This window comes from Tympanuchus pallidicinctus, unplaced genomic scaffold, assembly GCF_026119805.1.
Source record: "Tympanuchus pallidicinctus isolate F22 unplaced genomic scaffold, pur_lepc_1.0 scaffold1, whole genome shotgun sequence".
In the NCBI taxonomy this organism is placed as follows: domain Eukaryota; kingdom Metazoa; phylum Chordata; class Aves; order Galliformes; family Phasianidae; genus Tympanuchus; species Tympanuchus pallidicinctus.
The window spans coordinates 25,567,708-25,639,796 of NW_026294618.1; the positions used below are offsets into that span (position 1 = coordinate 25,567,708).

The 72,089-nt window shown below is 36.2% G+C and overlaps 1 protein-coding gene across 1 annotated transcript; it reads right to left on the bottom strand.

Moving 5' to 3' along the window:
• Positions 1-203: 203 nt before the first annotated feature.
• Positions 204-59,415, bottom strand: LOC128077996 (fibropellin-1-like). The gene is made up of 9 exons (XM_052678173.1): positions 59,299-59,415; positions 36,949-37,208; positions 29,576-29,672; positions 28,491-28,598; positions 27,722-27,867; positions 3,631-3,802; positions 3,014-3,092; positions 475-584; positions 204-393 (listed from the first exon to the last, which is right to left on the bottom strand). Exons 2-9 carry the CDS (start codon positions 36,965-36,967, stop codon positions 204-206), a joined length of 921 nt encoding a protein of 306 aa, XP_052534133.1. The 5' UTR covers positions 36,968-37,208; positions 59,299-59,415.
• Between the last annotated feature and the right edge of the window lie 12,674 nt (positions 59,416-72,089).

Sequence of the window (72,089 nt, forward strand, 5' to 3'; positions counted from 1 at the left end):
CAATCTCTTCTTCCCAGGTTCAGGTTCAACTTCATAATGCCCTGCCCTCTCCTCCAAACCAGAGGAGCACAGAGGCATGGGGTACAGATAGCTGTTGTCTCTGCTTCTCTTTTTTCATGAAACTTTTCTTTCTTTCCAGAGTGGGTCCTCTCCATGGCCCACAGTTCTTCACATGACTGCTCCAGCATGGGCTGCAGCTTCCTTCAGAGCATATACATCTCCTGCAGCATGCGGTCCCCTACGGGCTGCAGTGTGGGTATATGCTTTAGCATGGTTTTCTCCATGGGTTGCAGCAGAATATCTGCTCTGGCATCTGGAGCACTTCTTCCTTTTTCTTCTCTGATCTTGGTGTTTACAACATAGTTTCTCAAACTGTCTTCCTCACTGAGCTCTCTGTTGCACAGCAATTTTTACACTTTTTAATTTTTATTTCTACAGGTAGGTCACCAATTTGGCTGACAGGCTCAGCTGTACTTTGCAATGGATCCGCTGGATATGGCTGGAACCATCTGTGTCCAGCATGGTCTCTTCTCATGCAGACCAGGTCTGCAGTTCCCTCGAAGCAAGACTTTGCTATCTACACCCTATACAGTTGCATATACCAAGCAACTGCAATGGAGTGCAGTGAACAGAATAGGCAAACAGAGCAGGGCACAGTAGTAAAGATGTGGCTTGTTAGTCTGTGCAGGCAGGGCATGCAGGAAGTACACAAGGCAGACCAATTTCTTCTCATTTGGGAGTGGCACTCAGTCACAGCAGTTTGTGCAGGCATGGCACTCTTCCTTGCTTGCAGGTGCACAACCAGAGGAAGCACTCTTGATTTCAGCTAACATGGTGATAGGCATTTGCATGAGGGCTATTCCAGTGCCCCTTCAGGGAAATCCCCAGAGATGTCTGATGCATTTGCCCAGAAATGGTAAAAAAGGAGACTTGTTCAAGTGGATGGTTGTACTGAGTGCCTTGAACCTTCTGCTAGCAATGAGGTAAGTACCTGCACAAGATGTACACATGTATATGACCTTTCATGACAAGTGACTGAGCTTCATGAAGCAGTTAAAAGGCTTCATAGTATTAGAGGCATTGAGAGATAGATAGATTAGTTGTTTAATAATTATATTCCAGTGACAGACAACAGTGAAAAGGCAGCAGGTTAGTCCTTGTTGACCTAAAATCAGGGCTACAATAAACATCCATGACACTCATAACCAAGACCTGCAAGAAGAAACCGTATTGCAGCCAGAACTGGAAAGTGTAAAATAATAATAATAATAATAATAATAATAATAATAATAATAATAATCACAGGATGTTCCATATGAACTTGGGGAAAAACTTTTTTACTTTGTGGGTTACAGAGCACTGGAACAGGTTGCCCAGAGAGACTGTAGAGTCTGCTTCTCTGGAGATATTAAAAGCCCTCCTAGACACTTTCCTGTGCAACCAATTGCAGAGAACCTGCTTTAGCAGAGGGATTGGACTAGATGATCTCCAGAGGTTCCTTCCAGCTACTACAATTCCGTGATTCTGTGAAATACATCAAGTGAAGAACATATTGAAGTATATTTACATGGATTCACATCTGATTTTTTTTAACAGAAACGCTGCCTGATTTCAGTCTAGAGGAAAACAATTTTAGAGCACCAGTCTAACATGACTATCATGATTTGCACACCTCTATTGAGTCAGAAAGCCTTGTTGATCTCTATAAGACTTGTAAAGTCATTATATATATCTGAGGAGGATGAATGAAGTATTATAACCTTTAAAAATGTGACATCTCCAGCATAGTCTAATCTGGGAGGCACTGTGCATGCAAATAGAATGAATATTAAAAGAAATGAACTCATCACTCTGACAGATTATCACATGCATATGTATACTGTTTCTTTCTGAGAATTTCTAATCTATATATTTTCAAACATATCAGTATGAAATATGGTTATCTTTTCAGTTTGATTTTATGCAGTTGTCTACAGGTCATTTAATCTCTTACTCTCTCAAAATGGAGGAAAGTGTAAATTACGGATGTTACCAGAAAAAATATTACCTAGGAGCATTCTGTATTAGCACTGGCAGGAGCTGATAATCATATAGACCTGCAATATCATATCATGATGCACACTCTGCTGAGTGGAATTACTTTGTCTCTTTTTTTTATTATTTTTTTTATTTTCTATGAAGGAAGTTCAAAGATAAGCTTTCAGCCAGATTTACTCCTTTCGTGTGAATGCTATGTATTTTCAACAGGAAAATTAGAGACATAGCCATAGACATCCTCTATGTAATATAGGGCATTTTAGTTATCTAGTACTTCTAACTGTGATTAACATGCATAAATAAGTTAAAAAGAAGCTTGGATGACATTTTTGAATGTGTTTTTGGCAATTTAGAAGCACAATATTAAAAGCCAAATAACCCATAGGGGAAGGAAATCTCAAGCCATATTTTCTCTGAGACAAAATATGTTTAAAATACCAAGATCTGATTAAATCCAGTTTGGCGCAAAACCTAAAAAAGTCTGAATCAATGTAATACTTTCCTGAAAGTGTAGCCAATTTTCTAAGAGCTGTTCATTGTTCTGCCAGATGTAGTCACCTTCTACAAAGTTGTTCGCAGAGCATGGGAATCTTCATGGCATGAGTCATGCCTACTTTTAGTACAGAAAACTGTGTCTTGGGCATTGCTATGCAAAGCTACAGCAAATAGCAATACAAAGAAGATAGTTATGTCTTTGCACCAAACTGAAAGAATAAATTATTTTCAGGGAATATTGGCATAGTTTGTTGTTACTTTTCAGATTAATCACTGGCAATTCACATGTTTAGGCGTATTGTTAATGTTCTTTCTAATGCCATTTCATATGAATAACAAATAACGGGCTTTTTGGAATGTACTTGGAACGACTGTCATGCATTTTCAATAACTGGACACATTCAGGAATTACCTAAAAAAAATGAGTTTTAAGTAGCATATTACCCTTTCCCTTATAATAAAATAAAATTTGAAGACATACATTAATATTTATCTCACATCTTGAGCTGGTCCATCCTGCTTCACAAGAGCACTGATATCCATCAATGAGATCTATACATCTGAAATACAAAATAGCATTATTCAGATGAAGTTATGTAATTATAGATTCCGCACTTACAGTATTGTTCCATACATTTCAAAGTACTGCTCTGACGCAAATAATGAAATCAATGGGATTTTTAATTAGGTTTTCTAATGGGTTTCAAATATGCCTTTTATTGGTGCTAAGGGGTTTTATAAGGGTCATAAAAAAAGACACCTTCTTATTTCAATCTACTGGTTTGTAATGAATAAGGATTTGCTTTCAAGAATATTTAAGTCCAATTCACATTTCCTAAAAAACAGTTTGTGCTAGTGGAACACAAATTAAAGAGGAACTGAGACAATAATACAGTATGCTACATTAGCTTAAGCTGGCAACATCTGTAATCTTTAAGTGTAATTGCACTCTTACTTTATGGAAAAAATAGCAAAAGAATATATTTGTCAACCTTCCCATGACATTATACTGTAATTACAAATTACAATATCATTTATAAATATTGCTACTAAAGTACTTTATCTTGGACATAATAATAACTAAGTAAAAATGGTCACCTTCCATGAAGACAAGGATCTGGCCAGCATTCATTAACATTTGTCTCACAGTTTGTTCCAATGAAACCTCTCCTGCAGTGACACTTGTAGGAATTGATGTCATCAATGCAACTTCCATTGTTTAGACAAGGAGTAGATAAACATTCATCTGTATTTGTTTCACATCTATTACCTGTGCAAAAACAGAGCAGTTGTGACTAAGTTTTGAATTCTAAACTCAAAGCATCTAAAAGTTTATCTTTCACATTATAATTCCAGCTAAACTATTTTTATTTACATACATTTTTTAAATAGCTCATTATATTCATCAGCAAAGAACATCCCACCAGAATGGTGGTGTGTTTTTCTGTTTGTAGTTTTCCTGCAAATCAGTGCCACACATCTTCCATCTCAACATCTCAGTGTACTTTATGAAATACTGACTGACAATCAACATGTACCTAGGGATAATGCAAGATCATTATTCTGATTTTTCATGTGTATGGGTCAAGGGCAGTATGGAAGAGAGAAAAAGAATGGTTAATACAAAAGATCCTTCGCTGGAGCACAAAAAGGGTCCAGAAGCCAGAAGTTACACCAATTCCTTGGGCTCTCCATTTCACAAAATAGCTGTAATGAGGCACTCACTTAAGTAATTCAGTTTCAAGTCAAAATAATATTTGCTATTTTATACACAAATGTGAACAGTGCATGAGAAGTTCCTACAGCCTTTTCTCATTGCTATGCACCCAACTACTGGCAGCTTGTTTTTTAAGCTAATAAGAAGCATAAAGACTCCTTAACTTTTGCGAGTCCATGTATGAGCATAGATAATAAAAAGGAGCTTGGAATAAATCTATTAAAAGAGCAACAAATAGAATTTCTTTAAGATCACAGTAAATGATTCTTACCTAGTAAAGACTAACAGAGTAACTTTCATATTAATATGAATAACAGCCATGTACATATTTATTTATTTATGTACATATTTATTTATTTATGTACATAAATGTACATAAATATATGTACATTTAATATACATATTTAACACACATATAAACTCAGATTCTGTTGCAAATTCTGTTGTTCAGATTGAAGAACATTTGAAGAAGTTGACATATCAATATATTGATTCTGAATGAGGGTTAAAAGTAATCTCTGATATTACTTCCACATTCAGATATGCTTCCATTATTGCATACTCTGTTCAAAAAGAAAAACTTATAGTTATTTAGATGACTGACTAACATATTGAAATTAAATAGATTGTTATGTTATTCTGCTCCTGATCTACCCTTATTTATGCTACCAAAATGTCACTGACTTAATTTTTGCTTGAATTTATTAATGAATGTAATAGCAGTGTAGTGAAAATCCATAAGGAAGACATGTAAGAAGACAGTGCGTAATTCAACGTGTTAATAAATGATCATAAACATTAACTTTCGAAGGCTAGCGCACTATATGTAAAGATTTTCCTTTCCTGTAATTCATTTTAAGATTCAGCCTTGATATAATCTAATATATTTAATAATCATAATAAAAAGAATGTCATTAAAAGGACACAATTGCTATCAAATCTGCTACTGCTCATGAAAGTATTTGATAGGTTAATTCTACTGCACTGCACAAACAGTTGCTTGATGAGGAAAAAAACAAAAACTTCTGATCAAAGTGCCAAATGAGTCATATTATTAAAGCAAATAAATGTGGGTGTTTTTTTTTCTACATACATATCATTTTGTTGAAATTAAAGTTGTCAGACTATATCCTCTCATTCCTAATATGGCAGTAAAGGAAAGAGGGCAGAATTCAGATAATAACTATACTAGGGAAATCAGAGTCTAATACAGTTCCACAACTATTAACTATTTAAAAATTAAGTAGATTATTTAAGGTGTCTATACTGTCTTTATAATAGAGGAAGAGAGAATAGACTCAAAGGATGACCTGAATCATTTGTCTTGAGGAAAGGGGGAGGGGAAGAGGAGAAATGAGGGACAAAAGAGGAAGAGAAGAGAAAAATTTGCAAAAAAATTATAAGGCACAAATCAGTGATGAATGCCAGTGATGAAAAACTGGTTACTATCCAAAAATGATAAAAAAGAGCACACCACTCTCCACTGAATCTCTTCAAGGGGATGGGGGGGCAGGGAGGGGGGGAAGAGGGAAGAGGAAGATAGACAAGTGTCATTTTATGCTTAAGTTTTTTTTGAAGAATAGGTATCATGAGATATAATTAAGATTAGATTCTACTAAGAAAGACTAAGCCCAATGGAAGGCACAATAATGCCTTCTAGTGCTATCTCTATATTATGCATTTAGAAGGAAAGCTTCAACAATATTAACAGGCAAAATGAACTTCTTATTTCCTGCTAGAATTAATATTTCAGAAATCTTAGGGAGCACAAGTCCATTTTGTTTTTCCTACTTTTAAAGGAGTTCGTGAGGTTTGCTGTGAATACAGACGATAATATGACAGTAAATACTTAACAGCGAAAACAAATAATTGTAACATTGGAAAAACAATTCAATAAAAAATAAAGTAAGCTATTTTGAAGTCTTTTTTCTAACAGAGAAAATAGATTCCTAGGTAGTAGGAGCTAGTCCAAATGTTCTTGTTAAAATGGACTCATGAAAAATATACTTGATAATTTTTATAAAACATAATTTATATTTGCATGCAAAAATCTATTCTTTGAATACAACACCCATATTCTAACCATACTCAGAGAGTGATTGTTAATGGCTCAGTGTCCAGATGGAAATTAATGATGAATGGTGTCCCCTAGAGATCAGTGCTGGGATGGATGTTCTTCAGAATCTTTATCAATGACATTAATAGTGGAATCAACTGCACCCTCAACAAGTTTGTGGATGACATCATGCTGTGTTGTGAGGTCAACAGGCTTGATGGATGAGATGCCATTCAGAGAGACCCAGACAGGCTTGAGCAGTGGATCTAGGAGAACAAATCCAAGTGCAAGGTCTTGCAGTACGGGTTGTGGCAACTCCCACTATCAGTACAAGCTAGGAGATTTGGTAAAAAAGAAAAGATTTAGTACAGCCTTGCCGAAAAGGGGACTTGGGGATCCTGGTGGATGGCAAGTCGGACATGAGCTAGCAACGCGTCCAGCCCAGAAAGCCAAATGTATCCTGGGCTGCACCAGCAGAAGCCAGTGGATCAAGGGAGGTCATCGTGCCCTTCTGCTCTGCTCTGGTGAGACCTCATCTGGAATACTGCATCCAGATGTGAAACTCTCGGTACAGGAGAGACATAGACCTGTTGAAGCATGTTCAGAGAGCATGTTCCAACAGATGGAACACCTCTCAAACTCAAACAATTCTATGGTTCTATGATTCTAATACTGTCTGAATAAATTGGGCCAAATATGCTCCTGGAATTAATCCCTTAGCTTCATTGGATGAATTCCTTCCATTATGAATAAAGATTATCATGTAAATTATTTCCAAGTGCAAAATGTACTAAATTTGTAATTTGCCACTTTGTAGACACAAAAGAGTTGGTAATCATTCTTGACTGTAAGCTCTACAGTCTGTCATCCTCTTCCAGTGTGACTGACATTTAATTTGAAATACGTGTTTTTTTTAACTCCTGGTGAAAATTTTAATAGAAATCTGCTTGCTGCAGTATAAGTATTCTACAAAGTTGGTGTGAGAAACAGACTATAATGCCACAGAATTAGCACTTAAAACATTGTCCACGTGTTCTGTTTCATAGCTATGACTGTGCCACATGTGTTCAGGCACAATGGGCTGAAGTGGAGTTCATGGAGCTCTGTTTAACAGAGCTATAAACAACATCTCCAGTTATGCAAGAAAAAGGGACAATTGCTCCACACATGCCACATTTAAATGACTGATCACATCAGCGTTAACCTAGGGACTTGTCAAAGAGTCAGTGCTGCAGAAGGCAAGGAAATACCATAGATTGCAGAAAACAGTATGATGAAAAGAGTATGATTAACACTAACAAAACTAAGAGACAGCTATTTTCCTCCTACTCCTTCATCAAGGAGCGCTCTGTTTCATATCTTAACACACAAATTTAGTAGTGCTTTTCAAGTGCTTTTTTTTTTTTTTTTTTTTTTTAAATCTTCGATGCTCTTCATTAATTGGAGATGCCTCACACTTTCATGTTTCTTACAAATCACTTGTGGTATTCCTTATCTACATACTTATACAGAGTAAAGACTCACTTTTTCAACTGGAAACCCAAATAAGAAATTACCCTTCTCTGTCTTTTTTTCCCCATCAACTTTTCATGCAACCTAAAATTCTTTCCTCTTCTGATCTTTGGGTATTTAGTCTCAACCCTCTCCTCTGTCAAAAACAAACAAACAACAACAACAACAACAACAACAACAAAAAAAAAAACCAGTTATTTTTGCACATTCCTCTAATATCCAACTGAGCTTTTACACACTGTATTCTACCCAACTGAATAATCAAACCTTTCATTTTATCCTCTGAGTATTTAAGTACAGTAAAGTAAGAAGACTGAAATGGTGGTAAATCCTAGAAGACTCTCCTAGTTGCAAAAACATAGTTCTTCAATAGCTTTTACTTCTCAAAAGAACAGGGTTGAAAGCAGGCACTGGGAACATAATAATGAACCATACAACAAACACCACTGATGCACATGTGGGGTTTTTAAATTATTATTATTTTATATTTTTATTTTTTCATTTTGACTGTGATTTATGATGATTGCACTCATCCATTCTCTGTAACAGTTTGCTCAGAGTGGCTCTGCATTTCCCATCTCTGGAGGCACTGAAGGCCAAGTTGGATGGGATCATGGGCAGCCTGATCCAGTGGCTGACAATCCTGCCCATGGCAGGAGGCATGGAATTAAATGATCTCGAAGGTCCCCTCCAATGTAAGCCATTCTTTTAATTGTTTTAATTACTTTTTGTGCTCAGATGTCGTGACTTTATGCCACATTTCTGAGAGTAAAAATATTTTCATTTTTGAAGCTATAGTATATATTCTGGTTTATAATAAGACATAAGAATATTTACATTAATATATATATAAATAAATATAGAAGTATTCAATTTTTAGGGCTGGAAGTTGAGGAAATTGCTAATGTAAAATGCTAAACATCTCCAGGAGTTTTTTACTGAGATTACAAAAAGATTTGAGTGCTGTTTCAAGAAATTAAAACTTTGGGTTAATTACTTATAGTAAGTGGCTACATTTTAGTACAGAAGAGAAAGGAAAAGGAAGAAACACAAAATTTTGCGTGAATAAACTCATAAACACATTACTTGGAAGAGAAAAAAAAAAAACACATGGTAAAGAACAACTAGTTGCTGAGGACAAAACTGAAAATTAAATGCAATAGTAAATTAACAGATTATACTAATCTACACACAATATTGGAAAAGATGTAGCTACTTCTATGGTACTTAGAAGGTTCTTCACCCAGAGACTGGTTGAGCACTACAGCAGGTTGCCCGGGGCAGTGGTCATAGCCACTGGAGTTTAAGGAGTGTTTGAACAATGCTCTCAGACATAGAGTTTGAAATTTGGGTCCTGTGCGGTTATAAGTTGAACTTGATGATTTTTGTAGGCCCCTTCCAACTCAGGAAATTCTGGAACTCTATGATGGTAAACAACTGTGTTTTGAATAACTTTTTTTTTTTTCCTTTGTTTGTGGTCTGCTTTTTCTTTTTCTTTTCTTTTTTTTTTTTTTTTTTTTCTTTCTCCTTTCTTATTCAACACTCTTTATCTGAATCCACGAGTTTTCTATAAAATACAGTGGTTCTTAAACATCATTTAACTATTGCTTCATCCTGCCTGTTGTGAGTGAATAAACTGTAACAAATGTTTTCTAGCTATATTGCAAGGAAAAACTAGCACTGATAAGGTTGCTGAGCCTGATTTTGTTGATGTCATCTTAAGGAAGATTTAGTATAGCTTAGTGACTAATACCAGAGATTTAGATTTTCTCATTCTGTTGTATTTTGTGTTAGTAATAGATTTATTTCAGGGAATTATTTCACCTTCCTTGTATTAAGCCAAGTTAAATTGCTGTTGACTGCAGAAAGTTTGCTTGGTTGCTGTCTTAAATTATTTTTCTTTGTTTAGACAAGCTTGATATCCACTGTGGTTGGGAAAGTCGAAAGAACTTTTAAAGTTAAGATTATACAACAGGAAACACTATAATTAATACAAAGAGGGATTAATCTGCTTGTTCTAGAACTTCTAAGACATTCTTTTTCATTAAATGTCACCTTTAGGTGTTAAGTAAATAGGCATAACTTTTCAAAACTATAGCTGTCCTTATAATTTAAAAAAAATGGAAAAAACATATGGATTAAATATAGAAACATATAGAAACATAGTAGTGTGTAATAGCTGATATCTAGACATCTGAACTCTAGATTAGACATTCAGGATAAGCAATCTGCATCAGGGAATTACTTATTGGAGTTTTGTACTGCCTATTCATAGAGAGCATCAGATCTTTATGAACTGAACACCTTCTCCTAAAAAAAGTACAAATTTAAACACTCGTAAACTTGTAAGATGTGAAAAGAAACACAGCATTTAGAGAGAGTTGAGAATTTAGTGATGCTTCAATTGATGTTTTATGAGTATCAAAAAGCTTCAGTATTAGCTTGGTTAAAATGGTTATACCAAAAATCTTCCCCAGTTCTTATTAGGACCTGCTCCCTTCTGCTGGTGCCATGGTCCCCAATCCAGAGCACACCAAGGGCTGTTGTTCATCAGGCAGGGACCGGTGGCAGAGGTGTCACCCCCTCCACAGAGGCGCCATACCTGGACCTAGAGCTACTACAGGGAAGCAGCACCAACTGGGCTTTCATGCACGGGTTAAACCTGTGAAACATGGCTCAGGCAAAGGTCAGGCTAAGTCCCTGCACCACTGGCTCAGCACAAAGCTGAGGCATCCCCTTGACAAGGGCAGAAATCATATTTGTTGGGCTAAAAATGATAAAACCAGGCCTAAAGTTATCGTAGTTTAGAATTATGATTCAGCTCATAGGTAAGAAATTTACAGAAAGGGTTGGAAAAAAAGATAAATCTGGATGAGCAAAATCTATTCTTCTTTGATCTGGAAACATCATATTACACTGGAAACATCATAAGCAAAATGTCACAGTTGTCAATATTGCTGGAGTAGGTCACACTGCAGCTGAGCAAGATGCAAAGATGAATTCAATATTTACAACATTTTAACTTTGATTCTAAGAACATGGGTTTTAGTATGAATGATTCCCTTATTAAAATTTAGTATAAACTTTTAAAACTGAAAGATAACTAAAAGCTATACCCAAAGGTCTGAAATTTCTAAGAAGGAAGACATCTGCTACCAGAACTAACACAGTCTAAAATATTGTATTGTATGTACATATTTTCACTTCACCATATTTATTGTGTGCGTGTATATTTATCTACTCACATGGACAGACATACATAAGCATACAGAGAAATGCCCATGATTTATACAGCATATGTGCTGTATAAATGACCAATACAAAATACAGCACAAAATTAAAATTAAACTAATATAAAATTGGAAAGCTTTACTATTTTACTAAAGGTATCAAAAAAAAAAGTTCACTCTAAAAGAATATGAGCATAGCTTGGTGAAAAAATAGTATTCACATTTATTTTCATATCACTCCAGAACCAGAATGCCTCCACAATATACTAATTTTATGATTATTATTACAGACTTTGATTTTCTTCTCTGTTAAGCACATTTTATGTAGTCTTTAACATTCCTATTTAAAGCTGATGCTTTATTTTCTACTCAAATGAAAATAAAAGTCAGTACAAATATCTACTTAAAACTGAAGTACTTATGCTTTATTTTTCACTTGAATAAAAATAAAAGCCAGTACAAATATGGCTAAAAACTCAATGTGTCATTCTCTTCCTGGGACACAACGAATCACAATTACCACTCCTATGTAATGTAATATTTCCATTACACTTTAAATGCGCTATCAGAAATGAGACAATGCTGTCCTTGGTGGTTTTTTGGACCTAACTCCACATTGAGCTGCTTGGTCTGATCTCTTGGCTACCATTGCTGTCAGCAAGAGTTTGGGCTAGAGACCTCACAAGACCCATTCCAATATGAATTATTCTTACTCAAGACTGAAATTTCCTTCGTTGCTTGACCCTAAGCCTGATTAGAATCATAGAATTACAAAGTTGGAAATGACATGCAAGATCATCTAGTCCAACCATCTTCTCATTATCATTGCTACCACAAACTAAACCACATATCGTAGCTAGCTCCTCATCCAGGCATCTCTTGAACACTGCCAGGGACCACCTCCCTGGGCAGCCATTCCAATGCCCTGACCACTTGCTGAGAGAAAAAGTTTTTCCTTATGTCTAACCTAAACTTCTTCTGGTACAACTTGGGGCCATTTCCTCGGCTCCTGTTTGTTGCCTGGGAGAAGAGACCAAACCTTTCTTCATCACAACCTCCCTTCAGGAAGTTGTAGAGTGCAATGAGGTCTCCCCTGAACCTTCTCTTCTCCAGATTAAACAAGCCCAGATCCCTCAGTCTCTTCTCATAAGACTTGTGATCCAGACACCTCACCAGTTTCGTTGCCCTTCTCTGGACACACTCCAGGGCAACAATATCTTTCTTGTAGTGAGGAACCCAAAACTGAACACAGTACTCAAGGTGCGGCCTCACCAGTGCTGAGTACAGGGGGATGATCACCTCCCTGCTCCTGCTGGCCACACTATTTCTAATGCAGGCCAGGATGCTGTTGGCCCTCTTGGCCACCTGGGCACACTGTCGGCTCATGTTCAGCCGAGCATCAACCAACACCCCCCTGTCCCTTTCCTCTTCACAATCACCCAGCCACTCGTCTCCAGGTCTACAACACTGCATGGGGTTGTTGTGGCCAAAGTGCAGGACCTGACATCTGGCCTTGTTGAACCTCATCCTGTTCACCCCAGCCCAGCAATCCAGCTTATCCAGATCCCTCTGAAGGCCCTCCCTACCCTCAGGCAGATCAACACCACCTCCCAACTTGGTGTCATCTGTAAACTTACTGAGGGTGCACTCAATCCCCTCATTTAGGTCATCAATAAAGGTATCAAAGAAGAGGGACCCCAGTACTGAGCTCTGGGGGACACCACTTGTAATGGGTCACCAGCTGGACTTCACTCCATTCACCACTACCTGCTGGGCATGGCCCTCTAGCCAGTTTCTTACCCAAAGAAGGGTATATAAACAGGCAGCCAGTTTCCCCAGAAGAAGCCTGTAACAGACCATGTCAAAGGCTTTGCTGAAGTCTGGGTAGACTACATCAACAGCCTTTCCCTCATCTACCAAGCTGGTCACCCAGTCGTAGAAGGAGAGGAGGTTGGTCAAGCCTGCCTTTCATGACCTGCCTTTCATGAACCTGTGCTGGCTGGGTCTGATCCCCTGGATGCCATGCACATGTAGTGTGATCTCACCCAAGATGATTTGCTCCATAACTTTCCCCAGCACTGAGGTCAGGCTGACAGGCCTACAGGTCCCCAGATTCTCCTTACTGCCCTTCTTGTAGATGGGAGTCACATCAGCAAGCCTTGAATCCTCTGGGACCTCTCCAGTTAACCAGGAATGCTGATAGATGGCTGTAAGATATTATTCTGTTACATCATTGTCTCAAAGCTTGCTGGGGACACAGATGAACAAATCCAAGCAAGTCCTGGGCAGGGGTTGAGAAACCCTTTGTCTGGAGAACTTTGATGGACAAGTCCTGGACAAGGGCTGTGAAATCTTTTGTCCGGGGGACACAGATGGACAAGGCCAGGCACAACAAGAGAGAGAAAGAGAGAGAGATGAGCTGCAGCTTAATAGCTGTGAAGCGGTCTTTTGTGTGAACTTATCTCAAGGAAGATGGCCATCTCAGAGGGTACTCACATGACTCTTGCTCAAGTGCCCAGGGATGTCATGTAGGAGAAAAAGTAGGATAAAAGAGGAATTGAAAATCATGACGTTTAGGTTTTCTGGCAACAGATTCCTCATGAAGAAGTTTCTGCCATGAGAAGCCTCGCTACCTGCCTCTCTCCCTTCTGGACTTGCTCTGCGCTCTACCATGATGCCAAAGAAGAACAAAGGTGTCTGCCATCAGATTCCTCACTATGGCATTCCTGCATGCTGATGGACTCTCCTGGGCCTGCTACCTGAATCCTGCTGCTTCCTGCTGTATTGCCTCTGCGACTGCCTCCTGCTGCCTGCTTGCTGCTCAAGGCCGGCCATGCTGCTGCTGCTCTCCCCCCAGCTGCTTTTGCCTCAGACCTTCAAAACATCGTGCAGCGGGACCGCTGCTGGATCCTGGTGGTGACTATCCTTGCTTTACACGATTCTTGCTTCTTTCCTATCTTTTCTATTGCCCTCCTTCCCTTCCCTGTCTCCCTGATTAGGATTTATAATAAACTGGTTGGACTAACATATGAACCGTTGTTTCTTCTCATGCCAGGTATACAGATATTAAAAGAACATCATCTCCCTCCTATAAATTGGAGCGAGAAAATGGCTGAGAGCAGCTTGGGGCAATCACCCCTGCCAGCTCTATCAGCACCAGAGGGTGGAGCCCGTCTGGTTCCATGAACTTGTGACAGTCCAGATTAAGGAGGAGCTCTCTGTCTCCACCTGAATCGCTGGGAATATTCTGGGAATATCGCTGGGAATATTCTGAATATTCTGGGAGTAGCATCCCAGACTTCCAGATCAGGGTGTAAAATGCCTGGAGGATAACTGGTCTGGCTATTAAAGGCAGATGTAAGGAAGGCATTGAGGACCTCAGCCTTCTCCTTATCTTCAGTGGTCACATTTCCTGCTGCATCAAGTATAGGATGAAAATTCTCCTTGGTTCTTCTTTTACCGTTGATATATTTATAAAAGGATTTTTTATTTTTTTTTACTGCAGTGGCCAATCTGAGTTCAAATGGCAAAATGCAAAGGATCAAAGATATGCAATGGGTCAAAGAAGCAGATGACAGTGCAACAAGAATTTGGTTACATGGAAAATTAGCTGTAAACAAGCATGAACTTAATTCCTTCATTTTCAATATTATTATGATATTTAAGAATACTATCTGGTCAAATTCTATTTCCTCCAAAAAGTTGCAAAAAAAAAGAAAGTCAGTAAAGAAGTTAGGCTGCTTTTAATCCTTTCAGATTGATGTTAAAAACGTACTGAGACTCCATGCAGGCAAGATGGTACAGAAACTTGAAAACAGGAACAAGAAATAATTACTGATGAGAAAAATGTATTAGAATACAGTTATGCTTTGAGCAGTGCGCTTAAGCAAGCATGTTTGATTCATTTAAATACTGTAGCACAATACCTTTTCTATTTATGCCAAATGAGAATTTTGCAATTTACAACAGTGTTTTAGAGAGACTGTGGGGAAATAAAACAGATCAAAGTCACATAATTGGCAAGACCTGAAGAGCTGCCCTACACACTTTTTCATTAGAAACTAGGAAGAAACAATAGAATGGCTAAGAAAACCAGTAGATTTTTAGCAGGGAACGCTAGCCGATTTTATTTCAATGAATAAAATAGCTTTTATGCAGTCATCTACTTTTCTGAATCCTTTTGAGGTTAAGACAGTTTGCTGGCAAAGACAGCTTTAGAGAACCTAAAAAATCCGTGATGCTATCACTGCTATGCTCTTCAGAAATACAAAGAAGCACAACATTAGGGTAACTGTTCTAACATAGAGTATGCTGTGTTCTGGTAAGTGAAACACTCCCCCAGCAGTCATTTGTTTTGCCATTTAACACTATGACTGATTGAAACATCCAGTAATGACTTGTTTTTATCTAAATGGTTCCTGGTCATGACATTTTCTCAATACCTAGCAAAAGAAAGAAACAATATTATAAATCACTATTAAAACATTCTTATTTCACTTATTATCATTTAGAAATACAACAAAAACTTAATGTAGAAGATTTAGACATTAAATACATTTACAACTTACAGAAAGCTCAAAGAAATACTGCAAAATCACAGAAGAATAGACTGGCATTATAATGCATAATGTTCCTCTGTGTTGTCAATACTAAAGCTGCTTAAAAGTTCCTTTTTCATTGTATCTGTAGCAGAGCAATTTGTGTGGAAATTGAGATTTCAATCCCCTGGGTCTTTGTAACTCTTACAGAATAGAAACTCCTTCAGGACATGCAAAGTAGTATGCTTGAATATATTCAAAGACCATTCCAAAGACAGACTTGCTGAAAAGCACAGTGCCTTCCCCAGCTAGCAGTAACAACAGTATTACCACACATCAAGTCTCTAACAGTTGTATCAGTGTTTTTTCAGATTTGTTTCAGGTATAACGTGGGTATAATTTAGGCACACTTTTAGGTCTTGAAGCCCTTAGATAATTTGAATTCTCTCCTAATCATAGATTCATAGAATAGCTTGAATTGGAAGGGAGCATAAAGACTGTCCAGTTCCACCCTCCCCTGTCATGGGAAGTGTTACCACCCAGTAGATCAGGCTGCCCAGGGTTTAAAAATGTCCTGGGATGGGGCATCCACAGCTTTAATGGGCAGCCTCACCAGCCTTCTATGCTAACTCCTCACCACGCTCTGATTAACAAATTTCTTCCTAACATATAGTATAAATCTCCCCTCTTTTACACTAAAGATATTTCCCCTTGTCCTGTCATTACTAGACTATGTAAAAAGTCAGCCCCTCTCCTGCATATAAGCTCCCTTCAAGTACTAGAAGGATGCAATGAGGTCTCACCAGTGCCTTTTCTTCCCTAAACTAACCAAGCCCAGCTTTTTGAGCCTTTATTCGTAGGAGAGGTTCTCCATCCCTTTCATCATTTTTGTGGCCCTTCTCTGGACCCTCTCCAACAGCTCTCTATTTTTCCTGGGGACCCCAGGCCTGGACACAGTACTCCAGATGGGGCCTCACAAGGGCAGAGCAGAGAGGGACAACCACCTTCTTCACCCTGCTGGCCACCCCTTTTTTGAGGCCTTCTGGGCTGCAAGCACACAGTGCTGGCTCATGTCTAGCTTTTCATTCACCAACCCCACAAATCTTTCTCCATAGGGCTGGTCCCAGTGAGTTCTAACAAGTTACTGTAACAGACAATCTCTTGGACATTTTTACTAGATGGTCCTATCCCAAAAATTTAAGGTCAAAAAAATCTTGAGGGAAGAACTCATCTTCTTTAGCATGAAACACAGATCTAATTGACTATGATAAAATAAATTAGAATTTTAGTAACTTCAATTTGTTTAGCTGGAAATTATCTCTATTTTATTAAATTATTCTGTTGCTTTAAATAGTATGTGTGTGTCATAAGAAAGGTGCATATAGTACATATAGTATCATGATCAAAAACGCAAGTCTAGCCATAGAATTTCAAAGCAGCACTTCCATAATTAGGATGGAATGTTTAATAGTGATTCTGCTCTTGTGATAGTTTTCTGGAGGAACAGATTTTTAAAAATATTCTTAGTAGTGCTATGATTTCTTTGATAGTCCCTTTGTGGCAACAATATAAAAATAACAAGAATTATGCCAATATTCTAGTAGACAGAAATTACTAGCAGAAGAAAGGTTCAAAATTTTCACCAATCGTTCTCATCTATGTATTTATGGAAAGTGATACTTTTAATCTTCAACTTTATCAGACCAACATCTTACCTTCTATTAGCTAAGTCAGAGTAGGAACATAGTAAAATTGGTTTCAAACTTCCATTTTAACAGTATCTCCTAAGTATTACCAACATATAAATACTAGACATATATTCTGCCTAGGAATTAACTGCCTTATCAGAAAGCCTGGACATAGACCAGAGGATTTTTCCGTGCTAGATTTGACATAGGCTACACTCACAGCTTGCCGGTATTAAAAAAACCTTAGATATAGACAAGTAAAATTTGAGCTCCAACAAAGAAGTTATGGAAGATGAGTTCAGGTCTCAGAGAAAGGTTTCATCATTATGGTTTAGCTAATCTAAATAACCTTGCGCTTGAGAATTACGGTTCACACATAGGCATTTACTTGCAGAAGCTGCCGTGTACTAAGTTATTTCTGTATTAAACTAGAAGCATATCAGCTACTAAATTTAAAGTATTCTACTTGGCAGCCTCAGCAAAATCCATAACTCTGAGGAAACCAACCTTTCCACAAAATCCACATGGGAGACAAGTACCTAAGGACTTCAGAAACCTGTAAAAAGGGAAAGAACTACCAGTGCATGCCTAAGCAGTGTAATGCAGTAGAATGTTAAGAGTTCCTAAGAAATATGTTCAAAGAAGTAGCTCTGGAAGGTCAAAAGCACTTTAATCTTGTTAGTATGGCATTATATCTGGCTTTACTGCCGCATTTCAAGAGGCTGAGGCTGACACACCATGCTGATGCAGTTAAAATCTTTTTACGTTCAATATAGCTGCAAAATCTTGGTTTGTGACATGCAGTATGTTCACTGGTGCTCATTACATGAGTTTAAGCAATCATCTTCCTTCATTTTCACTAAATAATAACTTTTTCCAAATCTTTCCAAAATTGCTAGCTTTGGAGCAAGAATGTTTCAGATAGCCTGCATATATGGCATGTACTGGATTGAATATATACTGGTAATTTGTTTTGAATTTTTTTTTTTTTTTCTCAGTATAGAATCATAGAATAGCTTGGATTGGAAGGGACTCCATGGATCATCAAGTTCCAAATCCACTGCCACAGGCAGAGCCATCAACCTCCACATCTAATACTAGTCCAGGATGCCCCATCCAATCTGGCCTTGAACACCTCCAGGGAGGGGGCATCTGCAATCTCTCTGGGCAGCCTATTCCAGCACCTCACTTCTCTCTTGGAAAAGAACTTCCTCCTGATATCCACCCTCAATCTTCTCTCCCTCAACTTAAAATCATTTCCCCTTGTCCTACTATTATCTACCCTTGCAAAGAGTTGACTCCCCTCCTATTCGTAGGCTCCTTTTCGGTACTGGAAGGCTGCAATGAGGTCACCTCACAGTCATCACTTCTCCAGGCTGAACAAGCCCAGATCCCTCAGTCTGTCAGTAGAAGTAATAATATTTAATAGACAAGCTAGAGACACAGAGAAGTGTAGGAGAGAATGAATCAGCATAATCCTACGTCATGCGCAAGAATCAGAGCTGAGACTTTGTTCTGGTCAATATGGAGCGATATATGGAGTTAGTGACCTCTGTGAAGGTGCAGAAAGCTTGGATAAAAGTCTGAATGAACCAAAACTGAGATTTTCTCCTAGTCATTCATTGCTTTGTATGGTGAGTACAGCGAAAAATAGGTGTAGGTTGTCACATACTCATGACTGAATGAATACAGTGATATCTTTATGATTATAACATGGTGCTGTCTCGCTCCAATTTATAGGAGGGAGAGGAGGTTCTTTTATTATCTATATACCCGGTGTGAGATTAAGAAGCAACGGTTCAAATGTTGGTCCAACCAGTTTATTACAAATCTTAATCAGGGGAAATGGGGAAGGGGAGAACGGACACTATTATGAATTAGGGTAATGGGGGAAGGGAAGGGGGGCGATAGAAAAGACAGAAAAGAGGAAGCAAGGAGTCTTTATAGGAAGCAAGAGGTACATAGTCACCACCATGGATCCAGCGAGGTTCGTAGTTCTGTCTTTGATCCTCAGTAGTGGTGGGTCGTCAGGCATTGTTGTCCTGTTGCCAACGACGACGACGACCATGGTGATGATGGCCCTTTTTCAATAATTTCAGAGTGGTTGAGTCAGCTGTTTTTGGAGTGACAGCTCAGATCCAAAGTGGTCGAATCAGCTCTCCTTTGAGTGACAGATCAAACCCAAGGTGGTTGAGTCAGTTCTCCTTGCGGTGGCAGCTTCTGGCTCTGGGATCTCAGCAGGAACCTCCTTTGTTCTTATCTTTCTGGCCTTGCCAGCAGATAAGAGGAAGCAGGGAGGCACCAACCTGCATCTTGCCTTCGCAAGATACAATGGTATCATCCTCCAGCCTTCCATACTTAGCTGGAGCGGTTTGGCCACAGGCCAGATCTTCCGCCAGTGAACACTGCTGAGCACTCTCTTCCGCTCTTCTACAGAGCAAGCAGCTCTGGGGGAAGGGGCTTTCAAATGTTCCCAAAGCGATATCGATTATCACACGGTTAGCACCCATCAGTTGCCTCCTTGGCAAGTCACTCAGAGTCTTATCACAAGAAAAACCTCAGGAAGCAAGCTTTGAGCCAAAAAAAAACTAAGAAGGATTCTCACAGGTGCCTTCTACAAAGATGCTATTCAAAATTCAGCATTACTTCTCTTCAGCACTCAACAATAAGAGGCATAGTTTGTTCTGTTCCTCTTTTACTGACTTGTATTAATCCAGTAAGAGAAGCTGTATCTGTTTGAAGATGAATAATAACTAACTACAGAGCACATAGGTGAAATCACCTTAGAAATACTGTAATACACAGTCAAATTTCACAGTAATGAACATAAAGAACAAACACTTCACTTTAAGATGTTCCTTGCCAATAGACAAGGATTTTTTTCCCTAAAGGTATAGATCTGTAAGCCAAAAACAATTTCACTAAATAAGGAGAGTGTACTGTCATCCAGGTTCCTAATCACCAGTTTCAATTTGTAAACAGTGAGAGTCACTGTTGCTGAACAGTCACTACAAATAGGTTGTAGAATCACATATTTTGAGCTTAATCTGTGTGTTTGCAGCTTCAAAGCAGTGATGTTATTGAACAGCTAAGAATCCTGTTCATAAGAAAGAAATAGATAGTTATTGAATTTACCTACTTAATGATCAGAGAATTTGCATGTACTACAGAGACCTTTCTTATGAACAGGATTCTTAGCTGTTCAATAACATCACTGCTTTGAAGCTGCAAACACATTTATCTAGCTGTCTAGTTGGAAGTCCCTGCTGTATGGCATACTAGTCTTGACAGACCACAGAAATCTTTCTTCTAAGAATTTATTCTATGCACTGGTTTATCTTCCCCTATTGCTGATGTTGTAGTTACAAGATCTGAAGTAGAACTGTCAAAGGGTTACCTCAAAAAGTGGCTTTAGGTGGCTAAAAATTAGGCATGGTAATGTAACCATGGGTGCCTAGTTTCTGTTCTGGCATTCAGACCACTGGGCCACATCTACAAATTCTTCTATTTCATTCCTGTAGTTCAATACCTAATGCATTGCATCTTGGGATGCTGAGAAAACTGGCTTTATCCTTGGAAAGCTGCTTTTAATCAAGGCTGAAAGTGCATGCAAACTTGAAAGTTCTCGTTCTGAAAGGGTGGTCCCCAGTCACTTGCAGAAGACAAACGTATTCACCTCCCACCCATAAACCAGAAAGATTATCTGGGGAACTACAGGCCTATCAGCCTCACATCAGTCCCTGGAAAGATGATAAAGTGAAGATATTTCTGGAGACCTGAAAATAGTGACTGGAACAGTTAGCATAGGGAAAACCATGCCTGATCATCTTGTTTGCCTTCTATGATGAAATGACTAGGTTTTTGGAAGAAGGGAGAGAAGTGAAGGTACAAATCTTAATTTTTGCACAGCTTTAACACTGAATCGGTGTTCCTGTACCCAAGTTAAGTTTTGTTACAGTCTGGAAGGGTGGACAATTGGATGGCTATAACAGTCTGGATGATTGGACTAGGAGAGATTATTTTCTACCTGGACGCTGATTATCAAATGCATTACCTTAGATTTGGCACCACTAGTCTCAGAAACCTGAGGGAGGCCTGAGAATGAACTAATTAAATAGTAAAAAAAAAAAAAAAAAAAAAAAAAAAAGACAGTGAGTAACTCAGTTTTCCATGTCTTTTGTCTCCAGTTCCACTCACCACTCTGAATAATATATTCTTTTTCCTTTGCCTTACTTTTGCTGACGGTGTACATCCAGAAGGATTCCTTCCCCAGTCTTCTCTACACTCAGCTCTAGCTGAGATCAACTCTGAGCATTCAGACAATGATTCTCTAGTCACCTCAGGGAGCCCACCTTGCTCCTTCTGTCGTGTGTGCTTCTTTTCTGCATCATGGCTCAGTCAGATATTGTCTTGCCATGTTTTCTTGCAGGTCTTCTCCTTGATCAGAGATGAATGGTAACTGGAACAAAACTGCTACCAGACTAAGGTTTAAATAGTCAAGGAATGGCTTAAGGCTTTAGTTAGTAGAGTTTAAGCACTTTGAAAGTTAAAAGCAAAGTTTATTTCCAGATCTTGGCTTTCTTGATATGCGGTACTCTTGTATGTTTCTTTTATGCCAGAAAATCTTCTGCATGGTGTTGAAACTCAGCAAGTACAGCAGAATGTGCATCCTCTTTTCCTTAGAAATCAAAGAAACTTACAGCATGGACATTACAGCACTTCTCAGGAAAATTGATAAGGTGAGTTTTCCTCTTCAAGATGGGAGTTTTCACTGACCAACATCGATGTGAATGCTCTAATTATTAAACTAAAAGACATATACCACTACCTCTAGCCACTTCTGTCAGCATACATGTTAGATTTGTTCTCAGCACATCAATCACTTTTGGATTCTTTAGATACTCAAGCCGTATCTCCCTTTGATGTCTCAGGGAGCACTCCATGAGATTCCTCCCCTCTGACTCTTAAGTAGATGAGTCATTCTTTTAGCCGTGTAGTTGCTCTTCTTCCTCTGTATATCAATAGCAAGTAGCAAAGACAGTGCTCTGAAGACTCAGATGCAATTGCTGCCTGTTAGTTGGCAGCAGAAAGGTGTAGAAACAGCTGTGAAGGTCAGAAAGATAAACCAAACTTTTTTTTTTTTTTTGTTAAGTCTGCATAAAAAACAGAACAGAGTTTTCTTTGCCAGGCAGACAAAATAAACGGCAGGTTTTAAGGCTCAGGATAAAAAAAAAAAAAAAAAAAAAAAAAACAACAAACAACAAACAACTGGGCTTCAAACCCAAAATTATAGATAGAAGAAGATGAAGTAAAATTTAAGCCCAGGTTTTGACCTAATTTAACATAAAACTTAAGTGTCTTCTTAGTTACTTCCAAATGTCAATTTGTACTATGTTACAGTGAAAAAAGTCTATGGGGGGTACTGTCTGACATTAAAAAGCTAGCTATTTGAATTTAAGAAATAACTACTGTGCTCTGAAGAAAGGATGACTAAACTATGAGCTTTTTCAGCTTACAAGCAACCATTGGCAACAACAACAAAAAGCCACCATAGTATTTGCAAGATATCTCAGAATTATGTAATTAACCTCAAGAAGAAAAAAAAAAATCAACAGGAAGAACAGACTTACAAATTAGTAAATCTGTCAACGAGTGCAGTGAGAATATTTGTTAAACCGAGAATCCTTCCAAGTGAAGCAAGAAAACATTGTCCAAAACAATTCTCTAGTTAAAAAAACTTGTATTCTAATTGAATTCATTCTGCAGCAGACTTGGTGGCCCAATCACTTATAGTTTATACTTCAATATAAAATCATTTTTTTGCAAACATGAAAGAATATTTAATTTGAGGCATGTCTGTGTTTTCTGGATTGTACTTAGACATAACGTTCAGAAGATAAAATTTAAAGAAAAAAAGGATTAACACCTTAATCATGAAAAAGTATTTAAGTGTAAGTGATCATCATACATTATGCTTAGTTAGTTATTACTTTGTTATACTGCACAGCTGAGGCATGAGCTATATTAATGTTTTAATTAGTTCTTTTTTTAAATATACTCTGTGGAAAACGTATGTATTTTTTTCTTGACATTTACATAATTGTATATCAATGCACATTCAGAATGGAACATTACATTAATTTGGATTAATGAGGATATAGTCACGCTTAGTTGATTACAGTTCATTATTTCAATTTTAATTTTAATTCCACAATGAGTCACTTGAGTTCTACATGTTTCATTGTACCTTTAGTTTCCATAACAAATGCTTAGTCTGTCAAGCCAAAATTACATATATGAAGTAGCTTTTGATTTTGATTTCCCTTTTAGCTATCAAAATTTTAAACACATTCCTCAAAGTTTGTATCCACCAGAGAAGCTGGTGATGGGCAAGAGGCTGGGAAAAGAAAAATATGTCTGCTCACCCAAACAGACCAAAAGAGATTCTCTATACCATACAGAATACCAAGCTCAGCAGTAAAAATGAAGATAAATGAGGAAGAGAGTGCATTCATTTAGGAAGCCTTAAAAGTAGCTGGATATCACCTGCTGATGGGAAGTAGAGATTTATTTTCTTTGCTTCCATAGAAGTTTTTTTTTCATCATACTTTGTCCCGGCCCTGCTTAAAAGAGGGAGAGAGAGAGCCTGGGCACCTGACCTGCGTGGTTGAACAAGTCAGACAAAAAAGCAGAGTGCAAGAGGCAAAAGATAGATCAGATAGATCAGGCGGCCTGCAAAAATACAGAATTGCCATCCAATCTTGCTAGGATAGGATTAGGAAAGCCAGAGTTGACCAGTAATTGAAACTGGCAGGGAAATTTTATAGCAACAACAAGGGAATTGACAAGTACATTAAAAAAATAAATATTTTTTTCACTTTAGTCCTTACATATTCAGTGCCATCAATATGATTGCAGAGATGTATTTTTAGTTGAAAAATTAATAGAAAATTTATTAGTTTTTTTTTTTTTTTTTTTTTAACTTGTAGTAAAGCATTCCTTTAACTCAAAAATAAATTTGGAGGGCTATTTTCTAAGCAAGCACGATTTTCAAGTGTGAAATTCAATTGTTCATGTTTTATTTACAAATACAATTTTTCAAAGATTACAATATTTTTGTTTGTGTTGCTGCTTCTATTTTGGCAAGAATCAGACCAATTGTCCTTATCACTTTTTCAAACACTTTCAGTTGTCTTAAATCTGTTGGTAGCTCAATTGTATTTGCCTCTTCCCATTCCCGGCTGCATAAATCATGAGTGTAAACTCCATTTGAGTCCTTCAAGACCATCCACTCAGTCTTAAATTGTGGAAGCACACAAAGGAAAAAGTATTCAATTAGCATCTGGAAGAGAGTAGAATTCAACAGGTACGAATGAAGCACTTGTCATTCTTTCTTCAGTTTTAGATGAAGACACCTATATATGAGCCATGTAAGCCTAAGCAATGTAATCTGCAGAGGCTAAATAAAAATCATCACAAGAACTTCAAGACTGACTCAGTTGACACTAAAGGCACTCAGGGAACAATTAAGTTTCCTGAAGTTGGCTTACTGTGCTGTATGGGTTCCAATACTACAGTGTAAATCTTGTAGTTATTTAGGTTCCATGGGAAAGGAATGACTTTCTGGAGCTAGAGACAAAATAGAATGCACTTGGGAGAAATGTAAAACAGCAGATGAGATCCTTGTTTAGGCAAGATATCTTGATGCCATGATCTGACAGCCGAACAGATTGCTAAAATCCTTTGATTGCCCAATTCTTATTTCAAATTTACAAAATTACTGAAGAGTAGAAGGACGCCTTTCTTTAAATTGACACATAGTCTTTGTTCATAGTGGCACTAAATGTATTTTTTTGCAGTATCTGTTTCAGTGTAATTAACAGGAATATTTCACAATCATATCACATTTCAGAAACTGTACTGAACATATTTTAAAAGGTATCTACTTCCTGTAGAAAAGAAAAAAAATAATGTATAACATTGCTTTTCAGTATTTGCAATCTGATTTCATACTTAGGTGTAGTAAACTAGAATCATAAAGTCAGAGAATCATTCAATCATAGAAAATCCTAAATTGGAAAAGAATCAGAATGATCATCAAGATATATTTCTGAGTAGGATTAAATATGATTTGTGATCATTTTTGAGATTGAATCTGTTCCTTCTGGGTCTTAAATTATATCCTCTATTGCCACCCTTCCCTGTACTAGCAATTCCTATCTATCCTATTTATTTATTTTTTTTGTAAATGTCATGTGTCTTGAATCATAAGGAATTAGACTGTCTGGCTAATAAAATGACACAACTTCATAACAACAACAACAACAACAAATCCATTAAGACAATATCTCCAATTGAGAATGATATATTGCTATATGGGAAAAATGGAAAAGGGTCAGGTTAACATATTTGACTAAGTATCAGGGTTAGGCAGAAATCCAATTTTCAATACTACTCTCGAGGAATTAATTATTTTTATAATTAGTAAACAATGAAGATGGCAATATTAGAAGCAAAAGAACTCCAACATTAGTATATTTTTAGACCCTTAGACTACTCACTGATACTCATTCTAAAGCACAGCACATTCAAGTGGAATATTCCCGACACACTAACTCATATAATCTAATTTTACTGAAGTCTGCTTCGCAATTCTGGGGAGCAGTGCCTTTGTCTGAAAAGACCTTGCTTTGAAATCAAACTAACTTTCACTTGATGCTGGGCCTTTAAATTTTCTTGTAGGTTATGTTTCTTTCAAACAGAAATTGAAGATGCTGCACATACAGCTTTGCATCTTCATTTTAAACCCTTATTACCTGTCAGATTTCTGAAAGCAACTGATTCTCCAGATTCTTTGTATTGGGTGAATTATTCCTAGAGACAAGTAAAGCGTACGTTCCGTAGTACATTTTAAGGGTGAAAAAAATCACTCACTGTAATTAAGTGATGAAAAATCTATCATTAATTTTTAAGTAATGATTCAGTGTTTATTTATAGTCATCCAGATTATCACAGCACCATTATTAAGAAATAAATAACACTAAATAACAGTAACAGTTGCCCTTATAAATATAGGAAGAGTAAAGAATTTTTAGCAATAGATAACTTCTTGTATGAGAAAAATACTACAGCTTATTTAAAAAAAAACACAAAATAGTAAAAATAAAGGAAAAAAACACTTTATCCTTGTAGGTTGAGCAACGAAAATGAACTCAAATCAAACTTGTAAGTTAAATAAACATTGTAACATACTTGCAGATGCCTTGTTCCTTTTCAAATCAGAAGTCTGCAATACAGATATTTTGCCTTTTTTGAATAACTAAAGGTGAAGACAGTTCCTTTAAAGTCTAGTAATTACAATTTTTAATGTGCAGCATCACTAAATTACTGCAACCACTAATAAACCAAATTTCTATGATACTCAAGAAGTACAGTCATTAGAACACAGTCATTTCTGAAAATAATGTTCTGAGAAAAAAAATGCTTTTAAACTTTTAGACAAGGGAGTTACATGGATTTTCCTAAATTTGCTGACATGTCAAGAAAAAACTGAAGAATACAGCATGTGTGAGATATAAATTAAAGTTTATGACAAAGGGAAGGTTATACAACCATATGTATTTTCCCTGAACTATTCTATCTGTTCTACAGAGAAGACACATTCCTCTTAGCCTTTTAGATGCCTAGAGAATCGTTTTTAATCTTAGGAATTTATGTTATATTCATCACAGGCTGAAATGAGTATAAAATTCATTTTATGCAGAACATATGCAGAAATTTTGCAATTTGAGGCAGGCAACTATCAATACTTCTGCAAGAGCAATTATATGACCCCAAGTATATTCAGATAGCTTAAGCTGGATATATCAAAACACTAAGTATGAACTGTTCTGCTACATGCAGAATTATGAATTACATGCAAAGCATTAAAATAAATGTCAGCATCAATTTTGAATATCTAATATTATACTAATTTAGTATATTTGTACATATCAAAATTTTTGGCATTAGTTCTGTAAAAATGTAATGATTAACAGCAACACTGTCAAGTCCAACATGTTGGCAACGTCAAAGTACTCCTATGGTTACGTGCAAACACAGATGATGAGGTAGAATTTATTGTGTTTGTAAAAATTACTTTGTATGTGCAACAATTCTCTATTTCTTGCTAACTTCAAAAAACAGCAATTTTCTTTGCACTATTCAGTCTCTCTTTTAGTGTGTTTCAGCTTAATGTGCAGGTGATTAAAGATGACATAAATCAACCCTAAAGGTACGTAACACCTTGAGCTCCTTAGCAAGATCAAGGTTCTATCTGAATTAATATTGATTTATCCTCCAAAAAGCAAATGATGCTGTGTCCTTTTCCCTCATTTAGTCGAGGCCATCGCTATAAAATTAAAACCCAAGAAAAAGACCTCTCCACTGTGGTAGGGAATGAACTATACCTGTGAATCCAGGAGAACAGAAACACTGATAGCCTCCAAGCCTGTTGATGCAGCTTCCTCCATTCAAGCAAGGCAGAGTTTCACACTCATTTACGTCTATCTCACATAGAGACCCATAGTATCCAGGTGTACAATTACAGAGGAATCTTTAGAAAAGAGAAAATCTGGTCACTCAACAGAAGCAAATAACATAATTTATCCTAATATTCTGAAGCTGTATGTTCTTGATGTCAAGCTCTCATCCCTAGTCACAATTCATATTAAAATAATTAACAGGCTCTTCCCATATGCATGTTTCTAAAGCAAGAACAGATATTCAGTGCCTTTTTCAGGTTAGTAGGAAAATACTGAACAATAATTTTAGCTGGACCTACCCAAAACCACACGAAGGCTGATAGCTTGACACAAGTCTCTGAGAAACTGTAGCACTGTGAATACACACACAAGACATAGTATTTGTCTCCCAATTGCACTTTAGTAGTAAGCAGTTACCTTAGAAAATGTCATTCCTGGACACTCTCTTTTCTGAGAAATACAGCTATCTAACTGAAGATCAATTATGTTATTTCATTTCTTTCAAATTTAAAAGAAAAAAAAAAATCAGATCACCTCAGAAACAAAAAGTTGAATTAGCAGAATTTGCCTTTTTTTTTAAATAGAGAATCCTTGCCAAAGGTCTCATCTTAGCCTTAACGCAGGGAAGTAGACTTCATAGATAAAGAAATATCTGGGTTTTTTTTGGGGGGGTCATTTATTGATAGTAACTAACCTGTTTATGAGGTCCAGACAAGTCCCACTGTTTTTACACGGTCTTGATAAGCATTCATTAATCTCCACTTCACACAGTGTCCCAGTGAAGCCATGCTGACAGGAGCACCTGGCAAAAAGGATGTCACTGTTTTACTTTCCATTTTACCATAAAAAGATTCCTGAAAAACACGTGGCATATTTTTGAGAGCTATGAATCAGCTCCAAAATTATGTATTTTTTTCTGAACATTAGAAAGTACTTTATCTAATCAAACTTTGTAAGTACAGTAAACTTCAGCATAGGAAATAATATTTTTATCATTATTAGTTGAGGACTACAGATTCTGTGCTGATCCAGCTGCGAAGGAACTCGAGGCTGGCCTTGACTTGAGGTGGTTTTTACTTATTTTGAGAACTACCCTGGGACCAGGTGACTGCTGCCTCTCCTACTTTAGCTTCAGCTCTTGAATTAGCACCTACGGTGAGAGTATAACCCACTGGGACACTCATGATGTTACAAACATCATGGTGTTACACTCATGATGTTACCCCTGTGTGCTGGGGGAGCTGATAAACAGCACTGAAGAAATAAATCGTGATAAGGAAACATACAAAAATAGCTTCAATCAGGTATAAGACTGAAGACCACACAACTACCCTCTGGCAAAGACTTTCAAATACCAATGATTTACAAAAATGCTGCCAGTTCTTGAGTAAGTCTGATACCCCTGGTCCCAGTATCCAGACAGACTTTGTGAGAAAGACCATAACAAGCACAAGGGCTATATAACTATGTTGTTATAAGCTGCTTTATATTAATTTGGACTAGGAATATTAGTTTTATTGTAACCCAATTAGTAATAGCTGTATTTATATGTGATTAGATTGTTAAGGTTTTCATCAGCCTAACAATAAATTCTTTTTGACCACAAGAATATTTTAAGTGTAACACAACATGTAATGTGTCAAACTCATCATGAAGAAAAAATGCATTACATAATTGAAGGGCAGCAAACATAATACAAGCAAAGGACTGAAATAATAGCTAAATGATAAATATTCATGTATCATACTAGGTATCTGTTGCTCAAGTAATTTTCCTCACCTGTAACTGTTAATGCCATCCACACAGAGGCCTTCATTCTGGCATGGATGGGAGATGCACTCATCGCTGTTAACTTCACAGTAAGTACCTTCATATCCTGAAGCACAGATTATATGAACTATGAATTACTGAGTTCCACCACATGATTTGAAAATAAGGGTCACAGATCCTCTTGTAAGTTGGGTTCTCTGAGATCAGGACCAATTTTGAAAATGCAAGTGCTTAAGAAACCTCGGACAGCACGGAAGCTATTAGAAAAATTGCTGAGAAAAACATCAAGTCCCCTTCTTGCGGTTGCAGCCTATGTATCTGTTGTTCTCTATGCTGACTTTAGCTTTCAGACCCTTAGACTAGCTCCTTGGCTTCACCTCAAACCTGCTCCACTGCTGTAGGTTTCACTGGTGATCTGGCATGCCAGTCTAATCATATAGATGGTTATCAGTCCTGCTCTTCTCACCTCATTCAGGTCATCAAGATGGGATCCTTGATGGTGAGGTTCCTGTTCTGGCATGCTTGATAAGAATCTCAGTTCACCTTTGCTTTCAGAGCAGCCCACCCTCACTGCTCTCCTATTCTAAAATCAGCTGCAGTAAGTGGACTCCATCCAAAACAAATTTTTCTCCAAATATTTTCATTCAGAACCTACAAGTTCATTTCCAGAGACTAAAGAAGCTTTATCATACTTCTATGAGCCAGAAAGTTCAGATTTGTATGGAGCATCTGGATACTGTGAAATGTAACTGAAAAGGCTTTCCTGGGGGTGTGTAGAACACTATCAGAAATGAAAACCTAATAAAAATCCAGAGCATAATGAAAGTTTAGAGAGACCAAATTTATCTAAGGCAGTCAGAAAAAGAAAAAAATTAACTGATTTTAGGATTTAGATGAACAAAATATGTGACTTGTTAAGATTTTATATGGAATAACCTCTTAAACTTTCAAGATACAATGTAATGGAGGAGCATGCTTCTCCTGTGTAAAATACCACAGTTGTCACCGAAATACAGAAAAAGAAAATTGGAGACATTCATCAATCTGCTTCCTCATGACAAATCCACTTCATTATGGATATTTTATAGGCTTTTTGGGTAAATAACACTGAAATGAAAATATAAAACACCATTTAGACAAATACTTGAGTGCGGTAGCATATGCTATTCCAGTCCATAGCAAAATATAACTACCTTGAAAGACATAAGTGAAATAAACACAGAGAAGGCGTGGCTTTTTATTGTATTTGTACTGGAGAAAAATATTAGCTTCATTACAGAGTTTAACCATCAATTTACTACATTATGATATAATAGCTGTGTGTTTAAGCTAATATTGAATCTTGCCTTTTTAACTCTAATTCACATATATCTTTAAAAAAAAATCAATCTCATTTTTCTTAATCATGTATGCTGAAGCTAAAAAGACATTGAATTATTTGGATAAAAATTTAATCTACAACTTAAAAAAAGCAGCCTTTGAACTTATGCAGAAACTCAAAAGTTAACCTTGATGGCAAATTTTACAGAACATTTCAGCAAAAACCTTTTGCTTTCAACTTAAAGTATTTAGCAGTACATTTAAACCTACTTAAAAGGACATACAAATATTATCAGTGCTATTTAATTCCATTTTACACGATTTTTGCATGTCTATTATAATTTATTAAGTCTGCTAAAAGGATGTGTCAATCAAAGCACAGGTTAATTAGCCAGTTTCACAGAGAAACTTACAGAAATAAACAGCACACAGTACATTGCTTGTAGAAACAAGATGGATCAAATCACAAAATATCTACCATTATATTAAGATCAAAATATATGTAGTGTTTATTTTATGACTGTATTTGGACATAACACAATATACATGTACACAAACATAACACAATCATAACACTTTCAAATCCAAAAGAATATTCAAAATGATCACTAAGCTTAAGAAAAAAATTACTGTGATAGTTTATTTCAAAATGATCACTAAGCTTAAAAAAAAAATTACTGTGATAGTTTATTTGCTTTAAGACTATGAGAGACTCCTGGGTCTAACCTCCATGGACATGCAGTTCTTGTATTTTACATGGTAGTCAAATTTCATTTAAAGGTCACTGCAACATATTAATATATTTTCTGTAAGTTACAAATAGTGTATACATATACCCATGATCTTCTGGGGTATTTAAACTAAAATTAATTTACAGATGCAATTTTTCTGTAATGCAGAGGTTTTCAGTTTATTTCACTTGGGGGAAAAACAGATGTTTGAGATTTAAAATGACTTTAAATACTTAAAGGGCCAAATATAATTCTGAACCTAATATTTTTATTTGTAAAGCAATTTGAATATCTAAGTAAGCATTCACTTTGTGTAGCCAACAAAATAAAACTTAATTGGTAGTTTATATGGCAAATATACTTTATTCATTTGAATCACAAAAAAAGTCATTCTTATTTTAAGCAAACTATTTTGTAAAGCAGTACATTACTTAAAAGCCTGAAAATATGCATGTTTCTGTAATGTATTGTTACAGTAACAATATTTAGTACTATATTTAAGAAAGTAATATGCACATTTAAATGCAGCTACTTTCTGCCTTTGCTAGTGCAAATCAGTCAAACTAAGATCTGGACTGTAAATCAATACCACATGCAAATGATTTGTTGCAGCTCTCCAGCCATATACTTTAAAAGGTAGCTATTGCAGATTTCAAACCTGAGTGACATATTAAAAATGCAATTTTTGACCTTAACGGTTTTTTTTAATGTGCAAAAACTAAAAGCTTTCTGAACTCAGTTCAAATTACTCTGAACTTCTAAATGAGAAGGAATATCTAATCAATAGAGAAGAGCAAATGGCACACTCTGGCACTTTAGAAAACAGAATTCCATTTATCCATTAGCCAATTCATGGGGAGCTGTTTAAAATTTCCAATATTGAGTTTAATAAATTACCCTAATAAGGATGGATAATCAAGTTGTTGGGTTTTTTTTTTTTTTTTTTTTTTCATAAAGAATAGTCAAATGTTACTGTAAATCTGAAAATCTAGAAATGAGTAAGAGGCAGACAGAATCTCACTGATATTACAAAGTTTCAAGTAGAATCTTCCTTATAGAGCAGTTATTCACGTTATGGAAAACAAAATAAGATATAGGGATACAATACTTAATTTTAGATTCACTTATTTATCACCAAAAGGAAAAACCTTTAATTATTTTTGAGGAATTGAAATATGATGGCTGCTCCAAAAATAATACCTCTCCTACTGGTCACAATGCCAGAGGTAGATGGTGGTGATATGGCAGTAGAGGGTGAACCTTCCTGCATTCAGTTACATTTTGTTGCTGCCTGACAGATGGCGGCAGTGAGGCAGTTTGACAAAATGGAATCTGACACAGAAGTGCCTATGAAGCAAAGGTCTGTCAGTGAATTCCTTCATGCAGAAAAAAATGTACCATTCATATCTGTGTTTTGCTGAATGTTTATCGAGACCAAAAAGAGAATATGAGCACAGTGAGGTGATGGGTTATGCATTTCAGCAATGACACCAGCATAACAGCTGTAAGACAGTAGGTCACCTTTGCTTATGCAGAGTTTCTCATTTCAGAGAAATACCACAAAATTTACCTTTTCAGGCAACAAAGAGGACTTATGGGATTCTTTATGAGCTTTATGTATCTGCAGAGCATTGTGGACTTTATTTGTCAGTATCTATTAAACAAGGTTTGCAAGCAGCAGAGATATCACAATAAACTAATTCATACCTATGAAGTCTTCGCATTTTTAGGCCCAGTGCTTCATACTATATCAAAATACATATTGTTGAACTCTTGAGTGTTACATCAGGTAATTCTCTGAAGTAGCCTGCTTCACTATTAGCTGAATCGCTGTCTATTGCCTGTGCTTGTTGTGGTTTAACATCAATATGTAACTAAGCTCCATCACATTACTCTCATTCCTTCTCCTTATCATAACAGGATAAAATACTATGAAAAAACTTCACAGGTTGAGATAAGGACTGGAAGATCACACACCAGTTACTATTACGGGAAAAACAAATTTGGTATAAGGGAGGTTCATGTAATTTTTTGCCTATTGCTATTATCAGACTAGAAAAGTAAGAAGCAAAAGCAAAATTATGTTACCTCCCCTCTTCCCCTCACCTTCTTCTACCTCCTCCCTCCAGCAGTGCAAGGAAATGGAGGCTGCAGTCAGTCACAAAATTACGGAATTGCAGGGGTTGGAAGGAACTGCAAGAGATCATCAAATTCAATGCCCCTGCTAAAGCAGATAATTACAATAGATCTCACAGGTAGGCATCTGGACACGTCTTGAATATCTCTACAGAAGAAGACTCCACAACCTCTCTTGACAACCTGTTCCATTGCTCTATCACTCTTATTGTAAAGAAATTCTTCTGCATGTTATTACGGAACATCCTGTGTCCAAGTTTTAGGGCATTGTTCCTTGTCTTGTCACTACACATCACTGAGAAGAGCCTGGCCTCATCCACTTGCCTCCCACCTCCCTTTAGATATTTATAAACATTAATCAAATCCCCTCTCTTTTTCTTCTTTTCCCCAAGCTGAACAGACGCAGGTTACTCAGCCTTCCCTTACAAGGGAAATGTTTCAGGCCCTCTATCATCTTCGACCATAATACTTCATTTCTGCTGCTCCTTCATGGTCACTTCTTTGCTCCTGTCCCATGTTGGGTCCCTCTCATGCGCTGCTGTCTTTCTCCAGCTGATCCCAGGCAGACTTTCCACGGGCGGCAGCTCTTCAAGCACTGTTCCAACATATCTCTGTACCACAGGGCCCATCCTTCAGGAGCTGCTCCAGCACTGATCCCTATGGGCAGCAGTTCTCCCAGACCACCTGTTCCACTATGGACTCATCTCCACAGGCTGCAGTTATAGCCCAAGGCTGCTCCTTTCGGGACTCTCCATGGGCTGCAGCTTTCTCCACGCCACATCCACTGCTGCACTGTGGGCTCTTCCATGGCTACATGGGGGGGATCTGCTCTGTACGGTGTCCATGGGCTGCAGGGGTCGGTATGCTCCACCATGGACCTCTTCTGGGCTGCAGGATGCTTCTGCTCTACTTCTGGAGCACCTTCTGCCTTTCTCCTGCACTGCACTGACCTTTGTGGCTGCAGGGTTTTTTCCACTCATATTCTCTTAGTCTCCCACCTGCAGTTGTGCAGCATTGTGTCTCTGTCCTAAACCTGCTTTCTCGGAGGCATCCTCAGCATTGCTCAGGGCTCTGCTCTGGCCGTGGTGTTTCCCTTTTGGAACAGCTGGAGCTGGCTCTCACCTTATGTGTGGCTGCTGCTGTGATCTTCTCAGAGGCCACCCCTGCAACACTCTGCTACCAAAACCTTCCCACAGATGCCTAATACAGCGCACATCTAGAAAATTTACGAAATTGTGCAGGCAGTCGACACAAATATTAAATATCTTTTTCATTCTAAGTAAAAAAAAAAAAAAACCAACAACCTTCCTTGCTCATTCACATCATGTCATATGCTGCTATATTTTGCAACTCTTGATAAAACAGATTCAAACTATCTAATTGACTGGATAATTAGCTACATATCATGCAAGTCTTTTAATCAGAATGTCATTGGTACTAAGTCAGGTATCTTGAAATATTCCAACAATGTCAGTTGTGATTACCCTTTGTAATCAGATCTGTAATTCTGGTAGGCTTATCAGGAGAGAAAGGGATACACATGGTAAAAAAAAAAAAAAAATAAAAAGAGAAAACGACACCTTAGAAAATGTATTACCATAAAATGCCTTCAATTAGATTTTTATATTTTACTGTCTCTCCTGTTTTGAAACTCCTTAATAAGCGATGGCGTTTCTTTGAGCACTATTAACTCTTCATAATTTTTGCCTTTTAGCCCTTTTCAATACTGAGATATTTTTAGTTTTCCAAGATTTGTTAGTTATGCATTTTAACTGGTTCAGATCTCTCCAGCTAGCTCCCTGAAGATTTCTGAAAATTCCCAGCTAAAAGTTTCAAGCATCCTTGAAGATTCCTTTAAATTTCCATTAGAATATTGGCTGCAAGGTTTTTGTATTCTTAAGAAACTGTTTGCAAGTATGTTTGGAGGAAAAGATTCAAACTACATGACTCCTTACGGATCTTCCCTGAAAAAGTCTTCAGGATCAATATACTGTATTGAAAGCTGTTTTTTCTTGTTTTCATAGTGTTCAGTGCTATACTTTCATTCAATAAGTAGCTCACACACTTTCTCAGTGACTTATTTCAACTCTGTAACTTACGGTAATCTCAATAGTAAAAAACCCATGTTATAAATATAACATATTTTCCCTGCGTTTTTGCAATTCAGGAAGCAATAAGATGAGTGATAATACTGCAGTGTAACACATCAAATATTGTATTTGCAATCTTTGGCTTCTAGGACTCACCTATAACCTGACTATTTTTATGTATTTTTTACACATTGACTTCAATATCCTACTTAAATTCCAAATTCATTAATTCTGTACTTACTATTCTCTCTACTGCAGTTTTAATTAAAGTATTCTTTAATTCCCATACTGAATTTTTTAGAGATGTTTAGCACAGCTAAACTATTCCACCTTAGAATTTCTTGTACACTGCAGGAGAGATTGTGGCTTTTAAGCCGTGGGACTGGAAAGCTTTAAGTACTTGCTGTGTATGGAGACAGAGAGCAATCTACATTTTCAGTCACTTTAGGGAAGATTATTTCTCTGATGGGCCAGATCTTCCAGACATCTCAGCAGGAAGAGGAATCAATTCCAACTTTGTCCAATTTTTGCACATCTTTTAGAGATGTTGTGCACAGTTAAACTGTTCCTCTGCTCTGCATTAGAATTTTTTTGTACACTGCAGGAGAGGTTGTGGTTTTTAAGCCATGGGCCAGGAAAGCTTTAATTACCCATTGTGATTTTGGCTGTTGTGTATGAAGACAGACAACAATCTACATTTTCAGTCAAGGGAAGATTATTCCCATGTTGGGGCAGGTCTTCCAGACTTCTTAGCAGGAAGAACCAATTCCAACTTGGTCCAAATTTTGTACTGATTCAGCCTGCCTGTTTTGTCAATTTGGTCTATCAGCTCTGCTGATCAAATTCATGTCTATCTTTTTAGTAACAATTGATTTAAAAATGGTAAGTCTGAATACTGGAGTATGAACAACCACAGATTTAATAAGTATTGTAATACAATAAATTAATATTAGGCAAACTGACCACTATTTTACTTGCTATAATTCATGAAGATTTTATGTGCTTTGAAAGGTATACATTTTCAATGAAAATAATAAGTTCAATATGTATTTGCAAATATTCTGCAGTGCAGACAATAAAGAATGTTAATTACACCAGCTCTTACCTGTTTTGCAAATGCACATGGGATTTCCATCAGCTTGTGCCAGGCAAGTTGAGTTGTTTATGCATGGATTGTAAGGCAGCTCACAAGGACTGAAGCGCTGATGGCAAAAGTCACCAGTATAAAATGGAGGACAGATGCATACAAACTGTCCCTGCTTAACAGATTCATAACAGGTAGCTCCATTCAAGCATGGTTCAGAATCACATTCATTTATGTCTTCACTGCAGTCTGGACCTGTCCATCCTGCTGTACACAAGCATCTGAAGAAAAAAAAAAAAAAAAAAAGAGGCAACACATTGGACAAAGGAAAACCCACAATTTATCCCAATTGATTCCATATATTTATATAAAAAACAAATCAAGAATCCACTGTGAATAGCTTTTTTACTATCAGCTTGCACTACGAGAAAAAGTTATGTTGAGGTTCTTCTTCCACAGTTCATTTATGTGAAGACAAAATGAGTTATTGTGAGTCACTAGATTTATCCACTTGAATTATATCCAGTTTATTTATGCTGACAGAATCACCTGTGAATCTTTTCTAAGCTGTTACACAATAACAGAAATTGTCAAACATGGAATACAATATTCTTCTAGTTTCAGGAATGGAAAGACAACTTTTCATATGTGTGAAATCTCTAGATAGGTATTCCACTGTTTAGGATGAAATGTGGCAGGCAACATTCAGTAACACTTCTAAGAAAGAAGGCAGTTGATCAAAAGCACAATAAGAATGAAGAATCTTTTTTTCATGACATTCCCTTTTTCTGAACGTCCATGTGAAGGGCTAATGACAAAAAAGAAAAGCCTACATTTTATCTCGTCATTAAGAATTTACTTCCATGAACTTGATAAGTATCTGTTTTTATTTGCAACAAGAATTTAAGGTTCTAAAAACGCAAAGATTACAATTATTAATTGTAATAATTTCAAAGTTTACAAAGAAAATTTCCTCATTAACTGCAATAAATGAAGATTCTGTTCTGCATTCTACATATCTAACTAATGAATTCAACTACTCACTGCCTGCCTATTTAAATATGATTTGAGCATATTCAATCATTGAAATGAAACTTGTCCGAGGCACAAAATACTAATGTAATGCTTCTCTGTATCAAAGCAAGACATTATTAAAGGCCTTCTTGTTTTACAAAGTTTTTTGATAATATATTTATTTTTTTTCATATATTTTTGAGCCTTTAAATGCCATTATACACGAAGAGTATGCACTTTGAAAAGTATACATCCTTTTTACTTTCACTGAAGATAGCAGTAAATTCCACATTAACTGGAAAATATTTTGCTCTACAACAGACAATGTGAAAGGTTAACTACAGCAGCTCTTACTTGTTTTGTCTGAGGTTGCTTCCAGGCATTAAGCCATTCAAATATAGCTTGATATTTCTACTTTGATAAAAGAATGTTTTCTTAAACAATAAGAAGAACATTCAATGGTGGACGCAGGTATATTTGCCACACAAAATGAGAACTTGGCCCCTTTAAAACAGAGTGTTTTCTTTGGAATGTTTAATTTTCTGTGTGATTGGTTTGTGGGGTACAATATCCATGCTACATCAAATGAAATGGTTATTACTAAGGAACTTTATCATTTCAAAGTCTGGACTCCTTCAGCAATGAAGACACAAAATTAAGTTACTGCATCTTATTAATGGGAAGAAAAATAGTCTTTTCTAAAAAGACCATTTCATTCATTACATTAGAAAGCCAAGATGATTTTTAGGCTACTTGAGCAAGTAAGCAAACAAATAAATAAAATTTGTTATTTATGATAAATAAATAAATATTTACATATTTATATATATACACAAATAAGAGTCACTGCTCAATTTCTGCAAATTTTACCAACTTCTAAACTCACATAAAAAGTTCTATTAGTGCTAGCAAAATATCATTAATGTTTTCATATAGCTGTTAAGGAGCAAAATGCAAATATGAGAGATATTCTTTGTGTTTATTCCTTAATATGTAAACTTTCAATTTCTTTTTTTCATTGATACTATTTAAATAACGACAAGCTTTATAAAAGCAAATCTTCACAGGGCCTTTCTTATAAGAATGTCAGTATTTGTGAAAAGATGACAAAATCTAACATTAAAAAGCAACAAATTGCTAAACAGAGCATATTATACATCTCCGGAACAACTATGGAAACATAAAACTTATTTTACAGTTATGCAAATGGAATCTTATGCTTTCCCTCTTTTAAAACACCTGTTTAAAAGAATAGTAATAAGAAGATAATTCATCAGAAATATCAAGAATGGTGTTATACTCTTTTTGCTCTACTCTATCAGTTGTGAGAAGAACCTGAAACTTATTGAAATGGTATTCTAGTTTTAAACAGCAGAACATTCTTTTGAACAGAATAATTTATAGCATTTTCATAAAGAGGAAGCATATACCAGCAGATGTAATATGACAAACAAGAATTAAACTGATTTAAAATTCTTAATTTTAGTTAATTACTCTTCCTTCAGAATCTGTATTAAATATTTCCTTTTGAATAACTAAATTCAAACACATTGATATTCCAAAATCAAATAACACACAATTATATTCTTTAAACTATTTATTTAGGTTATAATATATATCCATATATTGTTTTAAATGTGACTTTAATATAGAGATTAGCTTCTATAAATATAATACATTAACTTTCCATATAGATTTCCCAAAGTTAAAAATGATGAGATCCAACTTCATTACCCTCTGCAATTTCATGAGGAGGGGAAGCACTTAGTGCTGTTCTCTTCTCCTGGAGACAATGACAGAACATGTGGAAACACCACAAACCTTCAGGGGAGGTTTAGACTAAACTATGGGAAAATTTATTTACTGTAAGGGTAGTCAAATACTGGAAAAGGATTCCTAGCAAGATGCTTGATGCCCCATGCTCGTTGATGTTCAAGAGGCATTTGGATTACGCTCTCATTAATGTGCTTTAACTTTTGGCTAGCCCTGAAGAGGTCAGGCAATTGGACTCAAAAACATTTGAAAGTCCTTTCCAATGTAACTCCTCTATTCTACTCCATTCTAGGCAAATCATAGGTAAGAATTTTAGGAATCACAGAACAGAGAATGCTGGAAGATGTCATTAGCTGACCGTCTGTGAAACTATTACTTTGTGTAGTAGTAAAGAACACTGTGCAGTTTTGGGTGCTGCAATATAAGGACACAAAACTGTTAGAGAATGCCCAAAGGAAGGCTAAAATGGTGAAGAGTCTTCAGTGCAAGATGTATGAGGAGCAGCTGAAACCCCTTGGTTTGTTCAGCCCAGAAAAGAGGAAACATGAGAGAAAAGAAGCCTTATGGGGGGAGGGGAAGGGCAATGTTGATCTCTACTCTCTGGTGACAGTGGCACGACCAGTGGGAATGGCATGAAGCTCCATCGTGGGAGGATCAGGTTGGGAAAAATTTCTTCACTGAGAGGCATGTCAGGCACTGGAATGGGCTCCCCAGAGACACAGCATCAAGCTGATCAAGTTCAGGAAGCATTTGGACAACGCTCACAGACATAAGGTTTGATTTTTAGGTGGACCTGTGTGGAGCCAGGAGTTGGACTTAATGATCCTTTTGGGTCTCTTCCAACTCAGGATATTCTATGCTTTTATGATTCTAGGTTGCTGGGAATAAGGATCAAGAAGAGCAGGTTGTTCAGGTTTGTGCCCGGTTGGGCTTTGAGTATCTTTAAAGTTTGGAAAGCTCATAACCACTCTGAGCAACGTGCTGCAGGGCCTGGGTCTCCCTCACAGTCAAAAAACATTTTTTTTTTTGTGATTAAGTGAATTTCATCTTATTCACCTCATGCCCATTTCTTTTTGTCCTCTCACTGGATTGCACTAAGAAAACTCAGGCTCCAACTCTTTAATTTCCATCCACTCATTATTTATACATTTTGCTAAGAGGCATTCTGAAGCAAAGACATCTTTACAGGAACCTATTTTGAATCTCAGAATTCTAAAGTGTCCTTCTATCAATTAGAAAAGCCTACTGGTGTGCTCATTCCTACCCAGTTCAGCTAAAAAATCTGGAAAAATATCAAATCTTAACAAAAGCAGTAATGCAGATGATTACACTCTAGCAAAACACGTTCCATAAGGAACTGTTCTTGCTTTGAAATATCTTACATAAGAAAAACAGAAGAAATTGGCATTTTGAGCCCTAGTTCCATACATATATATATCAAAGTACTTGCCTTTTCACAGATAACATCTGCAAAAAAAAAAAAAAAAAAAGATGATACATGGATGATGGAAAAAAAAGAAGAAAAAAAAAAAAACAACATAAAACTACCTATAGTAGAACTGTTCTTTCTTTAGGGGCTCAGTCAAAGCTACTAGAATCCTGAACCGAACCCACGATAAAATGTGGCCATCATTCACCTACCTTTCTATTTGATAGGATCTTGATTAGAATGGGCAGTATGTTGAGTGAAGTTTAGGTCAGCCTGTTAGCTATACAGTACATGCAGTAATGGTCCATTTTATAGCTAGTTTGTATTCTCTAGCACATCGAATCACGTCAGCTAGCAGCATGAAAAGCTGCAGTGCTCAATAACAAATTTAATCCTTGTAAACTGGAGGCTCTTGATTGTCTGAAGTAGTAAAATGAGAGCTTGCTTTCCATACATGTAAGGTTTTGAATTTAGAAAACTGTCAGTAACATGCATCACAGAATTCTGGACATATATTTCCAGTAACTATAAGAGGCCTCAAAAATTCATTTTTCTTGCTCCTATTTCCTACACAAACATTTTTCTTCTATGATAGTTTAAACATTCTTTGTTCCTCAGACAGTTGTGACCCATCTTACGTACTCCATCTTGCACCTGTAAAAGCCCCATTATGAGGCTATCTCTGATATTCATTTGGTGCTACTACTTCTCCATTTTTCTATGCCACTCCTAAATGCTTGCCTCAAATTCCCACATCTCTCCTACTTTCCTCCAAATTCCATCTTGAATCTCTCTTTATCATCACTCATATTCCTTCTCAATTTACTTTATTCTTAAACTCTCCATTTGTAAGCCATTAAAGCCACTGCTTGACCTGAGCTGGGTATCACTGCTTTAACCCCTAATGCTTCAGCCCACTGATTTCTATTTCCCCTACTTTAATTTTATTTCAGCCCCTGTGAGGTGAGTCTATGCCTGACAAACAACAGGTCTTGGTATACAACAAGCTGAGGGATTAAGAGAGCACTACAAAGCTGCAGCTGGTAACCCAAGAGAAGGAAGTTAGCTTTTTACAGGAAAACATAATGACCAGAACAGCGTATGAGTAAAATCCCTCCCACATACCTGGGGCTCTCCCTTGTAGCAAAAACTTCCAGATGCTGATATTTGTCATGACCTCTGTTCCCATCCCACCCCAGTTCTTTTTGAGAAGGACTGAAAATATTGACCTCAGGACTCAGACATTGGCACTGATCGTAACACAGAGAGAATGTTTTGACAGTGACTAGCTTTCTTGCTTAAGAGTTTTAGTAGTAATACTGATGCTTTTCTGTATGAGATCATTTTGACCATTAGACTGTTAAAGCTCTCACTGGACTAACGATCAATTCTTATTGATACATCCCTCCACTTCTATTTTGATATACCATACGTAGCAGGGTTCTTGTCCTTCCAGATTGTGTAGAATGCTTGAATACATTGCAAGCAAAGACTAGAAATGCTGTTAGATTAGTTAACTACAGTGCTACGGCACATTAAGGAAACTCCCATCTATTTTGTACCAAATCCAAATACAGCTACAGCAATAGTTTGGAATGCTATATTCTGCCCCTGCTCATCCAAACTGCATGTGTGCATATGGATGGGTGTGTGGGGAGTGGCATTATTTATATATATTTAAAGCCTTAATCAGTTAAGATACTACAGTGAGAGTACACGGAGAAGCAAAAAATACCTTCTCATGCTACACAGATGCCACCTCTTCATATCTTGAACAGAAACCAGCATTGTTAGCTCTTTTCTTTCTTGAACCTTCTAGAAAAAGTCATAATTTCTTCGTTGTTAAAATCATATGAAAAGTTTTCCATTGGAAAATATTGAAATAATTACAAGTTGCCTGCAGAACTGCCACTAGAGGGCGATCTCATTAGAAAGATTACGCTCAGAAGAACACAAACACTGAAGAATTCTAATAAAGAAAGATGCTATAAGTAAAACTAAACATTAATACCATCACTCGAGACATATGGCTTGGCATCAGAAAATACAGTATTGTTTGGCATCAACAGTCTTGTTTGTAGACCATGACCAAATAGAAAACACTAAACTGCCTTCAATCTTCTTGAAATTCTTATTTTAGACATGATAGGAATCCACCAAAACTGAAAACAAAGAAAAAAAAATAATCATGTTTTTAGTGCACTTATTTTTCCATTTGCTTTGCTGTTCTACTTACTGCATTCAAGATTTAAAAGAAATAATAATAAATTAATTTTGAAGTATCAAATCATCCCTCAAAAAATTCCATCTCTTAAAGTCTCTGAATTGAATCAGAAGGGCATCATAGTTTATTTTAGGAAGTCAGAACACAACAGATAATAAAGAAAAAGAAAGATCTGGCTAAATTTGTGTTAAGTATGCAAAAGTGCTAATCACTTGAATTACTGCTGATCTCATACAGATTGTATATTCTGGCATATGAAGTTGCTCTTTTGAGTAATACTATCTGTTACAAAAACTTGCTTTAGACTTGCCTGTGTTCCTGACGAAAAGGTAAGGGAAAAGAATATATTCCTTTTTATCTTGCCATTTGTTTTCACTAACATCAAAAGCTACATTCTTTGTCTGTATGTCCTTTCATCCCACACCGCAACGACAATCTGTACAACAACAAAGTACCTCAAGACTGCTTCCAGCAGTCTAGAAGAAAACACATACTTTCCATCATTTTAACAGCCAATTCTTCTCCAAATACTGAGTGAAAAACTCTTTTTGAAAACACAGCATCAGTTAATAAATACTACAGTGAACATTACACAAAGCTTCGGTCTCCAGTATCTTGGATGTTAGCGATTCACTTCAGTAAAAAAAGAAAACTTTATTCATTCCTTTAAGAACTAGAGGAAAGTAATTGCCATGGTGCAGTAAAAAAAGAAAACTTTATTCATTCCTTTAAGAACTAGAGGAAAGTAATTGCCATGGTGTGCCAGGAAACTCACATTACATAAAGTTAACATTAGAGCTCAGATGTCTAACAAATCACCTGGAAAACTCTTCATCCTTGAAAGATTACTGAACAAAAGGCTTCCATGTCCCTAGCTGCCTGTTTTCTTGTGCTCTTCCATCTTAACTTAATGACAATCTTTGATGAAAAATCTGGCAGTGTTGGTTTACTGTTGCATCTGTTGGAATTGGTCTCTTCAGTTCCACTTCCCCTCGGAAATCTCTTCCTCTCTGCTACAGTCCAACGTAAAACATGTAGTTGATTCTGGAGATTGTCTCAATGCCCTATTTTTCAGTCTAGCCCTGCTCTGACATTTTCTAAGTTACTGTGCTTTAGCACACAGGTTTTGAGATTAATTCTCCTTGACCTTGGAAAAGTGAAAGGAAGAAGCATGTCACTGAAAAAATAAAAACTGCCAACAGCAAGCAGGTAGGAGCCCCTGCAGGCATTTGTTAAACTTGGAAAATACAGCAATGCAACAGTAGGACAATTGACCTCAAAGCTCTTCACCTAATGCACAGAGATGGCACTGGCTATCATAAAGAAAAATGAAGTCTTCAGGTATACTGCTGACAACAATGGGTATCTTTTGCTTTAAGGAAGTAAAGGAGATTGTCTGTGATCCATTCTTAACCTCACAGGCAAGAAATGAAGAACAAATAAAGGTAATTACAACTGCTGATCTTCATTAGCACAACAACACTATGTAGTAGAAAGCAAGCTGCAACTTTGGAATTTTATAAAGAATGATACATGATTACCTTGAAAACAGGTTACTGAGATATTTAGAAAATTTTACATGAAAAATAACTGAATGCAGTGCACAATAATTCAAAAGTCTATGCAAATGAGCTCTGCAGAATGATTTGAACTGATTAGACAAAGATGTATCATTTATCTCCGCCACATTTCTGATTGTTTATAAACTCTGAGTACACCTTTGCAGTTTAAGCAGGATGTCTTTATGAGCCTTCTTCAATGTTCTATGCCTATTATTTTTTTTTAATCTACTTTAAGGACAGCCTCTTGCTGTCTACTTTGGGTCTACTCGATCTCCAAGACAGTAAATCAGAGAAGAACCTGTCTTTGCTCAGTCTGACAGTAAGGCACTACCAAATCCAGTAACAGCATCAGGAAACAACATGAATTAAATGGACTAAGGTTCCAAGTTAAAATATCTTACTCTTTTTTCTAAATTCCAAATACAGAATACACTGGGTACATTATGCTTAAAACAAATTAGGTGCCTGTAAAGAACAGATAGCCAAGGATCGCTGTAGTATTTAGTGTAAAACACGTTATGTCATTAGGGCATCAGTTAAAAATATAATACCTGTTTCTACCCGTTTTAAGAGCACTAATCATGCATTTTCAAAACTCTGCAGTAGTTAATATATATCAAAGTTTATCTGGTGAATCATTTACCATGTGTTACCAATAATCACAATGACAATTCAACATTATAAACTCAGCATTTTAAAGTAACCTATATGACAGTCTACAGTTTGTCATTAACACTGGTAGTCTAGAAAATACTTTAGAAGCAGATTAAGATATCTCTGGTTTCACATTTGTTAACAGAATAATAAAGTTGTACACAACATGATTCAATTTTAGTAGATTTCACTTTTGCTAATGATTTAACCTACTATGTCAAATTATCATCTCTTTCTGTTCACCTAATCTTGTATAACTGTAAATTCCTAACAGTATATGAGGCAGAAACATAAAACATTAAAACTAAATTTAATAAAGATCACTTAAAATAAACTTACTTAAGTTTACCTACCTACCTACATATACATATATGTTCAAAGGCTGCAGTCACCACTAGCTGTGCATGAGATTTCCTTACCACAGACTCTAAGAAAACAAAATTTGTCTTGCCATGTCTTGGAATCAAGCCTTTCAAAAATTGTCTTCTCCTTAAAAAGATTATTGTTCTGATAGAAAACTATGAAATCAGACAACAAAAATAATTTGCAATTGGTTTTCAAGAGTCAGTTATGCCTTTATGTGTCTTTGAGAAGATACAATCCAACTTTCTCCTCAGGCTGTCTCACCGAGTTATTTTAATGGAGTAAACTGATGAAAATTTTATGACGGCCCCTTCCTGATACAGAATGAACAAACCAGGAGACATGCATAACAATACTTGTGGCTGCTCGTGGTGTGACTTTTAGATTTGTGCTTCCTTTTCTCTGCTTGTGACCTTCAAAGACAAAATCTTCCTATTTTCACTGCAATAGATCTCTTTCACACATTCAAACTGGCATTTGGCGGAAGCAAATACGGTAATTCCTGATTCTGCCCTAGTCTGCTTGCTTTTGCTGAAGAGACAGTGTTGCTTTATAGAAAACCTATAATAGCATACTATCTGTAATTGCAGTTTAAAATTAACAGGTTTTTGTAATATTTCAATTGATCTATCAGAACAAAGAAGTTCAAATCCCAGGTAAAACCAAGGTGACAATTAATGGAAATTTAATTACATGTAGAAACTAGTTGTAGGGGAGACAGTGTTGATTTTCTAATTATGCACTGTGTAAGTTTACCTATACTAGAGCCGTCTCTTGTAGTTTATACATGTGTACGCATATTTCATGTTGTTCTATCATATCTATATAACAATGCATCTCAAAGATACAATTGCTTTATTTGAATATTTCAAGTATATTTTCTAAGCACATAGTTACATGTGTAATTGCTAGAATACTTTTAAAGTAGAATTGCTTACAGAAATGATTGATATTTGTTTCATTACTTTTAAAATTACTTTAATCGCTTTTTAATCTGAGAAAGCTCTTAAATTTTTTTACTTCCACCAGCCATAAGCCACATATTGCCAATATCACACATGTTAGATTGCATGAATTCTACTCTATTAAGTTTTGTGAAAATATTTTTAATCTTATCCTCATCATCCCAGTGATCTGAAGACAGAAATATGGAAGTCAATGCTGTATTACATTACTGAATTGCTTCACATAACTAAAACACAGTAAAACATGAGGCTCCATTTTCTCCTCCTCATCTCCCAAAACAAAACAAATCATAAATAAAATTCTTAGCAATGAGGAAATGGTGGCTTTCATTCAAAACAGAATGTCTCATAATTTAAGATGAAACCTTGCTTTTGTTTAGGCTGTGAAGTTATTTCAGGACAAAATAGTACAGGTTATATTATAGTACCGTGGCATTAAAACTGACAAATGTATTTATGAAAATTGTGATTCTTAACTACTATTAAATTGCTTTAAGAGATACATACAATTAGATTTTAATGTGTGCAACATATTCATTTTATTAATGATTTTTTTTGAATAAAATAAATACAGATATAATAGTAAAGAGAAGGAAGAGCTACATGTTGTTCTTCATGGAACTGCTTTTTATCCATCCTGCATGGTTCACCAGGATATAATGTCAACAGCAGTGCTCATAATATTTTCTAAATTTTGTTCCTTTGTGCATGCATTAGACACTGCTGATGCATGGAACTCTATTCTACAGCTAACAGTGACTGATGGTTTTCTCATTCATTTCTAATTTGCTGTTTTAAAACTATCTGTACAGTTTTTTGCTTGCTTGATTAAACTTCATATTTTACTAAGGTTTCCAGGAAGAAAAAAAAGTCAACATGATTTTAGAGAACCATTAAATGAAGGGCAAAAGAATAGGCAAAACTGAGCCTACATGAATCATTTGCAACAGACGAGAATTATAACGGATTTGGATTTGAAATAATGAGATAGTGAAGTCTGTCTTGAAAATTCTTTCAGCTATGTTCTTCTGTTTGTTGTGTTATTCTTATCCATTCATGTGGCAGCAGCCACAGAGAGGAAAAAAATCATTTCATATCAATATCATTGCCATACAACAAGATGGTGAAAATGACTACTTCTGAAGATCAGTGAGATTAAAAACAAACAAACAAACAAACAAAAACAACTAAGTGCTAAAAATTGCATTCTCCCTCTAAGGATTATACCATAAGTAGGCTATAGCAAAACAAATAAATCAGAGAAACAACACTATCTGTTTTCATTTATACTGAAAGCAATTGGGAATTTTTTGTTCAATTGTTTTCATTACACTATATCTCATAATGAACACACAGTTGTTTTTACTTTTTTTTTTTTTTTTTTCTCTCTTACACCCTCATTAAGCCTCATCCACTCTTTCCTTCAGTACTTTAGCTTTTATATCTGTCATCTACTACTTAACTACTATATAGTCAAATTTTAAAAACAGGAATACCCTAAGATGGTCCAAGCTGCTTCAGGGTGTAAGCCAATGACCTTTATGTGTTTAGCTACCTGTTAGGTTAAAACACAACAGTGAGCCAGTACTTGTTCCCCAAATCAGTTACGAATTACACCAATCAATGCTTAAAGACACAATGATTTCCATCTCACCTCATCATCTGCAAGAGAATAAATGAAAGGGGAGTTCACATCCGTGTTTTCTCCCCCATCCTCACTTCTACCACCAGAGGAGAAATGAATCTCAATAGCAATAGAGCTCAGTCTGTCTTCCTTAGTCCTTTCCTTCTGTTTTTTTTTTTTTTTTTTTTTTTTTTTTTAAATGTTTCCATATGATCATGTCTAAATATTGTTGAATTAATATCACTTTTCCATATTTTTCCACTTATATTATGCCTAATTATTATAAATACTGGTATAGCAAACATCTTTCTGGGCATACATGGATCTTGCTGTTTTAAAGCATCTGAATTCTGAATGCTTTTAGAACTGCAAATACTGAGAACTGCAAATATAAAATCCCACATTTCACATGCATGGAGAGGAGTTAAAGTGCAGAATGACTCTTATTTATGTTTCATGATTAAAACCATCTACTGATTGCAAAATTTTGAGCGATATACATATTAAAACTGATGAAAAATCTGATTGATGATAAAAAAAATAAGAGAAATTTGCAAAAACAGAGGCAGGAAGAAACTTTGGAGGTTGTCCAGTTCTGGATCTCATCCTGCTGGGTTTTGAGTATCTCCAAAACCTTTATGGACAACATATTATAGTATTTAATCACTGTTACAATAAATAAGTTTCCATTACATTTAAATAGACTATCTCACATTTCTGTTTGTACCCACTGCATCTTGGCCTTTGGCTGAGCACTGCTGAGAAAAGTCTGGCTCTGTCTTTTTTACTTGTCCCCACCCCTCTGGTATTTACATACACTGACAAAATTATCCATTAACAAGTCACATTATCAAATGATATCTAATTAGTCAGACATGCTTTTCTGTTTGCAAATCCATGCTCCTGACCACATTCCTTCGTTGCTGCATGTGGAAATGATTTCCAGGATTATTTGTTCCATAATCTTCCCACAAACGGAGGCTGACTGCACAGTAGTTACCCAGATCCACCTTCCTTTTCTTGAAGAGAGCGGTGACATGTTCCACTTCTGGCCTTCCCTCTTCTGATTTTATTTTCTTCTTTACTTCCATTTTTTGGTTTTCTTCCAATTCTCAAGAACCTTTGCCAATCATCTAAACTTTGCTAAGATAATCAGGAGTGGGCTGACAGTGATTTCCTCAGAAGTCATGGACACATTCTGTCAGGTTCTTGCAGATGGGAGTCTCTCAATACCATCATCTATCCCATCCAGGGCTGCTTTGTGGCTCATCTCCAGCTGATTCAGATGCTTCCCTGGACAGAATTTCCAGTGCCTCCTCTGTTCTCAGGTCTCTGAACCTATTCTGTAGCTGCAAAACTACTGATAAGAGAGGAGCCCTCATCCTAATGTTGATGACAAGCTTCCAGATTTCATCATCACAGCCTCCATTTCCCAATCTCATAAACGCAGACTGTGCCTGTTTTCTCCTTCACTGCGCTTACACTATCCCACTCTCCCTTCCAACCTTTGCAGTTCTGTGATTCTGAGTTGCAAAAGTTCTTACTGGAAGCTGTTTGGAGAAACTCCTGACCAGAACACTTGGACTGCATTGTAACACTTCTGAGAAGAAATTTCTGTATCTGCGTGCGCCAAATGACCGTTTGCTATGTTTGCCTTTTGCTTTCTAATTTGTTTTTGCACATTAGCAAAGCAGTGAAGTGATTTAAGAAAATGCACCTTACAGCTGATGACTGTGAAGTTATTGGTCAGAGCTCTGAAGGTTTATCCTCCCTGACACAGCCACTGAATCAAAGGCGAAGCAGAAGAGATGGAAGCAGAGACCTCCAACCCACCCATAGAACAAGGAGGCAACCAAGAGGTACACTGTTTGCTTTGGAGTCTGAGGGATTTGGGGCAGAGAAACTACAGTAGAACAAAATAGGTTTGGGCCATCCATCCATTGGGACTCAGGCATCAGTAGGACTTAATAGGATGGCTTTTCTTATTTCCCTTTTCTTACACAATGCCTTTGTAAATGAGACCTCTTTAAGCTTTACTTTCATGAGCATCCAGGAATGAAATGTAATCAAAACAGCTTGCAATTCCTCCCCCAACCCCCCCAGTTTCCTCTTAGCTAAGCATCAGGATGTTTTTGCAGACCAGTAGCAGGACAGAATGGTCCTAGTGAGCTAGTTGCATCAACAGGCTTCATGGATCAGAAAATGGAGAGGCTGGGAGAAGTCTTTTGCCAAGTTTCAGTTTTGTTTATGGTCTCCAGTGTTTCTGACATTGCAGCCAGGAAGATTTCGGAAGGAAATTGTGTTTATCCTCTCAAAAAGAGTCTGTCTCATTTACCCTGCAGTTGGGTCAGCCTGATACAGGCTTGGTGCTGTGATCTTGATGGTTGGACTATATGATCTTGTAGATCCTTTCCAATCTTGTGATTCTATGATTGTGATTCACTATACTTAGCAGTTCAAGTTCTTGTAACTGCAGTCTTGGAGAAGATGTTACTCTTTCAATGATCTCTGGAGCTGCATAGTCTGATGACAGGCTATCATAGCTCATTTACTTGGATACACAGATCCTCCCTCCAGAGCACATGTACATCCTGCAGGCAGGGACACTACATCCCCTGACCATAGCCTCAGCAAAAGGCCCCAGGCTTCTCTTCAACTCAGTCTGTTGTGTGATCTATGATGTGCAGGGATAGTTATTCCAGTGGGTAGTTGGGGATTGTAACCTGCAGCATCTTGCCACCGTTGCTAAGCATATGGAGTCTCCAACAGAATTTCTGGCCCCCTGCTACACTGCTGCCTTCCTTGACTGTGCTCTAGGCCAGCAAGTAACACATGCCCTCTCTTTCATTTGCTGAAGAAATGCTTGATTCTCCCTTATAAGAAATCAGCTGGAAACAAAAAGCTGAAAGCCTATTTTTTAAAATCAAGGAAAGTTGACAATGAGGCTTGTGAAAAGCTGCAACATCTTGCTAGCCATTACAACATTCTGTAGCTGTTCCTTCCCAGGAGCAGGAGGCTTCCTGAAGCTACTCAAAGAGTTTCAGAAGTTCTCTGGTGACCGCGGATGAAGTTCCCAGAAAGTCTAGAATCTATCAGTCCACAGCCCAGAAACCACTGTGCAAACTGCTGCATGTTAGGTGCACTCATATTTGTATATATTTATATTAAAAGTGCAGAATTTAACAGTATTTTGAGTTTTTTTGGTTTTTTTTTTTGTTTTTTTTTTTTTGTTTGTTTGTTTTTGTTTTTGTTTTAAACCTACAGCATGATGAATTTGGGTAAGTTTTAGCACATTTCATGCACTCACAATTACGTCAGTTTTAGAAATCATTTTCTACTTCCTCCATTTAACCAATGTTCAACAAACTGATCATTTTGTGTCTCTCTGGGGGTCTGAAACCAAAAGATATTATGAAGTTATTATAAATAAATATATATTATATATATTATAAATAAAAACACATCACAAAGTGATTTAATATGCCAGGAGGAACAATGCTACTGTTTGAGAAGTAAAAGTTGATGAGCTGGCTTAGTGCATTTCCATGCCTTGATATTAATTTCACAAGAAATGTTGTATTTCATTAGGATTTTAAGTAAAAAGTATTGTAAGTATACTTTCAGAAAACTGTTAAATAATGGTCAAAATCTCCCCCAAGGGCTTCAACATGTCAGTGACTTTTTTAGTACATATTACGGAGCAATATCTTGTTGTTTGCCTCAGGCAACAGAAACCCTAAAGCTGATTTCACACAATGCATTGTAATAGGCAGCACACTACACATTTTCAGTTGTTAGTATCATTACCAGTGATAAAACCATAAAACACTTGCTGTCTTTGGAGGAAACACTTGTTTGCTCTTTCACAATTTTTTTTAGATAATTCATTACTATATCTCCCTACTGGCCAAATAAATCTTTTGAAGATGAGTTTGTGTAAGAGACTCACACATAATTGGATAGTAGTGTAAAAATAAAATTATGAGTCACAACAGAAGATGTCAAAAGCATAACAGTGAAACATTTTGGGAAACATCTCAGCAGCAAGAGAGAAAGAGCTCGCCAAAGAACCCTGAAAAAATGCCAGTTTGGAAGCCAGATGCTGCCTGCAAAAAAAGGTTCCAGAGTTTGGCATCTGGGACTACTAAATGCCAAGCTGACTCCCATCTGTAGGAAAAGCTGTTTACTGCTTCTGGGGAAGAAAAACTAAGAAGGAATATGGCAGTAGTTTAAAGGACTGCCAGTGAAAACAGAAGGCAGACTGAACTCAGCATTCAAATTAGAATCATATCACAATTGACTTTTTATTTCCACAATAACTTAAAATCTCTTAATTCACAAAGAAGCATAACCTTAAAAATATAGTGGACTCACATAATCATTTAGGTTGGAAAAGACCTCTAAGATCATCAAGTCCTACCATTAACTTACCACTTCCAAATCTACAACTATACCATGCCCCCGAGTACCACAAGTACATGTGATGCATAAATATGCATTCTTTACTTACAGATCTGTAACATATTCTTGAAATAACCTGGGAACCACCTGCTTCTACAACTTAACACAGAAGAATTCTTGCATAATTTTAAGAAAGTGCAGAGACTACTTTTAACTTTCCTAAATAAATTTTCTCCAGAAGGGGGAAAAAAGAATGAAACAGTATGCCGTTTTCTGTACCAACAGTATAATCAAAGCTCACGGTATGTGCAACACTGAACATTTCCTAATGAAATACCTAGTCATTTTTTAAGAACTCTGACCAGATAACTGACAGTTACACTAATGAAAAGCTAGCTTTTGATTTTGAAAAGATAACTTGGCTTCAAATACTAACAGGCAAAATGGTGAGTCATGAGAAGAAACGTATGAACTGACAAAATAACAGGAAGGAGACAGATTAAATCTAGCCCTTATTGACAGCATGATTACCTAAATAAGTTACTTGAGTATAGATGAAGAAAGATATACCTTCATTTTTACTTAGTGTAGTACCTGTACAGGGTACTGTGCTAAATAAAGATAATAGTAAAGGTACTATTTGAAGGAGAACTGCCAACAAATACTTGAACAACTTGAGATGAGTTAAGAACTCAGAAGTCCTCCACTACAAACATAGCTCTATACTTCAAATGGAGTCTAAATGCTAGTAGGAAAGCCAAAACCTCCTGCAGGATAGGAGAAGAAACAAGTTTTTAAATGAATGTTTAAAAACAGACAACATTTTTGCACATTATCAGTAATTTTTCTAAAGCAATTAATGAACTCAGGCCCCATATTTAAAGATAATTTAAAGAGCAACTTTCACCTTCGCAGGAGTTAGTGGGAGCCAGGTGTTTTAGCATCATTCATCTCTGAAAAGGAAAAGCTAGCTCCTAGAATTAAAGGCATACCAATAACAATGAAAATCACCTATAAGGCTGCTGAAGGGTAACATTACTCAGGTCTAGTAATGAAAACACTGTAACTGTTATAAAAGATACAAGACCAATAGAATCACAGAATCACCTGGGTTGGAAAACACCTTCAGGAACATTGAGTGCAACTACTAAACTGTTTGTAGTTAACTGAATGGGCTGGGGCAATCGCCAGGGTCGACAGGGGCCCCCTGGCCCCTGGGAAACCATGGCAACAAATGACTTGAAGATAAGAGAGAAGAACAGGATAGACCAAATAAGGAAGAAACAAGACGTGCCACATGTCCATTGGTCAGGTAGTAGCCCTAAGGCATGGGGAAAGTTTTAAGAAGGATGTGCTCCTTGCAATTAAGGCCATTTTACCGCTCGCCATATTGGTGTCATGAAAAGCGTGTGAAACTGGCCGGGGCTGTCGGAACACTTTCACAGGGAGACTTCAATCAGGGTCGCCGAAACTAAGGCGACAACTGTTATCGGTGCCACATCCATTTATCACTTAAATACATCCAGGGGTGGGGATTCTGCCACTTTTCTGGGCAGCCCATTCCAATATGTGGCTCTTTTTGCAAAGAAATCTTTCTAATATCTAATTAAAATCTTTTTAAGTACAATTTCATTTCTTTGTATCTTATGCCTTATCACCTGAGATAAGAGACCAGCACTCTCCTCACTGCAACCTTCTTTCAGGTGATTGTAGATAATGGTAGAGGTCTCTCCTCAATCCCCTTCTCCAGAGTGAACTTCAGCTACCTCAGCTGGTCCTCACAACTCTTTTCTAGTCCCATCTCCAACTTTGTTGCTCTTTTCTGCATACTGAACCCTAAAAAATGCCACTATGATTAGCTGCAACAGGATTGAAATCCTTTCACTAGGGTTCATCGAGCATGGCCAACCAATCAGATCTTCACCCAGCAAACCTGTTGTAATGCTATCACGTAATAAAAAACATAGCAATGACAGTGGGGTAGAGTCCCAGGCTATAATGAGTAAGCATAAGACCAAGTGCAGCAGCTGTGGATGGAGAAACAAAGGAAAAGGGCTGCTGACCTTCAGAAGGCCTCAGTTAGGCAAGGATCTCCAGAGAGATATCCTTACCCCACTGCCAACCTTTAAGTGAGGTCTTGGAGGGCATGGATCCTGGCTGTACTCCTTCCTGAGTACACTTCCATGCACCTGAGCTCCCCTGGGTTGGCCATGCCTTCCACCAGGTGCTCAATCACTGTTTCATGCTATAACTTATCATTTTCACTACACCTGTCCAAGCCACTAGCAGCCAGTTTCTACAGGAGAATACTGTGGGAAAGTCAAATACGTTACTAAGATCTATGTAAACAACCTTCAAAGCCTAAAGCCTATCTAATAACAGTCATTTTTGTCACAGGAGATCAGGTTAGTCAATCAGGACAAGCCATTTATATATACATGCTGCCAGCATTTGATCACTAGTGTCCTGCATGCACCATTACATGACACTTGTGATGTTCCTTATAATAGTTTCAACAACTAATACTGCCAAGTAACATGAACCTATGGGATTAGGCCTAGGTATAGAGTACACATGGTTAATTCTCCAAGTTTTAAAGTCATATTGATTAAAGCCAAGTTTCAAGTTATTCTATATAATTAGAAATGTTTCATCTATAAAACTACATTGCCTATTATTTTGATAGAAGAGTTTAAGAGATTTTCACTTAAAGTTTCTCCTAGTTAAGGTAGTAACAGCAAAGAAGACCCATAAGCTTTAACTAGACTTTATTGTTAGTAAGGCAGAACCTTAGATGGACCAGTAAAGATGGTGCAATACTAGAGAGGAGAAACTGGGAATTCAGTTGATAATAGATGCATCTGTCTATATGTGATCAGAGACAAAACTGGAGAGTTTATACTGTTGTGAGAATTGCAGCAAGGGTCACAGTATACTAGAAATACATGCAGGTGCAAGTTCATTTATTTGTTGAGCCTGAAAACTGAAAATAGAATTTTTTTGTCAGCTAAACTAAAACCAGATTGAAATCCAGTCCTGTGCAAAGCATTTGACTGTCTTTCATTAGAGCCTTATCCCCAAATTGGAGGGATGTGAATTTGATGGACAGATAAGGAACTGTTTGGATGGTCAAACTCCCAACTCCCATATCTAAGACAGATATTAGTGGCAAGTGTTCTTCAGGGAACTCTATTGAGACCAGTGTTACTCAACACCTTTGTTAGTGACATGGACAGTAGGACTGAATGTATACTCATTTGTGGATTACTCCAGTTTTTGTGGTTTGAAGACATATAATCTGGGGATAACAGATAGAACTACATGACTTCTAAGATCTCTTTCAACACAAATCACACTATGACTCCAAACAAATTATGTAAAAAATAATTCGCATTTGACAATTCAATCTTAACCATTGATTCAGGCTTTTTCTTATTCTAAAATTTTTATCCTGATTTTTATTTTTTAAATGATGCATCTGGGAAGATCTTTCTTTCTCAATATTAGCCTGTTCTTTATATCACTATCAAGGGAACCCATTAAAAAACATTCAGTTTTGGCACACTTGTTGATCTTCCAGTTTTGTCAACAAGTTTTCATAGCAAGGTTAAAAAAAACCAAAAGAGTAGTGCTAGTTAAAATGTTAGATAATTTTTCAAATACTAATTATGGTGTGCTAGTTTTCTTGTTATCACAGATTTGAAACTTGGTACAATTTGTTTTTTAAATTATATGCTTTTCTGTTTATCTTTGACACCAAATGCATTTTTATGGTATTGCACATAAATCTAGTTTTTCAAGAAATCTTATCAGATGGAATTGAAAGTATTTAGAGAAAGTAAGAAAATGAGGATTATCAAAGGCATGTTAACTACTACTAAAGCTATGTTAACTATCCATTCCTTTAAGTCAGAAGAAGCAGCAATATCAATGGTGTGGTTAAGATCAAACAGATCGAGAAAATTCTGAATCTCAATAGCTGAACTTATACCAGAAAAATGAACACTGCCAGAACATGGGCATAAGCACGGTCAAGACACAAGACAACTGCTCTGTTTGTCACTGCATTCCCAAAGCAGTGTTTGGCATGGTTTTGGTTGAGACAGACTAGCACTCATTGAAAGCAATAGCTAGGCACAGCTGAAGAGTTAAAATAAGCCAATGATCTTTTCCATCAGGCGAATAAGAACAGTTATCCTGTTTTTAGAGACTACACTTAATTTTAAAGAATTGGCTGGATGTCACTGAAATGAGAAACTCAGCATACTCTGCACCTGCCCTGCTTACCTACCAGGAAAATGAATATTTTTTATTTTATTTTTTAAGAGGGGTGTTAAAAACAGTAACAGAGAGGGAAAAAAGTCTTTTTTTATACGTTAAGAGTAATAGTGAAAAAAGCAGAATATCTTATTATCTGTGAATGTACATATACTGACTGAAATGAGATTGCATTAGATTATACAACAAAAACATTGGTCTAGTCTCATTTGTTGTGGTTCCTAAGTCTCAGGCTCCCAGTCTCAATTACAGGTATTTTAGAATAAGTTGTTTTTTTCTTTGACTTATCATGAGGTTTATACATAATGAATCAGTGGTATGTCTGATATGCCAAACAGGACAAATAACTGTAAGGAAAAACGTGTAGTGCATACACTAACTGCATTTTCCCATAAACATTTTCTGTAGCAGTTCAGTACGTGATGAATCCAGAAAAAGTACTTTTTGAACTTTTTTTTTTTTCCTTCATTTTACAATAGGGAGTCCTTGCCCTTATGCTGTTGTTCCAGGTATGAATAAAAGCTAAAGAAGCCAAGTTACCTTCTGCAATAACACTTCAAGAAGCTGAAGGAATAGGTAAAATGTAAGGATAGGTAACAGTCACTGCAAAATATTCAAACACCATCCTTGAAGACACTGAAATTACATTAGCTTATATAATCCATCGTAACATGCAAGAATTAAAATTGCCATAATGTAACAGCTAATTAGAGATAAGCTTTTCATTAGAATTCTAAAAACAACTAAAATTTTCACAATAAAAAGGAACTCTATAAAAAAAACTCTATAAAAAAAAACTTCAGCAATTGCTTTTTCATAGCCCAGAAAACTCAAATAAGGGAAGAAAAGTAACTTAAAATATTTTAACGTATTTTCTCAACTATACTAGTCTTCTTTTTTGATTACTGAACTGAAAAACAACATCTACCAAAAGTATACATCTAACAATACATAAAATGCTCTAAACTATACTATGTACATATAAATAAATATATCAATATATAAATTAATGCACAAAGAAAAAAAAACAGTAAATTCTATATGCCTCTTCTAACATTTTTAAGAGGAAAAAAAAAATCAATTTTAAATTCAAGAGATTAGGTAAAAAAAACCTGCAAAATTAGAATTTTTCCTTTCAAGTCACAAGTAAAAATTGCATTTAGCCCAAACTAAATCTTGCTTTTCTCCTTCTGACCCTCATAATCCAAATTACGTAATTACATCAGGGTTGATAATGAAACTATTCAAATAAAAAAGTTATAAGAATAACAGACAAGTTAAAATTGTCCTTGGTGCTAGGGAAATTATTTGCCTGTTTCTAACTGTGGTACATTTTCTTCTTATTTACAGTCTGTATTAACAGGAATAGTATCACTGTGCAACAAACTATACTGTGTATACTTGTTACATTGTTACCTATTAAGAGTTTACATTCAGATAAAAAAAATAATTGTTCTAGTATTGGCATTATAATTTGATGAACTTGGTATAGATAATCTCTGACTATAAATAATGGAAATTGATTCTTCATGGAGTTTTTATCCTCATAAAACACATAATTTAAAATCATAAATGTGTGGATGAAATGAAGGATAGCATTTGTGTTAGAAATAATATGGTTAGTATCAAATCCTCACATTTTCTTTCAATGTGGCTGTAAATTTTAGATAAATTACTTTTTGTATTTTAAGTCACAAGGTGGCAGCAGTGATATAATCTCTTCATCTAAAACTGCAGAAACACATTCAGTCCCACTACTTTAACTCTTAAAACTTCTCCATTGCTTACAGGGCATAAATGACAGAAAGAGATCGTGTATTTTCTTTGACAATGTGCAGTTCCAGATTACTCACTAAGTGTTTTGAATTGATGCTTTGTTTTTTTTTAATTTTCCATCAACAATTCATTATGTTTGCTGACTTCAAATGAATGTGCAGTGAAACAGTGTATCCATGACAGCAGTTGTTTGCTCATCTTTCTGTAATAACACACCATTCACAGAGCTGAGAAATAGAAGAATAACTGGATACATAAGCTTGTCAGTTCTGGAACATAATCATGTAGTGAGAAGGTGCAATGCTTACCGATAGCTGTTGAAAAGATCTGTGCAGGTGCCATTATTTCTACAAGGCTCTGAGTCACATTCATTTGACTCATTTTCACAAAATTTTCCTTCCCATCCAGGCAGACAAACACATTGGTATCTCTGCAATGCATGACAGAACATAAATTATCTGTTACTTTTTAAAATTTTAAAAGAATACATTTACAAGGGGTATTATTATTATAACTGCTATTTCTTGTCTTCAAATGGGTGATTCAACATTTTAAAACTAAAAAGAAAAAAATAATCTATTGCCAGTTTGGCACACTAATGTGATGAAAAGAGGGTAGGGTATGAAGCATGAGACATTACTTACTATCTTTTTGCATCATCAACTTGTATTATAATAATTTACTACCCCTTCCTCCCTTGATCGAGAATGGTAGCAAAAGGTAATACCTCTCCCATAAAACTACCTTGTCTCCTTTGCCTAAAGCACAGGTATTTGCAACCATCTTGAGTTGTATTGTTGAACATGCAGTCCAAACAGAACTCAATATAAAATAATTTATCATGAATGTGTTTAATATTTTTAATTTGAAATTGTGCACAAGTATCTCAATTGTACAATAGTAGACAACTTACAACATGAGAACTATTGTCTCTTTTTAGGTGTATTAGATAGTAAAAAAACAGCATAATTTAAAGTATTCTGCCTCTGCAGTGGCAATTCTTAATAGATTAATGATGAGATATGAATGCAAAATTTGATTGAATTGAGTAAAGTTTTTCAGCAGCACATACATCCACCTTTAAATGGCATATATTATAGAATCTTTTTGATCACATTGCAAAGCTGTATCAAATCGTAATCACACCATACTATTATCTCAAACCTCAAATTTATTATCTTGTAACTTCATGCAAGGGAGCGTTTGACAGTTTCACAGAAGTTAAAAGCATAAAGCATCTTCTCTCTGCCTACGTTCTAAAACAAAAGAGAAAGGTGAACATCTGCTGAATTGAATATTCATTAGAGATGGGCAGCACAGCAAACACTTCCATTCAGCACAAGTTTTAATTGCTTCTTTTGTAACATGCTTACTTCTAACAAGGCTTCTTTCTATCAGGAGTTAAGAAATGCTTTAATGGTAAGCATGACTAATGCATATTATTTCATTACTTGCTAAGCATTGCAATAGGCTTCAGGGTAGATTTTAAAACCTATTAAATTCAATGTAAATTGGAAAACATTAAGAAACAAACAGCAAAAAAGTTTAAGGGTTTTTTAAAGCTAACTGCATAAATAAGCTGCCACAGCATGAAGATCAAATGTATAATGTATCAGTGTTCCGAGTGCAGATTATCTTGTACTGTTTTAACCATCTGTACTTTGGAAATAGACATACACAGTTGTGTTTAAAACAGACCTGGGCTATGAACTTAAATATGGTAAACAGGAATTAATTTCTCAATACAGTTTAAAGATAGTGTCAGAACTTCAGAACAAATGCACGTTTTTGCAATTGTCCTATGCTTTTCTTTAAGTTCCGATAATATTCTTACCTACTCCTGAGAAATAAAAGCTTAGAGTATTTTGCTGGAAGAAAGGCATCAAAATTGAAAAGGCAATTGTTCAAAAACAAGCTTGGCATGGTTACTGTGAAGCATCAGAAGGTGTGAAACAGCTGAACTGTTTCCAACATTCATAATTCAATTACTTACATGTATATGATTCTACAGCTGATCAAATCAGCTCTCATGCAAATGGATCTGTATATAATGCATTTGTGATCTGTATTTTTTCCCAGCTCGATGAATCTTTTTTCTGCTCATAGTGACTAGCAAAGATGTGAACTTGGTTAGGACATATGGATGGATATAGATTTTCCGAATGCAACAAGATGTATTTTAAAAGCTAGAATATGAAAGTGCAGGCCTTTATCCTCAGTTAAAGTAGGGCATTAAGAAAATTAGAACTTGTCTACGACTTCTTAACAAATAAAAATCAGAAAACAGAAATAATTTTGCCAAAGAAAGGAAAAAGGAAAAAATGTTGAGATAGAAGACACAGACGTATGGGCTAGTAATATAATCTATTACATCACAGACACATCCAAATTAACTGTTAACTATTTTAACTGGACAGTTTTTCTGAGATTTCCTCCATTTCCTGCACAAGTATCAGCACATCAAAATAAATAATAGGAACAAATAAGTATGCCACAAACGCAATGCCAAAAGCAGAGGCAACTAAGCCATATTTGCAAGTAACTATTAGACACTTAATAACTGTTCTACTAGCAGGATAGGCTTTCACATATATCAAGAATGTGACAATGATTTTTTTTTCCTCATTATTTCCAAAAACCCTTCCAGAAATTGATTAAAAAGTAGAAGTAAAAGAAGACTGAAAGCCATCCTGTTTAGAAAGCAGTAGTATTTTGTGTCAGGTTCTATAAAAAGCATCTAATGATCAGCTAATGAAATTCTATGCTTTGCAGATTATTTCTCACTTTAGGAGAGCTGTCACATCCAGCACAACACACAACTCACATGCATGTATACTATGCATGGATGCAGTACATATGAATAAGAAAAAGTCATTATTTCATCTTTGTATTCCAGTTTAGGCCAACTGAAAATGCCAGATTACAATAAATTGTAAGTAGAGATAGATAAAATAGATATAAATAAGATAAAGAAAATGCTGCAGAAAAGGACCTGCAAGTTCTTACAGACAGGAAGATGAATGAGGCAGTAGAGTGTCCTGGAAATAAAAGCAGCTAATGATCCCCTGGGCTGCCACAGGGGAAGCGCTGGCAGTGAGTGGAGGGAAGTGACCATTTCCCATACACAGCCTGCAGTGCTGTGTCCAATTCTGGGTCCCCAGCACAACAGACACATGAACAGACTGCAGAGATCAGGAAAGGGCCACCAAGATGCCTGACAAACTTGAGCATTGCTCCGACGAGAAAAGACTGGAAGAAGGAAGACTGTCATGGCACAGCATGCATCAAACAATGCAGAATGACAAAATGCTGTGTTTGGAAAGTTTGAGGTGAATCGTGCAGGAGAGTGGAAGAATGGAATCTGATAGTTATGTATTTCTTCCTTTTTATTTTAACTATGTTCTGCTATCCATATTAGACATGAAAATAAACGGTGCTTCTGAGCTCCTCCAAGTCTTTTGCTTGCTCTCTAAACACTGCAGTAAATGTATTGACACCTGAATAAACATCCAAAATAAAAATGTCATAGTAAAAGAAGGGAGATTTAGACTGGATATAAGGAAAATATTTTTTTATAGTAAGTGTAATGAAGCACAGGAATGAGTTGGCCAGAGACATGGTGAATGCCCCATTCATGGAGATGTTCAAGATCAAGCTGGATGGGGCTGTGAGCAACCTATCTAGCTGTAGTTCATTGCTGAGGAGTCGGACTAGATGACCTTTAAATGTTCCTTCCAACTGAAACAATTCTATGACTATGACAACTAGAAGCATACTAATGAGTCATTATCCAATTAATTGTGTGGATAGTTAAGAAAACAATATTTGAGAATATATTTTTTAACACTGTAATTGAAGAATTAATAATTTTCTTAAGCCTTACTCACTGTTATTTTACTGGAAAATGGTGAATAAATATCTGGCAAATAGAAACTACAGTGAGAAAGTTTCATCATGCACAACCAGGACCTGAATTACAAGCAGGCTTATCTTCAAGCCTGAACTTGCAGGTGTAGGTTGAGAATAATTTTTACCCTACAGAGCTAAATACCAAGGATTCTTTCCATGTGGAGTACAGAATTAAAAAAAGTAATTTCACTTTCAAAGATAATATTGAGTTGGTGCATTTTTAGAAGTTGTAACAGCCTTTTATTTCTTGGCAAACAGAAAGAACAAAAAAAAAAGATGAAAAATTTCTGGAAACAGAAATACTCAAGCAGAAATCTCTACTTCTCTGAACCCAGTGCGCCAGCTTCCTGCAGTGGAACTCTTTCTGTTAAGGATGAGCACACAGTAAGATCACTCATCACTGCTTCATATTGTGAGATGTGTTCCAGTAAGAAAGTCCAAAGTTTGCCGTTGAGGTTTTCATTTTTATTTATTTATTTTTTTGCTCCATAAAATGACTGTATTTTTGCCTCTGCATAATACTTTTCATCACAGAATTCTTCTCTGTGGAAGCCGTCTTCTTCCTACAGAAAATCTCCATGCAACTTTGTCACAACTAATAGCAGTCGTTTAATCTTGTGAAATAAATGTGAATACAGAAATGTAAGCATCTGTGAAATCATATTTGTTATTGTTCTTAACAATTGAACTCAACATTATTAAAAAGCATTTTTTGTTGATTTTAGGGTCTTTTCTGAATTGCCACTTTAATACTTCACTTTTAATTTTTTATCAATTTACATAAAAATTCAGATCTAAGCCATATCTGAAGGCTGGCTTTAAGAAAGAAGGGGAGAGACTCTTTAGCAGAATCTGCTGTGATAGGACAAGGGGAGATAGTTTCAAGCTTAAAGAGGGTACATTTAGGTTACATATAAAGAAAAAGTCTTTTACAGTGAGGATGCTGAGGCACTGGGACAGGGTGCCAAGAGATGTAGCAGATTACTCCTTGGAGACTTCCAAGGCAAGACTGGATCAGGCCCTGGGCAACCTGACCTAGCTATGCACGTCCCTTTTTGTTGCAGAGGAGCTCAACTAAATAACTGTTACAGGTTCCTTCCAGCTCTAAGGATTCTATGATATTCACTAACATTTTTCTCATTTTTCAATATGACATCGCCTTCATTACGCAAGTCTTTGCATTTTTGTTCTTTATACATATATACACACATACATAATAGCCTCATTTATATATAAATGAGACTATTTAATTCAAAAACAAAGGAAACAAAAATTCCTACCTTTTCATCTTAGTTGATTTAAACATAACTTTAATCTTCACTAAAGAAAACCACTTAAAATATCCACGCAGAGTGAAATCCTAACAATTACGTTACTTTTCTTTTTTACAATAATGAATTTAGCTGTACCTAAAAGCATATAGGAACAGCAAATTTATCAATGGTGTCAATTTTCTTTTGCTATTGAAGTGACTTCTGAGTACGTACAATAAGCCTGCTCCTTCCTTGTGTTGAAGATACACCTGATTTTTCTAATATTAGTTACCAGATACAGTCAGATTGTCTATATCAAGGCAAAAAACCCCAAACAAATCATTTCTGGGGGTAAGTGCTATGAGGATTACAGTATGATTAATACTGATATTAACTTGATAAATTGTTATAATAAGTGATATTAAATACTAAACTGAAAAGGAAGTACGAAACATGGATTCGGAAATGTAGAAAAATCACTGTCAAAAGTATATTTTGTAAACATTGCTACAAGAAAATAGCTCAGCTAGAGCGCATATCCATTTACAATGTCAAAGTGATCTTTGTGATCTTTTTTAAGCACTGAAAAAAAATGTGAAACACTAGGTTAAATAAACTAATACCAAATAGTAGCAAGATAAATTGATAAAGCAATATGGATTTTTAGAAATTAAACCTCAAAGTCTGATATTGAAAATGCTAACTAGTAATATTTGCTCATTCTTTTAAAATCTATATTCTTCTGCCTTGAAATTATTACAAGTTCTGTACTAACTGATTAAAATATTTTTTATTTAAATTTTAAGAAAAAACATTTTAAGTTCACTTATCTGTCCAGTCTTTTAAATGACTAATGCATTAAATGAGTAGGGTGGAGTATATATAAAACAGACAAAAGCTGAGTTACACTGTGATAGTTTTATATTTATATATAGCAAGAATAATAAACATAAGCAAAATACCATATCTTTTGCATAAGTCAATAACACACCAGTGCTAAATACAAGCTTACCCTTTCATTTAATGTGGGCTTCAACTTAAAATACATCCAGTATCTAGACATGCAGCATATTCAGAACTTTAACTGCAATGTACTGTAATTTGTGACCATAAGGAAAATTACTATAAATAGGAATACTAGTTATTTACATGGTATGCCTTTATACTCTACCATTTCATAAAATAGCAACTTTGCTCGTAAATTTGTAATAATTGCTGCTTTCAATATTGATCACTTTAAAGCAACACATTTGTAAAAGCAGTATATTTCAAAAAAAAATTATGCATTTAAAATTAAATAATGACTAATGACAAACTCCAAGCTACTGTAGATTTCATCTTCCCATGGGAAACAAACGGAGTAGGGCCTGTGCATTAAGAATCTAATAAATTACTTCCTCTGCTGCTCAGGTATCACAATGCATCTGAAATTTCAATGGGATTAAGGTCTGCCACGATTTTTGTGTGAAGATTCATCTGTAACATGGTAAGACATGCAAACATTCTACGTGGTCTTTAACAAATTGATAAAGGTTTTCGATTTAAGAATTTCCCAAATCAAACATAATTTAAATGTTAAGTTCACAGGAAAAAGAAAGAGTACTGAATAACTAATCAATTCCTCTCTGCTCTTATATATAAATTTAATTGCTTTAAAATACTATTCTAGGGGACACAGCATGAAATATGTACATTAGAAGATCCTAAGAAATATTCTGGAATAACCATAAAATAGTAGGATAATCAGTGCTTAAAAATAGGTTGCTCCAAACTGGGAATAATTAATCTGAGGAAAACTGAACGGTTTCTAAGGAAAAATATTCATTTATTTAAAATGCTTCTAGAAATTGAGTTGTAAATTGAATTAGAGTTGAAATTGAATTGAGTTGTTGAGCTTAATTTGATCAGATTAATGTTAATTTTGTGATAACAGTAAGTCTTTCTCCTATGTAATTAATGATGTTTGCCTTTACAGTAAATAGTATAGAACATTGAATATTTATACCTTTCTTCCATCCCCATTCCAGAGACAGAGCTTACTAGGAAATATATCAAAGAAGCCACTGTTAAAGTGACAGGTACTGAATAGCACAGGAAAACAAATGAAAACCAACAGCTGTAAGTTGTAAGTTGTAAGCAAAATAAACCAAACAACTAGTCCGGATAGTGACAAACATTTGAATATCAGCCTTTGATCAATGCATTTGGTTGACATCTACCTCAGTTGTTCAATAAGCAGTTGAAGGTCATAAATAGATTTCTGTTAAGCAGAAATACAACAACCTGACCCACTTACAACTTGTTAAGAGCTTTCAGCATGCCCCTAGATCCCAGATATGAGAAGAGCTATGAGAGCTAACTGATACTGCATAAGAACAGTCCAGGCACTAATAAACAGAAATAATACTTGGCTTCTGAATTTCAAATCCAGTGTTGCTGCTGGCAGCTTTTTAAATCAAGTAAGAAAGCCCAGTAAAACTGTTTTCCATGAAAAAAGCTATCTTGTAATACCTGATTCCAACCAAATCTTAAACATACAACCATTTACCACAGTACACCTCAAACACTACAAAGTGCTATTTTTGCCAACTTCAGACTCAGAAGTAAAGGAAAGTTAAAGAAACAGGCTCATCCAAAAATACTTCTACCTAAATAATCTTAGAAGCGCACAGACCTTCAAGGATTATTTGATGTCAACTGTTCCCTTTTGAACTTTCACTCATCCCTACTTTAAATTTATAGAGCTTTTCAATACAGTAAATCACATTATAAATTAATGTGCTGCCCCTATCACATCTAATACAAAGAGGGATTTAAGAGGTGCCAAGCTCAGGCACTTGTGACCAGATCTACATACTGTTAGCATAAAGACAAGCCGCTGGATACCTAACAGACAACGATCAAAGAAGAAAAGATGATTTTGTAATAAGTTTTATTCAATCTAATCTATTATTATCATAATCAAGAATAAGATAGATTCAAAATCATACACATAATGTAAGTGATGCTATTCTCCAAACTAAGACAAAAAACACAAGGATCAGCTCTGCTGTATATTCATTATTCAATGAATATACAGATGGCATAATTACAAAATATACTAGAGAGGTTAGTAAAGCAGGTTATTACACCAAGAAAAAAAAAAACAGATACAGTGCTTGCCCTCATCCTGGGCTCACTGCAAAATTCCAAATAGGGATCTCCAGAAAGAAATAATTCCCCACTGCTAGTCAGCTCTTAAATGGGTCTAGAAGAGGTGGAGCCAGGCTCCACCCCTGCCAGCAGCACAGGTGAAGTTCACCTGTGCTCCTAGGGCTGACTTATAGCTCATCTCAGGTGATCAATCAGAGGTTCAGGCCATGATTCATCAGATCCCATATAGGGCTATAAGACAGCTGACAGGTGTTCTGTAGTGGATAAAGGAAACAAGCTTCCTATAGCAACTAGAAGCCTAAGAAGAAATCATTGTGAGGTGAAGATGGGAGTATGCAGAAATAATAATAATAATAATAATCAAGGTATCAAGAAGGAAAACACTAGAAAAGCTCTGACAAAGTGAGATCTGATCAACTTTGGTTAATATAAAATTCTTAATTTACATTTGGTTGTTATTAATCTTGTTCTTTTCCACAGTCTAAGAGCCCCCTGGCTATCTGGCCATGTGGTGACTCTGCCTTTTGGTATCTCACAGCCATCCCAAACAGCTGTTTGCAGTTCCTGGAAGCACACACTTTCTCAGCTCCTTGTAGTTCACTGTGTAGCTCAACTTGCTTATATGGCAGCCTTGTAAAAGGCTGACACTACCTAAACCTCACTGACCACAGTTAATGGCGATACAGCTTAAACTCTGCCGAGAATGGCCTATCCTCTCTTTCAAGAACCCTCCAGAAGCTGAGGCAGGGAGCAGCTAGGCAGCAATAGCCAATTGGCAGGTGCTGCAGAAATGTCATTTGGTTAGAACCAGGTATTCCCCATCCCCTCCTGTGGCCATACTTAAACAATAAGCTACTTTACAATAAGCTAACTTACTTGTTTCTTGAGGAATCCCCCCCCAGGTTTTCAATTTCAGTCTTTCCAAAACATAAAGCAACATCAAAGTTGTGCTTCTACAGAAATCTGGTGTGTTCTGCTTACTGAAAGTTGTTCCAGCTGTTGTGAACATCTTGAAAGATCTTGAAAATAATGTTTTAAAACATGGAAAGAACTTGAGGGGAGGGGGTTCATTCTTGTAAGGGTGGTATAGTTTTACTCAAATATCTTACAAAGAATACTGAAGTAGAATGGAGTACACGCTTGTGTCATCTAGAACAGCAGATTTAAAATTATTTTTTATTTCACATAGCTTGCTAAATTTTATTTGTGGATTTTTCATTCTTCTCACTTTGATTATAGCCACAAAGGAAAGTAAAACCATAAGTTGACACAACAGCATATGGTTTAAATATGCAGATTACATTAATATCATTGGCTGTAGCTGATTTCTTTCTCTTTACTTAATAGAAATTTCTAAAAACTACTTAAAAGATTTAGTCTGTATGCAACTAACTCTTAAATAGCATGAATCTCTTCATCATCTGATTATAAGCTGAAAGAAAATTAATTAATTGAGTCCCATATAGGATTCTTCCATTACTGCAGCAGAACCTTAATATATTAAAGATCAATTATATTAGAGATCAATTATACTGCTGACACAGACTTGAGATTTAGCTCCCTAGAAGGGCAGGCATACAGCTGGAACCGTATAGAAAGCAAGGGAAAGAATTTTCATTCAGTTTTCACCTGCCACAAACCTGGTGGCAGCTTACCTCAGGATGGGAAGGGTATAGCTTACTTTCCCAGTTGCAACAACTCATATACCAAGTAGGCCTGAAGAAGGCATGACAGTATGGGTTTGTCAACAGACAAGTGAGTTATTTTTACAGAACTGTATGCGAAGGGCTAAAGGTAGGAGAGAAATTCAATACTAAGAGGAAAGAAATTGGAACAGCTTCCTTTTCAGATGCTTTAAAATATAAGTGCATAGTTGCAGAATTGCCTACAATGCAAATGTAAATAAAAAGTTTGTCTCCGGCTAAATGATTGTTTCTGGAAGGTGTATGAAGGAGGCAGAAAATACCACTGCTGAAGCATTCTGAAAGTTGAAAGGTATTTTAAAAATAAAAATGTTTTGAGAATTGTTCCTGTTCTTATTTTCATTTGCATAATGTGCTTATAATCTTCTGAAAGATAATGCAGCTCAAGGAAACAAAGCAGAGCTCTCTAACATTCTGCACATTGACAAATCAGGACGTAATGAAGTGCACCAGAACATCTTGCTCTTTTGGTATTTCATTAAGCACGCATACCGTTAACAAGAATAAAGAATATTTGTTTACTGATTAGTATGGAAAAAGCCAGCATAAGCATTATTCTTGATTAGTTGCAGCCACTGTACTAAATAATAAATGAGGAAGGAGGTCCCAGTTTTATAAGGCAAACAGGATGGGGCTTATTTAGAATACAAACACTGTATGCGTAATGAATAATCTCTTCATTTAAAAATTAAGATAAAAGCAAACTACAATCTTTATCAAATGTTAATTTTTTTTTATTTTTTTTTTTTCAAAAAAATTCATTTTTTTTTCTGAATGGTCATGTTGTTAGTAAGCAATTACAGAAAACACCCATAGTCCCTGCAGGAGACAATGACTCTATGTTCATGTTTAATAATTCAGATATACCAAGATTCCTCCTCTATACTCCCTTCCCCATGTAAAACACAGATATATTTAAGAGAAAGTTGAAAGAAGCTCATTTGACATCCAAATAACTAAAAAGGCAGTGCGGATTTGTAGTACTTAACATTCACTTGAATAAATTGTGACTTTGTACAGAACTGAATTATAAAGATTCTACAGGTAAGGGTAAAGCAACATTGCATTAGAAATACATGACCAAAACTACAAGTAGAACCAAGAAGCGAGTGAATTGCCAGGGACAGGAGTAAAGAGAAAATACTATCATTAGGCCAAGGAATAGTTATGTAATGTGACAAAAAGGAGTTATATGGACTAATTGATTTCTCCTCTTTCTCCCCTCAGCACGATTTAGTTAGAAAACTTTTGTTTATAGAAGTAGAACTGTATGAAAGTCACTGAAAATAATGCCTCCTGTTTGTTTCCACGGAAACTACAACAGATATCAAGAGTGCAATAACACTATTTAATAGAGCAAATTCTTAGCTACAAAATATTTTTTTTTCAACAGTCATCACCATTAGCTATGTATTTTCAACAACAATGAACAAGAGCCTGCATGCCACACTTGTAAAAATTTGCACCAGCAGAGGGGACCCACTGTTTCACAGATGCTGTGCAGGTGCTGTTGCTAGGAACACATCCATCTTTCACTGGCTTGAACAGATGGAAACAAATCTGGACTATATATAGGGTGTGGTAGGATAGTCCAGCCAAGACCAGCAAAACACTCCATGGAATTCACATGTCATCATGGACTGCCATTATGACTCCAGTTCACAATGGTGACAGTGTCTCATCACCAGTAATTATGCGATCCAGAAAACTGTCACCTTCAGCTTCATATTGGTTCAATATGTCCTGATAAAGCTGCATATGGTATTCTTCCTGTTCCTTCCTGTGTGAGCATTCATAGGACCCACCTGGCACAATTTGCAATATTCCAATGTTGCCACCATTTTTTCCAGTGTACAAAAGCCAATATTGATCTCAGTACACAGTTCTCTAGTCATAATCCATTGATTCACACAGATGAGCTGATTGAGATACTCTTCATTTCATGGTGTAACAACTCTGCATAGATGTTTAGAACGTGTTTTGTCTTTCACATTTCTGTCACCATTGCTGAAATACATCACCCTTCACCTCACTGTGCTCACATCCATGTTGCAATGTTTTACTCACGGAGGAATTCAGTGACACACCTTTGCTTCATGCACACTTCCCTTTCAGATGCCGTTGTCAGACTGCCCCCTGCTGCCATCTGTCCCACAACAACAAAACGTAACACCAAACACTGGAAGAAAGGTTCAGGCTGTACTACTGTACCACCAACATCCATCCGATATCATGAGCCTTCAATAAAAGGAGGCTGCATTACTTTTGGAGTAGCCCTCATAAAAAAAATTTGGTAACCCAATGGCAGTGCAGGTGAGGGCGCAGCTGCTTGAGTTACATGAAGTTTTATTTCAAGGGGATAAGGTCATGATTCAATTGCTGAATTTTCTTCTGCATAAGTGTGTTGTTTTAATGCTACAGAGTATGCTTAGAGTAATAAGAATTTCCTTGTTGTTGTAGTACAGCAATCCTAGAAGAGGCATAGATCACTTTTTAGCAATTGAATGTAACTATTAATAGTTATTTGAAAAAAAAAAAAAAAAAATCCTTTTAACTTCAGTCTCACCAATAATTATAGTTAATTATTTATCATCTTCCTAACAGAGAATAACACCTCTTTTTCCTCCATAATTCCATTTGATTTGATTTCAGAGTTTAAAGAAGAGTAATGTAGTGGGGCAGGGACATTATTCCTTAACAGCTTTGTCTGAACACTGACTTTGAACTACTCTGAAATAAGTTATGTCTATCCTAGCCGGTTAAATTGCACAAGGGCATGGACAGCATCCCAGCAGTGAAACTTAATTTCTACTGGTACATATTTAGAGTAATCTGGTCCCTGAAATGTTTCCTCCTTGGGTCAACTACTGCACTTTGAAACATTTCTGAGGCACAGCTGAAGAGTAACCATGTCTAGGGAACACTCCCAAGGGTAATTCCTCAATTATAATCATATAAGCATTACTGTGACTTTTACATTTCTGAAGAATGACATTATCCCAGAAATTAAATCTACAGAGCATTCTTCTCTCACTGACAGGTCAGAAAAAGAAATATAAGAATACTCTGATGTACCCTTGG

Coding starts and splice junctions, on each gene's coding strand:
- LOC128077996 (XM_052678173.1), bottom strand. Junction 27,868..28,490: donor TGTCTGGACCTCATAAACAG/GTTAGTTACTAT, acceptor TCTTTTCTAAAG/ATTCCTCTGTAATTGTACAC. Junction 585..3,013: donor GATGTGAGATAAATATTAAT/GTATGTCTTCAA, acceptor GCAACTGTATAG/GGTGTAGATAGCAAAGTCTT.